Source organism: Pithys albifrons, chromosome 25 (genome assembly GCF_047495875.1).
Source record: "Pithys albifrons albifrons isolate INPA30051 chromosome 25, PitAlb_v1, whole genome shotgun sequence".
NCBI classification, from domain to species: domain Eukaryota; kingdom Metazoa; phylum Chordata; class Aves; order Passeriformes; family Thamnophilidae; genus Pithys; species Pithys albifrons.
In genome coordinates this window covers 1926498-1989760 of record NC_092482.1, presented here as the reverse complement: position 1 = coordinate 1989760, position 63263 = coordinate 1926498, and the positions used below count along the sequence as shown (strand labels likewise).

At 54.4% G+C, this 63263-nt stretch overlaps 2 protein-coding genes across 3 annotated transcripts; both read right to left on the bottom strand.

Moving 5' to 3' along the window:
* Positions 1-3930: 3930 nt before the first annotated feature.
* On the bottom strand, positions 3931-16102 carry TBKBP1 (TBK1 binding protein 1). Its single transcript, XM_071577352.1, has 11 exons — positions 15972-16102; positions 14552-14943; positions 12826-13050; positions 12630-12752; positions 12447-12551; positions 11867-12020; positions 11610-11788; positions 11032-11081; positions 7103-7221; positions 5446-6209; positions 3931-5027 (listed from the first exon to the last, which is right to left on the bottom strand). Exons 3-11 carry the CDS (start codon positions 13045-13047, stop codon positions 4899-4901), a joined length of 1845 nt encoding a protein of 614 aa, XP_071433453.1. The 5' UTR covers positions 13048-13050; positions 14552-14943; positions 15972-16102; the 3' UTR covers positions 3931-4898.
* An 8554-nt stretch (positions 16103-24656) lies between these two features.
* On the bottom strand, positions 24657-62374 carry KPNB1 (karyopherin subunit beta 1). Of its 2 annotated transcripts, XM_071577264.1 has the most exons (22): positions 61920-62374; positions 61739-61797; positions 57316-57498; positions 52634-52834; positions 48781-48933; positions 46977-47036; positions 46764-46853; positions 45834-45953; positions 43653-43754; positions 41740-41964; positions 40385-40576; positions 38312-38442; positions 36230-36377; positions 35876-35947; positions 31510-31654; positions 30461-30543; positions 29628-29735; positions 29234-29377; positions 29041-29146; positions 28360-28474; positions 27366-27527; positions 24657-26073 (listed from the first exon to the last, which is right to left on the bottom strand). In XM_071577264.1, coding segments are annotated over exons 1-22 (2640 nt in total). In that variant the 5' UTR covers positions 61960-62374; the 3' UTR covers positions 24657-26072. The 2 variants fall into 2 exon arrangements, with proteins under 2 accessions (XP_071433365.1, XP_071433366.1); XM_071577265.1 differs by lacking the exon at positions 24657-26073 and having other exon boundaries at positions 27362-27527; positions 45843-45953.
* Between the last annotated feature and the right edge of the window lie 889 nt (positions 62375-63263).

Here is a 63263-nt window from a genome sequence, read left to right as displayed (position 1 = left end):
TCCCCCCCGGCGGGCTCTGGCGAGGCGCTGGCCGTGACGGGGGGGTGCGAGCCCCGTGTCACGGCGCGTTGGCTCCGTCACCTCCCCGCAGCGAGACGGCGGGTCCCGCGCGGGGCCGGGGCCGGGCCGGCAGCCCGCGGGTCCCCGGGGGGCCCGGTGGCACTTGTCTCTCCGCAGCAGCCGTGATGGCGCTGGGCACATGGCAGCCGGGGCTCTGTCTCTGTGTGTGTGTGTCCCCCCTCTCGCTGTCATTTGAGGCCGCGGCCCCCCCCGATGGCTGGGGATGGGGAGGGGGATCACGGCAGATGGATTCGAGAGGCGATCCCGGCGCGAGGATGAGGAGGGACGCTGGGGTAGCTTGGCCAGGAGGGGAGGGGGCACATCCCGCGGCGTGTCCTGGGTGTGAAGGGCAGGATGTCCCTGCGGGTGCCACCACCACCCCCCGCCCCAAGGCTGTGGGGAGCGGGGCCGGGGAGGGCGAGGCACGTGCGAAAACCTTGTGTGTCTCCAGGAAGAGCATCTGCGAGAGGTCAGGCAGCTGCCGGCACACGTGTGGGATGGGGACAGCAGCCAGCGGGGACAGGGCTGGCAGGGCAGGGACAGGGTGACAGGCAGCTGCTGCTGCTGCAGGGCAGGATCGCTGCCAGGGGGGCACCCTGCGGGATGCAGGGAACGGGTAACCGAGGTGGAATCGGGCACCTGGGAGTGATGTGGGCACGCTGGAATGATGCTGGCACTGGGTACCCAGCTGGACGCAGGTGCCCAGGGGTGACGTGAGGACCCCGGGGTGATGTGGGCACCAAAGTGACGCTGGTACCAGGTACCCAACTTGGACACAGGCACTCAGGGGTGATGATGGCACCAGGTGCCTTGCTGGATGCAGGTGCCCAGGGTACTTGGGGACACCCTGGGGTTATATGGGCACTTTGGGGTGATCTGGACACTTTGGGGGGATCTGGGCACCAAACACCCCTGGGAAAGAACCAAGATGAGAAGGTGAAGTGCAGCAGCACCAGGTCCTTTGCAGGAAACATGGGCCAAGAGCTGAGCCAAAGGGCCTGTCCCCAAGGGGTGGGCAAAGCCCCCGGTGCCAGCTGGGGTGCCTCCCCCTTGGCAACCCTTCCATTTCTTATAAACGCCTCTGGCACGGCTCCCCCGTGGCACGGCAGCTCTGGGGCTTGTGGTTAAACCCCAGGGCTCCGGCTTTGACTCACACCGGATCCCCAGCACAGAGGGGCCTTTCGGGGCGCCCACGGCTGGAAAGAAACGCTCACCCGGGCAGGAGAGCCGGCGCTTCCTCGCAGAGCCGTTTCCTATAAACCCCGACAGAGGGGACCGGGGCATGAGCTGCCAGCGCGGCCCCTGAGCCAAGCTGGGAGTGCCCCGGAGCCCTCCTGGATCCAGGAGGGAGAATGGGAATTGCTCCACCCTGGTTTGGGCGGCTCGACTTGTGCTTGCAGGTGACCCTCCCCTTGGGGGAGTAAAGTTGGAAGGACAAAGAAACGCTCGGAGTAAGAAAGAAGCACAATCTTGTTAGACATCAGAGAATCCCCTGCGTGCAGCCAGGGGGACCAGGACACTCCGTCCTGCATGGATCAGACTCCAAACAGCCAACAGCAGAGCAGGAGCATCCCTGGTCCCTGTGTTTCCACCCACCCCAGCACCCACCTGCAGGGGAAAGCAGGACCTGAGCAGCAAGAATTGTTTTGTTTTTCCCCTAAATGCTAAAAACACTGAGAAAAGGGAAAAAAAAACCAAACCTGAAAGTTGGAAAAAGAAACCTTAAACCTGCCCGAAATAAGAGGGGGTTTTGGTGGGAAAAACAATGAAATAAAGAAGGTTGTCACGTAGGTGTGACCCTCTGGCGTGGGGACGTGGGGCACACGGGGGATGTGGGGGACATGAGGGACATGGGGCACACTGGGGACATGGGACACGGGGGACATGGGGGGTATGAGGGACATGGGGCACACGGGGGATGTGGGGGACATGGGAGACATGGGGCACACTGGGGACATGGGACACGGGGGACATGGGGGGTATGAGGGACATGGGGCACACGGGGGATGTGGGGGGCATGAGGGACATGTGGCACACGGGGGACATGGGGCACACGGGACATGGGCTTGTGGGCTGGGTTTGGGGACCGAAGTGGCAGCACTGGAGTGGCATCCCAGGGTGAGGAGCACCCCCAGTGCTGCCCTGGGTGACATTCCCGTGTGACAGCCCTGTCATCCTGGGGGTGAGGGCAAGACCAAACCCAGAGAGTTTCCCCACAGGGCACGGTGGTCCCCAGGGTTGAAGGCAGTGCAGGGAGGGGGGATATTCCCCCATCCTGCTCACTGGAGGTGACAAGGTGCTCAACCCTGTGACTCCAGACATGGCACAGCGATGGGCACCGAGCCTTGTGCCCACCATGAGCATCCCTGGGCGCTGCCAGCACCCCGACCCCTCCCAACACGGTGACAAAGAGCAGGGCAGCCCAGAGGCAGCGGCTCTGGGGGACCCGGACCCCCGAACTCACACGAGCACCATGGGGAGACATCAGCACCAGGTGACACATGTCCCGGAGCTCCTCCCGCCCGGCCCAGGTTTTGGGGGGTCCCCGCGGCCCGGGGGGAGCGCAGCAGCCTCCTGAGTCAGCGGCAGCCGCCCCCGGGGGGAAGAGGCGCCGGGACGGTGTCGGGATGAGTAACGTTTGATATTTATCACGTGATTTCAAAAAAAGAGAGAGAACCCGGTGGGGAGGGAGTGGGTGGCGGGAGAAGGTGGGGACCGGGCACCCCCTGACCGCAGCAAAGCGCCTCCTCCTCCTCCTCCTCCTCCGTCCCGCTGCCTTTCAAGTCCGAACTGGTGGACGGGCGGAGAAGGAGCTCGGATCAGGATTCACCTCCGTGTGGTGCTTTTCAGGACCCTTCCCTGCAGCATCACGTCTCCCTGGGGGTCACCGTGTCCCCCCGGCTCGTCCTCCCCTGCTCAGTCCCCTCACTCTGGGGCTGTCGGTGCCCACCCGGGGGCCGGATCCTGCTCAGCCCTGGGCAGGGGCTGCCCTTCCTCCCCCTGCCCTGGCAGGCGCGGAGATAAGGCGGCGATAAGGCGGCGGTACCGAGCCTATCTCCTTCACACCATCGCCCCGCAGCACTGGGAACCGGCTTCGCACCCCGCTCGGGGCTGGGCTGGGCTCAGGCTCAGGGAGCCGGGACAGACCCCCCCGCGGCCCCTCCCCGGGCAGAGCGGCCGGAGAACGCCCACAGCTCATCCCATGGGTGTTCCCTGCCCGGACCAGAGGCTGGATTTCCATGGGCAGCCGAGTTTGAGGCGTTTCAGCACTTTGTTTGTGTGCCCGCAGCCCCGCGGGGTGTGAAAATCGCATCAGGGTCGCGCCAGCCCCTCAGCCCGTGGGCAGGGAGGCTGTAGGACCTACAATAACACCCAATGGGTCCCGGCGGTGCTGCTGCTCTTGGGGGGCCCCCTGAATTGTGAAGACCCTTCCCCCAGGATACCCAGGAGGATTCCACCCCACCATCATTCCCCCGGACCCCCAAGCCCTGCAAGGGGACCCACATGCCAGGGCTTGGCCGTGTCCCCTGTGCCATCTCGAGGCTGGTGAGTTTGTGGTTTTGCTTCTGATCGTCCCGTTTTGTGTCACCCACCAGACCAGTAAACCTGAAACGTGTCACTGGGAATGGGGACAAGGGTGCAGGACACCTGCAATGAGCCCCCCAAACCCTGTCACCCCGGTGGCCACCCCAGTGTCACAAGCTGGCTCTGCCAAGCTTGGCTGTGCCAGCCCCAAGCTCGTCCCCTGTCCCATCCCCAGCCCCGAGGGGGCACCCACAGCCTGGATCCCTCCTCTCCTTCCCCAGGGACCCAGAGAGAGGAGACGGCTCCGCTTCCCGCCGTGGCATTTTGGGCGCTGGAAAGGTTTTATTGGAGTCGGTGGCATCGCAGCGAGGGCGGGTCCCTCTGCCCGGGGGGCGCGGTGCAGGGGGGGGGGTCGCACCCGGCCGAGCCCCCGGGGGTGTGTGTAGGGGGGTGTGCGCTGTGACACGGGGGGGACATGCAGCGCAGAGCGGCTCAGGGAGGGGGGACAGTGCTGCGGACCCCCCTCTCCCGGCGGCTTTGAGGTAGATTGAACGTGGCGGGACGGGGGAGATGGGGTGGGGGGCTCGGGGTGAGCAGCCACCTGCAGCCCCCCAGCTAAAGCAAGGGAGGGGCTGGGGGGCATGGAGGGGGCTGCTGGGGGGCTGCGCTGTCCCCACACCTGGGTGGGGGGTCAGGGAGAGCCCCGGGGCCACAGAGCCCAGTGCAGTGTGGGGAGGGGGGTCCTTGCTGCTCCTCGGGGGTCGTTTCTCAGCAGCATCGCTGGGGGGAGGGTGGAGAATCTGAGGGGAAGGGGGTGCTTTTAATGTAAAAGAGTGGAAAGAGGCTTGAACCGGTGGGAGGAGGTGAGGGGACCAAGAACAAGCAGCTGCCCCCTCCCTGCCCTCCAACCCCAACTCTGATCCCAGGAGCCTGGGAAGGGGCAGCCCCTTCCCCTCATCTGTTTCCTGGGGGCCGGATCCAGGACTGGGCCCCTCGGATCCTCCCTGAGATCAAGCAGTGACACCCAAGGGTGCAGAGGACACCCAGGGGCACAGACAGGTCCCCTCCGGCCACCACCTGGGATGGTGTAATCCTGGTACCCCAATTCCAGCATCCAAACTTGGCATGGACGCAGAGATGGGGCGAGGTGGGCATGGAGGAACCCACTTACAGGGGGCTGGGGGGCTCCCGGGGGCTCTGGGGTGGGCTCAGTCTTTCTGTAGCTACTGAAGACTTGGAGGTATTTCGGGAGCCGTGTCGCTCCTGGTGTGTTCTCATGCAGCATCCAAAGGTTGGGAATGGTGGGGGAAGGCTCAGATCTTGCTGTTCTCCAGGTGGGAGTCGATGTGCTTCACCAGGGCATCGTCCGGGTACCCGATGGGGAAGGCCAGCTGGCACAGCGGGCAGCTCCTCACCTCCGAGTCCACCGTCTCCAGCAGCAGCTGTGGGGGCACAGGGTGGTGCTGAGACCCCCAGGGTGGCCACAACCCCCCCATCTCCTCCCTGGAACATTCCCACAGCCAGGAGCAAGCTGGGTCAGAAATGTGGAATCCGAGGCACTAAAACCTGCCTGTGTGGTGGGGGAGGGTCCCTTGATGCTTCTCACCCCCCAACCCACCACAACACCCCCGGGGTGGGAAGGGGTCTCCATAAGCACCTGTGGGGACACAGGGTCTGGCTGAGACCCCCAGGGTGGCCACATTCCCCCATCTCTTCCCTGGAATCCTCCCACTGCCTGGAGCAAGTTGGCTCAGCAATGGGGAATCCGAGGCACTAAACCCTGCCTGGGGGGTGTGTTGATGTTTCCCGCCCCCCAATCCACCACAACACCCCCCGGGGGCGTGTGGGGGTCCCACTCACGTTGATGGAGGGCCAGGACTGGGCATGTTCTGCCCGGGCATAGGCAGCGGCCGTCCTGTGCAGGGCATCGGCGTCGGGCACGGGGAAGCCGGCGCAGAAGGAAGCGCAGCGGATGGCCCCGGCCTCGGGGCTGGGCGGGCTGGGCAGTGCCCACTCCTCCTCATCGGACGAGCCCTTCTCAAAGCGCACATGCTCCTCGAAGGGCTCGTGGGCGCTCAGCGGGGCCCCCGCGCCCCCCAGATACACCTCCCCGTAGGGCCGGTGCTTGGGCAGCGTGGAGGCTTCGGGCTGGAGCCAGAGCGAGCGGCTCTGCTGGTACAGGGCCACGTTGGTCACCTCGGAGTAGCTGCGGCGGCCCTGGAAGCCGGCCTTGATGTGGCGGCTGGAGGGTTTGGCGTAGCCCAGCTCCATCCTCTCCCCGGGCAGCCGGTGCGGTGACGCCGAGGTCGGGGACGGGCACGGGGGAGGTGGCGGCGCTGGTGACCGGCGCTGCTGGGCTGGGGACTGGCTGGAGGGGGGCACCGGCGAGCGGCGCTGCTGGGCAGGGGACTGGCAGGGGCCGGGGGCTGGCGAGCGGCGCTGCTGGGCAGGGGACTGGCTGGGGGGGCCCGGCGAGCGGCGTTGGAGGGCGGGGGACTGGCACTGGGGGCGTCCCGGGGGCGCGGGAGAGGGGCACTGAGGGGCGGGCGAGCGGCGCTGCTGGGCTGGGGAGTGGCACTGGGACAGCGGGGAGTGGCACTGGGACAGCGGGGAGTGGCGCTGACCTGGAAAAGGAAAACCTTCCCGTTAGCTCAGAGGTGTGGAAAACACCCCTCAGCATCCATGGGTGTCCCTGATGGAGGAGGGATGTGGCTGTGGGGACCCTCAGCAGGAGGGATGATCCTGGGGTGGGATGATCCCAGGAGTGGATGCTTTGGGAGTGGGATACAGCCAGTGAAGGATATTCCCAGGGATGGATTCTCACAGGGATGGATGCCCTTGGGGTGGGATGCACTCAGGGGTGGATGCTCCCAGGGACGGATGCCCTTGGGGTGTGGTGATCCCAGGTATGGATGCTCCCAGCCATGGATGCTCCTGGGGTGGGATGCTCCCAGATATGGGTGCTCCTGGGGTGGGGTGATCCCAGATATGGGTGCCCCTGGGATGGGGTGATCCCAGGTATGGATGTTCCCAGCTATGGGTGCTCCCAGATATGGTGCTCCTGGGGTGGAGTGATCCCAGCCATGGATGCTCCTGGGGTGGGGTGATCCCAGCCATGGATGCTCCTGGGGTGGGGTGATCCCAGCCATGGATGCTCCTGGGGCAGAATGCTCCCAGATACGGGTGCTCCTGGGGTGGGGTGATCCCAGATATGGGTGCTCCTGGGATGGGGTGATCCCAGGTATGGATGTTCCCAGCCATGGGTGCTCCTAGGGTGGGATGTTCCCAGATATGGTGCTCCTGGGGTGGGGTGATCCCAGCCATGGATGCTCCTGGGGTGGGGTGATCCCAGCCATGGGTGCTCCTGGGGTGATCCCAGGATGTTCCCAGGGCAGGCTGCTCTTGGGGACCGACACCCACATCAGCTCAGCACCATCAGGATTACAAGGGCCCCCAGGCAGTGTCTGTGCCCCCCAGCCCTGTCTGGCAGTGGGGGGCAGCCCCCGGGCCCCCTTACCGCCGTTGAGGCCCTTGTCCTGCAGCAGGGCCCGCAGGATCTGGCTCTGCAGCGAGCTGAGGTTCCGCAGGCGGCACAGCTCCTCCGTCAGCTCCGTGTACGCCAGCGCCAGGTTCACCCTGCGGCGGGGACAAGGTGGCTCTGAGGGTGACACAGCCCCGCTGTCCCCACGGCCAGGGCGGCCCCTCCCAACCCCAACCCAACCCAAATTCAGGCTGTCAAGTCAAACAAAGGGAAAGTTGCGGCATGGTGGGAGCAGCCGGAGCATCCAGGGGCGGGCACGGGGTGGGCGCGGTGCCCTCCCCGCCTTCCCCCGACAGCTCCTCTGACAAACTCATCAACTCTGCCCCGAGTTGGTGTCGCTTTCCAAGCCCGGGCTCTCCGCGGGGATGCGAAGGGAGAAGCCGCCTGGCAGCGCCCCGCGGCTCGGCGCGTCCTCCGAGGCTCCGCTGAGCGGTTGTGACACCGCGGGCACCGCGGCGACAGCGCCTGACAGCGCTGGCACTGCCACTGCCCCCGGCGGGGCGGGCGGAGAGAGGGGAAAGCGCAGGAAAAGAGGGAGAGGGTGAGAAAAGAACGGGAGGGAGGGAAAGGAGGGGAGGGGGGAAAGGAGGGGGAGAGAGGGAAAGGAAGGGAAAGGCTGCACAGAGGAAAAAAGAAAAGGAGAAAAGTAAGGATGGGGAAGGGAAAGCGGGAAAAGAAGGAACAGAAGGATACAGAGAGAAAAAAGAAGGAAAATAAGGAGGAAAAGGGGGGAAAGAGAAGAAAGAGAATGTAGAGAGAAAAAGAAGGAAAAGGAAAAGAATAATATAGAGAGAAATAGCAGAAAAAGGAGGAAAATAAGGAAAAGAAGAATGGATAGAGAAAAAAAGAAGGAAATAAGAATGTATAAAGAAAAGGAAATAAAGGAGGAAAAGAGAAGAAAATGTAGAGAGAAAGGGAAGAAAAAAGAGAAGAAGAATGACAAGAATAATATAGAGAGAAATAGAAGAAAAAGGAGGAAAATAAGGAAAAGAAGAATATATAGAGAAAAAATGAAAATAAGAATGTATAAAGAAAAGGAAATAAGGGAGGAAAAGAGAAGAAAATGTAGAGAGAAAGGGAAGAAAAAAGAGAAGAAGAATGGAAAGAAGAATATAGAGAGAAATAGAAGAAAAAGGAGGAAAATAAGGAAAAGAAGAATACATAGAGAAAAAAGGAAAATAATATATAAAGAAAAGGAGGAAAAGAGAAGAAAGAGAATGTAGAGAGAAAAGGAAGGAAAAAGATAAGAAGAATGGAAATAAGGATATAGAGAAATAGAAGAAAAAGGAGGGAAAGAAGGAAAAGAAGAATAGATAGAGAAAAAGGAGAAGAAAAAGAAGAATGTAGAGAGTAAAGGAAAAAAGAGAAGGGGAATAAGTAAAAGGAGGAAAAAGAGGAAAATGAGAAAAGGGAAGAAAAGAAGGAACAGAAGGAAAAAAGGTAAAGAAGGGAAATGGGAGATGAAAAAGGAAAACAAAAAAGAAGAGAAAGAAAAGAAGGGAAAGGGAAGAAAAATAATATAGACATAAAAAGGTGAAGAAAATACAGCAAAAAAGGAAAATAGAGAAAAGAAGAAAAAAAGAATAGAAATAAAGAGAAAAAAGAAAGCAGAAGGGGAAAAAGAAAATAATGAAAACAAAAGAAGAGAAAAAAAAGGAAGGAAAAATAAGACAGTGAAAGAAAGAAAAAGAAAAGAAAATGAAAAGCAACAGACGTTTCCCCAGCTGGGTCCCCACATCACCTCCCCAGAGTCCCCACGGCCCTGCCAGGGTGGCACTTGGGGACATGAACACTTGGAGATGCCCCCCAGTCGGGCCCTGCCGGTCCCACCTCTCCTGCCCCAGCTCCCCCCTGCCCATCCCGGGATCCGCCTGCTCCCATTTCCCACTTGGCTCGTCCTTCCCGAAGAAGCCCAAGTGGGAACTGCTCAGAAAGGGCGGGGGGGGAAAGGCCAAAACTAAGAAAAGAAACCCCAAAGAAGGAAAAGTGGGCCCCGCGCCCGCTGGGGCAGAGCAGCAGCGAATCAGCCCGAGATGGAAAACGCCGATAAGGAGCTTTTCACACCCAAAAAGTGGCGGAGAGGAGCAGGTGACAAAAGAGCTGAATTGACAAGAACAAAGCGGGGAGGGAAAGGTTGTGCCCCGCGCACGGGTGTGGAGCCAGCCCTGCCTCGAGTTCTCCGGCCCAGCTTGGGGAATTTGGGCTTCAAATAAGGTGGGAATTGGAGGGTTATTTTCTGGAGGGGGCTGGATATTGTGGGAAGGGGGACGGGGATAACACAGAGGGGTGAGCTCAGCTCTTCTGGATATGGGAGACTGAACTTCATGGAAATAAAGTGAATTAAGGTGGGAAGGGCTATGGAGGGGACTCCCCCACCCCTGGATGTGCAGCAGAGCTGGGCAGCTCCCAGGGATGCCAACGTGGATGGATCCACTGCCCCCCTGATCCTCACACACTGATTTCTGCCAGGAAGACAAGGAACAGCAAAAGCATCCAACACCTCTGGAAAAGGAGGGGGAACCCTCCCCAGCACCTCAGCACCTTCCCAGCCCCCTGTGTCACCTTTTATCCATCCACAGCTCGGCACAGGCTGCCGGTTTTGGTGCCCGGGGGGGGCCACGGTGCCAGCCTGGCACGTCCTGCCCAATGTCACAGCGTGGGGGGACACAGGGGTGCCAAGTGCCACTGCCACATCCCGGTCTGGGGACAGGGAGTGGAGGCTGCTGCTGCTGGGGTAAACTGGCTGCAGATGGAGGATTTTAGGGCAAGGCATTGCTGTGCCCACCCTGATGGCACCCCCAGCCCCAGGGGCATGTAAAGAGGTCTGGGCACGGCCCCATCTCCCATCAGCTCTTCCCAGATTTGGGGTGTCTTGGTCCACACCCCCAAATCCCCAAATCAAATCCAAGGGGCTCAGCACCACACAGGCCCTGGGAAGACTCCAGAGCTCGAGGTGGAGTGAGGAGGACACTGGGAAGGGGCACAAGGGACCCACACCCAGCACTGGCACCAGCACTGGCACCACGACGGCTCCACACCCACAGCAAGAGGAAACACCCTGGTGAGGTTTGGCCTCTCCAGAGGTGGAGAAGGGGGAACCAGCAGCTCCAAGGAGCAGCCTGGGCATGCACCCAGGGCTGTGGGGCTGGAATGTGGTTGGCATGGCTTGGTGCCACAGGGATGGCATTTACTGATGCCGTAGGAATGGCATGGATTGGTGTCCTATGGTTGGCACAGTTTGGTGCTGTATAGTTGGCATGGATTGGTGCCATAGGGATGGCATGGATTGGTGCCATAGGGATGGCACAGATTGATGTCATAGGGATGGCACAGATTCGTGCCATAGGGATGCCATGGATTGGTGCCACAGGGATGGCACAGATTGGTGCCACAGGGATGCCATGGATTGGTGCCACAAGGATGGCATGGATTGGTGCCATACAGTGATGCCCAGTGCCACGCAGTTGGCACAGTTTGATGCCCTGTGACTGGCACGGTTTAGTCCCATATGGTTGGCAGGGATTGGTGCACAGGGACGGCATGGATCGGTGCCAAGGAAAGGCAGGGTGATACCGGTGCCACACGGCAGCCACGAGCTGGCAGTGCCCTCTGGAGGCAGCACGACGGCGGCACCGACACCGGTCACACCGCACGGCACCGGGCACTGGGCACCACGCCTGGAGCCCCGCGCACAGCAATGGATTTTGGGGTGCAGGATCCCACCTGAGGCAGCACCTCAGTGGGGGGAACCCCCAGGGACCCTTCCCAAAGTGGGTCCTGTGCCTGCCAAGGGTGTGAACACCCTGGGTGTGATGCCCAGTGCCACGTGCCCCCATCCCTCCCTGCCAGCAAGGGGAGCCCCCACCACTGCCCAGCCCTTGGCCCAGTCCCCTCCCAGCACTTACTGGTCGTCGCCCACCTTCTTCACCCAGGCCATGTCCCGCTCTGACTGCTCCTGGGGAGAGCAGACCCCCCATCAGCACCCAGAGCCCACCCAGCAGGAGTGGGGGGTCCCACAGAGACAAACCCTCCCCTGTACCTGCTCCAGGCAGAGCAAAACCCCCATCAAGAACCCACCCACCCAGAATGGGGGGTCCCACATGGCCAGACCTGCCCTGTACCTGCTCCTGGAGAGGGCAGACACCCCATCAGCACCCAAACCCCCACTCAGCAGGAATGGGGGGTCCCACCCAGACAATCCCTGCCCTGCACCTGCTCCTGGAGAGGGCAGACACCCCATCAGCACCCAAACCCCCACCCAGCAGGAATGGGGGGTCCCACACAGACAATCCCTGCCCTGTACCTGCTCCAAGCAGAGGGCAGACCCCCATCAGCACCCAGAGCCCACCCAGCAGGAATGGGGGGTCCCACACAGACAATCCCTGCCCTGTACCTGCTCCAAGCAGAGGGCAGACCCCCCATCAGCACCCAGAGCCCACCCACCAGGAGTGGGGGGTCCCACATGGCCGGACCTGCCCCGTACCTGCTCCCGGGTGTCCTGCAGGTGCTTCAGCTCCGCCTGCAGCCGCTCACACTCGGCCTTGAGGTGCTCCTCGCGGTGCTGGGCACGCTGGCACTCCTGCCGTGCCGCCTCCAGCTCTGCCTCCAGCCTTCCCTGCGCCTCCAGCCCCCGGCTCTGCCAGCCCCCGGCGCGCTCCAGCACTGCGGGCACCGCACGGCTCAGCCCCCGCCACCACCGGGGGTCCCGGGGGCCCTGTGGGCAGGGAGGGGGCAGCTCACCGTGGCTCAGGCTGGGGTTGGGGTGCAGGGTGATGAAAGGCACCTCCTGGCCTGGCATTGGGGTGCCCAGCCCTGGGAAGGTGCCGCCATCGCGCTGCCGCAGCTGCTGCTCCAGGCTCCGGATGCGGCTCAGGTGAGTCTCCACCAGTGCCCTCTGCACGGGGAGAGGAGAGAGCTGAGTCCTGACAGAGCTGAACCCCCTCCCTGGGGTTTATCCTGCCCCAGACACAACTTTTGGGGTCCCCATGGTGCTGGTGTCCCAGCGTGTGGTGAGCCCAGATGAGGGTGGCATGGCAGGAGAGGCCCCTCAGCTGGCAGAGCATCATCTGAATGGGAAAGGGGAGCCAGGAATGCCCACCAGGACAGGGACAGGCACCATGCTGGAGCCAGGAGCATCCTTTGGGCAGGGCAGGAGTGGGAAGATGGATAAATCTGAGTCACGTGCCTCACTACAACCCCCAGTGTGGCCCAAACTGGGCAGGCAGCCAGGGCTCCCCAGCCCTGCATCCCCTGGGATGGAGTTGTCCTTAGCCAAGATGTTGCCATGGAAAAAGGAAGGGGACTGGTGGTCATCACTCACCATCTCTCCCAGCTCAGTCTCCAGGTCAGCCTTCTCCACACACAGCTTCTCATACGCCTGGATCATCTCCTCCAGCTGCTCCTCCCGCTCTTTGCTCTTCTGCAGCTGCCAGGGAAGAAGGTGGGGGGTGGGTGGGCAGCTGTGGGACCCCCCATGCCCCCCTGGCCTGCCATCCCCACTCACCTCGTGCTGGAACTGGTTGAGCTGCTGCTGCAGCGACGCCTTCTCGCTCTTAAGCAGCGACGTCTCCTTGGCCTCGTAGAGGGAGAAGATGTGCTCCTCCCCAAATTCACCGATCAGGGGGTACTGTGGCCGTGGGGCAGGGGTCAGCAGGGCCCCCCAGCCCCACACACCCCCTCAGCCCCTCCTGACCCCTCACCTTGACCTCGTACATCTTGAGCCGGCGCTTGAGCGTGGAGTTCTCCCTCTCCAGCCCCGTCAGCCGGTTCTTGATGTCGTCGTAGGCGGTGATGAGGGCGAAGTGGGAGGCCGAGCACATCTCGCCCGACAGGTCGGTGTTGGGGCTGTCCAGCCAGTCCTCGTCCGGCCCCAGCGCTTCCTGTGTCAGGATGCTGATGTCATCCTCGAACATGGAGTCCATGTCCTGCCTGGGGGGACACCGGACAGACACACAGACAGTGGTGATCCCAGGGCAGGGATGGACCCGGCCAGTGGCACCCCCGGAGCAGGTTGGGCTGTGGGGACACCGGGGTGGGGTCCAGGCTGGGGCAGGGGGAGCCATGGATGAGCCCAGGCGGATCCTGGGGACAGAGCAGGGTCTGTGGGAGCTCAGTGTGTTCCAGTGACAATGGATGATGGAGGAGGGACAGTCCCAGGCGCTGCCACCAGCAGCAGCTCCAGCTTCCCAGTGTCCCCTGGAGTGTCCCTGCCAACACCTCTGTCCCTACCGGGGGGAAGGAGGGAGAGGGGTCCTGACACCCCCCGAGCCACATCCATCACCCCCAGGATGTGGGCAGGAGCAGAGCCCCTCCCCAGCAGAGCCCCCCGGGGTGGGACACGGTGACTTTCCCCACATCCCCCCGGGGAAAGGAGCACCAGAAATAGCGTCCGGTGCCGCTGCCGCCCGCCCTGTGCCGCACGCGAGCTGCTTCCCGGCCTCCCACGCCTCCACCGTGCCCTATATACCGGCGCTGCCGCTCGCCCCCTGGGAGCCACCTGGCTCCTGGCACCGGCCCCGCACCGGCCCGGGGGGTCCCATCCTGCCCAGCGCTGCCCCCCCGGACAAGGGGTTTGGATGGTTGAGGTTCCCAAAGCTGCTGCCTCCGGTGGCTCCCGGGATGTTTGGCACAGCTGTCCCGGGAACAGCGTCTGGAGCTGGAGAGGTGGCAGTGCCTGGGGTGCTGAGCCCTGGCACCCGCACAAGGTGCCCCAGCACTGTCCCCTGTCCCACCAAGGGACCCCCGTGGGCACCGGGGCAGCTGCCAGGCAGGCACAGCCTCGCCAGCTCGGCAGACATCTGGGAGCCAGCGCGGCACAAATAATTCATAGCACAAAGCCAGGAGAGGGAGGAGGGATCTGCAGGGGGACGGGAGGGGACAGCACAGCCCTCCCCTGAGCCACTGGTGGAGCCTGGGGACAGCTCAGCCCTGCTGGCACCCCCAACCCCGCTGGCACCCCCAGCCCTGCTGGCACCCCCAGTCTGAGGGCTCCTGTGGGCACTCAGGGGCTGTCACAGCCTCTGCTGGGACATGGAGCATGAAACAGGGACAAACCCCAGCACTGCGACCCTTCCTCTCTCCTCCCTGTGAGGGTCTTAAATCCACTGCCCAGGTGGTGACAGAGGAGGGCAGGGAGGGCACCGTCCTCACCCCCTTGGGCAAACTGAGGCACCCCCATAATCCCAGAGGAGACTCCCCATGCTCTGGTGACCCCTCAAAGCAAGACCTGGTTGTAGGGCTGGTGGGTTCCCAGCCCCCCTTCCTGTGGTTTGGGGGCACCGGGGGGCAGGACCCTCTCTGTCCCTGGCACACAGGGCCTGGAGGCAGCTCTGCACCCCTAACCTGGCCCAGATCTCCCTGGCCTGGCCCTGCTGCCCCCCAAACTCCCTGTGCCTGGGTTTCCCCCTCCGTGCCCCGCTGTGACACCTGCCTGGCAGCGCGCCCCAGGCGTGGGGCGAAGCGGCGCGGGCTGGGCAGGGCTGCGGCGCGGGCACACGTGTCTCAGGTGTGGGCAGGGATGGCACACGTGTCTCAGGTGTGGGCAGGGATGGCACACGTGTCTCAGGTGTGGGCAGGGCGGGCACACGTGTCTCAGGTGTGGGCAGGGAGCCACGATGGGCAGGAGCTCCAGAGATTGTCCACGAGAGGATCAGTGGGAGGTGGTGACGCTCTCATCGGGTTCCAGGATTAACGCCAGCGATGTCCCCTCCTTGTTCCCTCCTTGTTCCCTCCTTGTTCCCTCCGTGTTCCCTCCACGTTCTCTCCGTGTTCCCTCCACGTTCCTGGCGCTCGGCCCCTCCTCGAGGCCTACAAAATGCCTTGGAAAAGAGCAAACCCGGGGTTGCAGCTCCCTGGTGCTGGGACGGCCGGCGGCCACTCAGCGCTCCGGTGTCCCCGTGGGAATAGGGATGGGAGTGGGATGTGCCAGGCAGTGGGTGCTGGCACCCAGCTGGTGTCGGGGACAGGCCCTGCGCTACTGCTTGGCCCCCCCTTCGGGGGTCGGGAGGATGCTCTGGGTGGAACCAAACCCGGGGCAGCTCCCCCTTGCCACGCACGCCCTGCCCCGAGCCTCGGGGGGCTGCGGTGGGGACGAGCCCCCTCCTCATTTACTGGGATGCTCTGGGCACTTTCCCAGTTCTTGGGGGCTGAGGGGAGGGGGCTGGTGGGGCGCGATGCCACCGCCACGGCCACGAGCGGGGACAGCGGCGAGAAATCGGCATGAAATCGGCGTGAAATCGGCGTGGAAGAGGCGCGGAAAGGGGGTCAGGGCTCAGGTGAGCCCGGGCGGGGGTCGCACCGGGGGATGCGAGGGGGGTCCGGCCTGTGGCGGCCCCGACCCCTCCGGGAAACCCTCCCCGAGCGCCCCCGGGCCGGGCCGGGGCCGCAGCGAGCCGGGGGTCGCCGGGCGGGGGACGGGGACGGAAACGCAGGAGGGGTCCGGGGCGGAGCCGGGATGGGGATGAGGATGAGGATGGAGCCAGGATGGGGCTGAGGATGGAGCCAGGATGGGGCTGAGGATGGAGCTGGGAAGGGGGATGGAACAAGGGATAAGGATGGGGACGGAAACGCGGATGGGAGTAAAGATGAGGATTTAGCCGGGGATGGGAATGAGGATAATGATGAGAATGGAGCCAGGGATGGGGATGGAGCAGGGGGTGAGGATGGTGATGAGAATGGAGCCGGGCATGAGGATGAAACCAGCGACGGACCCGCGAGGGAAGAAGGGGATGGAGACGGGGATGGGGTCGCGATGTGGCGGGAGGAGACAGGCCCGGTGGGGTGGGGGCAGCCCCGTACCCCCCTCCGATCCCTCCCGGTGTCCCCCCGGCCCAGGCCCCGCACTCACCGGCGCTGATGCTGCGCTGCGGCGGCGCCCGCCGGGATGCGGCTCCGTCCCCGCCCCGCTGGGTCCCGCTCCCGGTGCCGCTCCCGTTCCCGGTCCCCGCCGCAGCCCCGGCCCCGCCGCCGTTTTCTTCCGCTCCGGAGACACCGACACACCACGTGGGCACCGGGCGGCCGCCAGCCCCTCCCCCGCCACGCGCCGGGGCCGCCCCCGGGGCTGTGACCCCCCCCCCGGGGCACGGCCGGTCCCCGGGATGCTCCCGGAGGGGCCACAGCGCTGCCTCAGACCCCCCCGTGTCCCCGATCCCCCTCCCGTGCCCTGCCCCGGAATGGGGAGCACCTGCCCCAGCCCCCTCCTGAGTCCGGGGAGCCCCCAAGGGTGGTCGCAGGGCCGGGGGGCTTCTCCCTTCAGCCCCGGGGGGCACCGGCACGGTGTGGGCTGGGCTGTCCCCCTGCCCTCCCCCTGAACATTTTATTCCCTGAATTGTTCTCGGAGCCGCTTCCATTATGGAATTACAGCTTTTCCCTGTGCTGCGCAGGGTTATTAATAGCTGCTCTCCTTTCGCCGGCGCTGCTGCTGCTCCGCTGGGGCTCCGGGGGAGGGACCCCCTGCAGCCCCCCGGGGTGGGGGGATCCCTGCCAGCCCGGGGCCCCCAGACCCCCAAACCTGGATGGACAGACCCACGGCAGGACAGACCCACGGCCTGGACGTGTCTCTGTGTGACCCTGATGGGACAAAGATCCCTCCCAAGGCCTCGTCCTGCCCCACTGGAGGAGCTGGGGTGGGGACTGGGGGGATCCAGCAGCAAAGAGGGGCTGGGAGGTGTCAGAATGGAGCAATCCCGATCCTGGCCATCCACCTGCAGCACTGAGGGCTCATCGGGAGAGGGGGAAAGGAGTTGGGGTAAAATCCGGCTCGGATTCACCAGTCCCTTGTTCCCTACGAGGCACCCAAAGGGAGCAAAGCCTCAAGCTGGGAGCACCCACCGGACTCCCATCCCGGATCCCCCTTCCCAGCATTGGATGGAGCCTTGGATATGCTGGGAGAGCGTGGTGGGGATCCAGCACCCGGAGCATCGCCAGGAGCAGGACTGGGGGCACGGCCAGACCCCTGCCCGCTCCACCACTGGGGGTACCACCCATGGGATGCTGAGATTCCTGGGGATTCCTGTCCGGAATTATGGCTGGAACAGGACCTGGGAGCTGCACTGGGACCGAAAATGCATCACAAGGCCTGGAATGTTTTGGGAGGCGATGCCAGGTGGGCACTGGGCTGTTCCGATGCTCCAGTGAGCAAAGCACGGCTGTTTCCATCAGAATTCCTGCCAGGGGATCGTGTGTCGCCTTTGGTGCGTGGCCTGGAGGAGGAAAACAGCTCTTGGAGTGTCACCTTTGGGCGGGAGAGCAGCGGAGACCCCGGGGAGGGGCAGGCAGGATCCTCGGGAATGGGAACTCCGCCGCAAACAGCTCCCCGGAAAAATCCAGCGCCGGCTCGGGCGGATTTGCTGCAAAGCACTTTGAAGTGCAAATTAAGGTTTTCCATCAGGTTGGAAGTTAATTTTGACGCAAAGGGAACAGCCCGGCCCCAACCCCGGGTGTGTGGGATGGAGGCAGCGCCGAGCTGGGGATGCTCAGCCCGGGGGGACCCCCCTGAGCCCCCCAAGAGGAGCAGGAGGTCCCTGGGCAATAAGGACAAGCTTTGCAGCCACCCCAGGAGAGGAAGAACTGAGGGAGACTCCAAAGGCAGGAGGAGAGATCCCAACTCCTGTAATTGTCTCCCACCTAAGCCAGACCTGGAATTTGGGGTCTCCATTGCACCCCCTCAGCCAATGCACCATCTGGGAGTGAAGCTCCAGACAGAGCTGGATCCAGCCTGGCCATCCCATGGGATGCTCTGCTCTTCCCGAGGCTGAGCCCTTCCCACCCAGCCACATCCCCCCAGCACATCAGGGGGGCTGGTGACAGGAGAAAAGGGGGGCACTGGGCACCCCCCACACCCCTGGGGCCTTTTTTCCTCTCCCCAGCAGTTTCTGGAAAGTTTAAAGCCAAGAGCAGCCTCAGGGAAGGTCCCTCCGACTGGGGAGATCCCTCTCCCACCCTCACCCACCCTCTGGAATTCTGGGGAGGGGCAAAGGGGAGATCCCCCAATGCCAAGGGTGGGCTCACAGCACCCCCAGGGATTTGGGGCACGGTGGTTGAGAGATGCAGTGCCAAGAGGGAGGGGAACGGCTCCAAAGCCACCTCTGCAGGCAGATTTCCTGGGAATCACTGGAGAAACAGGTAAGATCCTCCCTTCCCAGCAGGAGAGTGCCCTTTTCCTTGCTCTGAGGGCAAAGGGCAGCATGGAAACGGTGCCAGAGGGCAGGAATGAGGGCAGGGGTGTGGGAAGGGAGGAGGGCAAGGATGAGGGCAGGGATTGGGCAGGGAGGAGGGCAGGGATGTGGGCAGGGGAGAAGGCAGGGATGTGGGCAGGGAGGAGGGCAGGGATGAGGGCAGGGATGTGGGCAGGGATGAGGGCAGGGATATGGGCAGGGATGAGGGCAGGGATGTGGGCAGGGGAGAAGGCAGGGATATGGGCAGGGAGGAGGGCAGGGATGTGGGCAGGATTGCCCTCACCCCACCAGCCTCCCCCCTCCCTGCCCCCTTCACTCCCAGCACCCACCTCCTGCCCAGGAGCTCCACCTGCTTTTCATCTGCTCCAAGATCTGCTCAAATCCACATTTCTCTGTGCCCATGTCACGCTGCCTGCCAAGGCTGGTCCCTGGGCAGCTGGCCCTGCCCTCTGCCTGGGGCTGCTTCCCTGCAGTTCCAGCATCCTCCTGGATTCCCATCTCAGCTCTGTCAGTGAATTATTTAACAAATTCATCTCAGGGACCCTCGAGGCACTTCCATGGAGCCCGTGGCAGGGAATGGTGGAGAGCAGGGAAGAGCAGGGGGAGAAGAGCAGGGATCTCTCCCAGCTCCCAGCCCGGGTTTCCTGGAGGCTGCCAGTTCTTCCCACGAGGCCTGAGCTGTGCTGGAAACACCAACTGAACCCCAAAACATCCCCTTCATCATCCTCAGTGACAGTCCTTGGTTTGTTCCCTCCTTAATCCCATTCTGGAGGAATGAAGGAGGCCATTGGATCCTCCAATCCAGGGCTTTACCTGCCTTCACCCACCAGTCCCTGCCCACAAAAAGTGTCCAAAGGGAATATAAACCTCCATCCCCACCAGCAGCTGCAGAGGAGACAGACCCTCATCACAGAAAACCTCAGACCATTTTCCACTTGGTTTATCCTGCCCTGCTGTGGAATAATTCTGGCTTGGAAGAGCATCCCTGGCCTGGAAGAACAGCCTTGTGTGTTCATAAACCAGCACTGAGCTCATCTCCCACCCCTGCCAGAGGGATCCCTGGGCTGGCTGGAGCACCCCTGGGGTTTCCTGGGAATGTCCAAGCTCCCATCCCACAGCCCCAGCACCCCCCAAGGTGCTGCCCCTCTGCCTCCCATGAAAAGGCTGCAGGAAGGGTCGGGGCTGATGGGTGTGATCCACACCCAGGACTGGCACATCCCGCTCCAGGCTCTCCAAAAACAGCAGCTCTGAGCATGGAGCAACTTCCTGGTGATGGAGAAACCAGGGGAGGAGGATGGCAGGGAATGGGAGCAGGGAAAGCTGCATCCTGTGAGCTGAGAGCATAAAGCCCTGTGAGTTCCCATGCTGAGCCTGTCCCAGCTGAGCTCAGCCCTTCCACTCTCATCCTGATCCTGATCCCAGCTCAGCCCTTCCACTCTCATCCTGATCCTGATCCTGGTCCTGATCCCAGCTCAGCCCTTCCACCCTCATCCTGATCCTGATCCTGGTCCTGATCCCAGCTCAGCCCTTCCACCCTCATCCTGATCCTGATCCTGGTCCTGATCCCAGCTCAGCCCTTCCACTCTCATCCTGATCCTGATCCTGGTCCTGATCCCAGCTCAGCCCTTCCACCCTCATCCTGATCCTCGTCCTGATCCCAGCTCAGCCCTTCCACTCTCATCCTGATCCTCATCCCAATCCTGATCCCAGCTCAGCCCTTCCACCCTCATCCTGATCCCGATCCTGGTCCTGATCCTGGTTCTGATCCCAGCTCAGCCCTTCCACTCTCATCCTAATTCTCATCCCCATCCCAGCTCAGCCCTTCCACTCTCATCCTGATCCTGATCCCAGCTCAGCCCTTCCACCCTCATCCTGATTCTGATCCTGATCCTGATCCCAGCTCAGCCCTTCCACTCTCATCCTAATCCTGACCCTGATCCTGGTCCCAGCTCAGCCCTTCCACTCTCAACCTGATCCTGATCCCAGCTCAGCTTTTTCACTCCTATCCCGATCCTGATCCCAGCTCCGCCCTTCCACTCCCACCATGATCCCGGTTTAGCCCCACGCGGCACCCCCGGGCTGGGAAAGCGCCAGACAAGGACTGGGAGGAGGCCCCGAGGCCCCGGCGGCACCTCCGAGGCTCCAAACCCGAAGTTGTCGCTTCTTTTTCCCACCTTTTCCAAAGGGAAACGAGGTTTTCCCCCGGGGCATCCCGGGGCGAGCTCGGCCCCGAGGGGAAGCTGCTCCCCAGCAAATCCAGCGCCGAGGGGACGATCCCGGGCACAGCGCGGGTGTCCCCGGTGCCAGGCAGGGTGGCACAGGCGCTGGTGACAGCGCTGTCACCTCCGGATCCCCCGGGGAGGAAACGGGAGCGCGTCACTCTCGGAGCGCTCCGCCACCCACGAGTCTCCGGCGGGGGAAGGAGCCTGGCAGCGGCCCCGGGGGAAATGAGGCAGCACAAAAAAGTACGGAAAACAAAAATAAGTGGGATTTTTATATATATTTTTGATGCGGGAGGTAAATAAATGGTTTTTCCCGTGGTTGGTACGGAGCGGGCAGAGGGAAGGGGGTGATGGTTAAAGGCGCAGGAGCATCGAGGGGCTGGTTATTAAGGATAAAATTTAATTAATTGAACAATTTGGAGCTGCGGTTTCAGGATTGTGTTGATGGGTGATGAGTTTAAATTTAATCCCCCCCAGCACCAAGGGATTGATTCAAGGGGAAGGGCAGGACAAAGGGGCAGGGGGGAATTATCACGGACAGCGCCTTCTGTGGCGGTTTGGAAGCTGCAGCAGTTTGGGATTGTTGGGAGCATGGAATTCCCAGCAGTTTGGGATCTCTGGGAGCATGGAATTCCCATCAGTTTGGGATCCTCAGCAGTTTGGGATCTCTGGGAGCATCTGATTCCCAGCAGTTTGGGATTCCCAGCAGTTTGGGATCTCTGGGAGCATCTGATTCCCAGCAGTTTGGGATTCCCAGCAGTTTGGGATCTCTGGAATCTTCAGCAGTTGGGAATCCTCAGCATTTGGGAATCTCCAGCAGTATGGGATCTCTGGGAGCATGGAATCCTAGTTTGGGATCTCTGGGAGCATGGAATTCCCAGCAGTTTGGGATCTCTGGGAGCATGGAATCCTCAGCAGTTTGGGATCTCTGGGAGCATCTGATTCCCAGCAGTTTGGGATTCCCAGCAGTTTGGGATCTCTGGAATCTTCAGCAGTTGGGAATCCTCAGCATTTGGGAATCTCCAGCAGTATGGGATCTCTGTGAGCATGGAATCCTAGTTTGGGATCTCTGTGAGCATGGAATTCCCAGCAGTTTGGGATCTCTGTGAGCATGGAATCCTCAGCAGTTTGGGATCTCCGGGAGCATGGAATTCCCAGCAGTTTGGGATCTCTGGGAGCATGGAATCCTCAGCAGTTTTGGATTCCCAGCAGTTTGAGATCCACAGCAGTTTGGGATTCCCAGTAGTTTGGGATCTCTGGGAGCATCTGATTCCCAGCAGTTTGGGATCCTCAGCAGTTTGGGATCTCTGGGAGCATGGAATCCTAGTTTGGGATCTCTGGGAGTATGGGATTCCCAGCAGTTTGGGATTCCCAGCAGTTTGGAATCTCTGGGAGCTTGGAATCCTAGTTTGGGATCTCTGGGAGCATGGAATTCCCAGCAGTTTGGGATCTCTGGGAGCATAAAATCCTAGTTTGGGATCTCTGGGAGTATGAGATTCCCAGCAGTTTGAGATCTCTGGGAGCATGGAATCCTCAGCAGTTGGGAATCTCCAGCAGTATGGGAACCTGGGAGCATGGAATCCTAGTTTGGGATCTCTGGGAGCATGGAATTCCCATCAGTTTGGGATTCCCAGCAGTTTGGGATCTCTGGGAGCATGGGATTCCCAGCAGTTTGGGATCTCTGGGAGCATGGAATTCCCAGCAGTCTGGGATCTCTGGGAGCATGGAATCCTAGTTTGGGATCTCTGGGAACATGGAATTCCCAGCAGTTTGGAACCCTCAGCAGTTGGGAATCTCCAGCACCACCCAATGGCCAGGCAGGATTTGCTGAGCCAAACAGACTTTGAGCACTGAAACAGCACCTGGAGGAAGAAGGTAATTAATAAAAATAAGTTATTTACTCCATTATTTAAACTTGCCAAGCAGTGAAATCACCTTTAAAGGAAATAAATGGATATAAAAGGGGGGTTTGTCCTCAACCCACAGCGATGGGATTGAGGATGACGAGGCACCTCCTGCGGATCTGAGGAGCCGATTCCCTGCTCCAAGCCCGCCCCAAACTCCCCCAAGAAGAGGCAGACACAGGAACTTCCACTACTGTCTCTGTATTTATTCTCCTGCCGTCTACAGCCGATACAGCCACACAGGACAGACACGAGGAGTGCTCCGGCTCCTCCCCCGCGCCCTCCCCCAGGAATGGCTTTGCGCTTTATTTATTTTTTTTAATAGTTTTTTATTTTTTTCAAGTCATTTTTAGGAAATCCCGCCCTCCCCCTCCCCCAGAACCGAACGAAAAAGAAAAGGCATTACTAGAAAGGTGAGCCAGGCTGGCCCTGGCCGTGCTCCGGAGCCCTTCCCGGAGCTCCTTCCTCTGCTCCGACCCCCGGGAGCTGCTTCAGTTCATTTGGGTTTGCTTTGTTTTTATTTCTTTGATAGTTTTTTCCTGCTCTCTGGGGCAGAGGCGGCTCTGGGGGGGCCGAGCCCAGCACTGAAGGCACATTCTTGTCTGATACCCTGTACGAGCGTGTGGTGCTGTGGGGCAGCTCCGGGGGCAGCTCCGGGGGCAGCTCCGGGAGGGAGGGAGGGAAGGAGGAGGGAAGGAGGGAGGGAAGGAGGAGGGAGGGAAGGAGGAGGGAGGGAGGGAGGGAGAGGGGGAGGGATGAAGGAAAAAAAAAAAAAAGAAAAAATGTGGAAAATGAAAAAAAAAAAAATGAAAAAAGGAAAAAAATTGGGAAAAATGAAAAATAGGGGAAATTTTAAAAAGGGGAAAAAAAAATAAAAAGGAAAATAAAGAAGGGAAATTTAAAAAAAGGGAATTGAAAAAGGAGGAATAGAAAATGGAAAAATAAGAATAAAGATGAAGAATAAAGAAAATGAAAAGGAAAAAGAAGAAGAGGAAAAGAGGAAAAAGAGGAAAAGAAAAGAGGAAAAAGAGGAAAAGAAAAGAGGAAAAAGAGGAAAAGAAAAGAGGAAAAAGAGGAAAAAGAGGAAAAGAAAAGAGGAAAAAGAGGAAAAGAAAAGAGGAAAAAGAGGAAAAAAGAGGAAAAAAAAGAGGAAAAAAGAGGAAAAAAGAGGAAAAAAGAGGAAAAAAGAGGAAAAAAAAGAGGAAAAAAAAGAGGAAAAAAGAGGAAAAAAGAGGAAAAAAGAGGAAAAAAGAGGAAAAAAAGAGGAAAAAAGAGGAAAAAAGAGGAAAAAAGAGGAAAAAAGAGGAAAAAAGAGGAAAAAAGAGGAAAAAAGAGGAAAAAAAGAGGAAAAAAAAAAAGAGGAAAAAAGAGGAAAAAAGAGGAAAAAAGAGGAAAAAAGAGGAAAAAAGAGGAAAAAAGAGGAAAAAAGAGGAAAAAAGAGGAAAAAAGAGGAAAAAAGAGGAAAAAAGAGGAAAAAAGAGGAAAAAAGAGGAAAAAAGAGGAAAAAAGAGGAAAAAAGAGGAAAAAAGAGGAAAAAAGAGGAAAAAAGAGGAAAAAGAAAAAAGAAAAGAGAAAAAAGAGAAAAGAAAAAGGAAAAAGAAAAAAGAAAAAAGAAGAAAAGAAAAAGAAAAAAGAAAAAAGAAGAAAAAAGAAAAAATAGAAGAAAAAAAGGAAGAAAAAGAAGTAAAAGGAAGAAAAAGAAGAAAAAAGAACAAAAAAAAAGAAAGAGGAAACAAGAAAATGAAAAAAAAACAAAAAAAGAAAATTCAAAGAAAAAAAGGAAAAAATCCAAGGGAAAAAAAAAAGAAAAAATTATAAAAATGAAAGAAAAAAACAAAAAAATGAAAAATTGAAAAGCCAAAGCTCCAGCAAACGGCGCTGCAGGTTCTGCTCCCCCTCCCGGAGCCCTCCCAAGGAAACCTCCAACTCCAGCCCCTGCACCTCCTGTGTGTGCTGGTCCTTGGCTTATTGCTGGCTCCAGGCTAAGGGAGAATCCTCACAAAGCAATTTCCCCCCTCCTTCGGGAGGAAATTCTGATCCTTCATGTGAAACAAGAGGTGGGAAGCAGCAAAGAGCCAATCCCTGCGGAGCTGCCCTCGGACTGTCACTACTCTACTGGAAAAAAACAAAAACACTCGTTATTCCTGGGTTCCCCTGGGACTGGAAAGACCAAGAATACCAAAAAAAAAAAAAAACCAAAACAAAAAAAAAAAAAAAGGAAAATATTGGGGAATGTTTGACACCATTTTATTCATCTTCAACTGCAGTGGAAAAATAGAACCTTTTACAAGTGCCGCCTCGTGTCAGCTCAACTCAGTATATATATATTTTATATAAATTTCTTTTTTTCCTGTTTTTTTCTGTGTTTTTGAAGTGCAGCAAGAGACCAAAAACCACATTAAATCTGATCAAATAACGAGCACAAAAGGCCAAGCAGTTTCCAAATGGCATTTTATCCAATTTTTCTCTCGTGTGTTTTGTTTTGTGTTTTTTTTTTTCTCCCTGTGTGTTTGCACATTTGAATTTCTCCTCAGTTCACAACCCAAAATATCACCTGAAGTTTTCAGTTGTGGTTTGTTTTTGTTTTTCGTTTGATTTTTGAACTCTTTGGCACAATTTTGGTGTGAGTGTTCTGGGCTGCTACAGTACAAGTCAGGAGAGATCTTTCCCTTTCACAGCCAATTCGGAGCACTGAACTCTGGGTGGTTTTGACTTCCTGGTGGGTGTTTTGTGAACTCTTTCAGCCTCAAATCTCGCCTGATGATTTTTCTCTACTCCCTCTAACCAAGAGTTGTGTTTTCCCCCATTTCTACATTCACAGTTGAACAATATTAAGGAAGGAAAGGCGCTTTGAGCAGGACAAGCGTCACCCGCTGGGAGCTCTGAACATTCGTCAGCATTTCCCTAAAATAAAAGCCCTAAAGAGCAACTTTCCTTTATTTATTTTTTTCCTTTTTTCTTTGTTTTTTTTTTTTAACTTTTTTTATCCTCTTTTCACCCTTTTTTTGTACATCTCTTACGCTGCATCAGTAGGACTGAACCTCAGTTAGTTTATGAAATGCAACAGCCAACCCTTATTTTTTTTTCTTTTTTTTTCCTTTTTTTTTCTTTTTTTTTTTTTTGGTGAGATTTTTCTTTTTGTCTTGTGGGGTTTGTTTTGTTTTTGTTGTTTTTTTTTTTTGGGAAAAGATAAACTGCAATGACTTGAAGTTGAGAATGTGGATACCTCCTCACTCACACACACTCACTCCTCGACTGAAAATCCTTCACCCCCTTCCTCATCCCGTGCCGGAGAATCCAAAGCTCCACTTTTTCTCCAGCAGCCAAGACCTCACAGAGCACCACAGTTGATCCCAGTTTTCCCTCTCTCCTCCCAACTGGCTGTTCCCCACGGAGAAGCCAGTCCTGGGCTGTTGGAAGAAGAGCCTCCCTCGTGTTTCTGGCCGGGATTCCGTCCCGGCGCCTCCTCCCGTTGCCAGGGCGGGATTTTCAACGTGGTGTGTCCTTGTTTTGTTTCAAGCCTCACTCACTCATCCTCTCACTCCCAAACATTCAGCATCCGTGCACACTCCTCACTTCCAGGTTTTTTTCAAAAGATTGGAGATTTTCCAGTGGGGGTCTCAGGTGTCATCCCAATGGTAACAGATCTGGAAGGAGGAAAAAACAAAAAAAAAACAAAAAAAAAAAAATCAAAGAATTGGGGTTTGTTCTGATGGGTGGAATTCACCTTGAAGGGTTCTCCCAACCTTAAGGATTCCAGGATTCCACAAAAAAAAAAACAACAAAAACCAGCATCTAACATTCTGGAGAAGGAAAATCTAATATCTAAAATCTGATATGTTGGAGAAGGAAAATCACCATCTAAAATCTAAATCTAAATTCTAAAATTCTGGAGAAGGAAAATCTAATATCTAAAATCTAAATTCTATCATTCTGGAGAAGGAAAATCTAATATCTAAAACCTAAATCTAAAATCTGATATGCTGGAGAAGGAAAATCACCATCTAAAATCTAAATCTAAATTCTAAAATTCTGGAGAAGGAAAAAATCTAATATCTAAAATCTAAATTCTATCATTCTGGAGAAGGAAAAATCTAATATCTAAAATCTAAATCTAAATTCTAACATTCTGGAGAAGGAAAATCTAAAATCTAAATCTAAAATTTAATATTCTGGAGAAGTCAAAAAAAAAGGGGAATACAAAACTCTGACATTCTGAAGGAATTTTAAACAAGGGGGAGAATTGACTTTGTAGAAGCAAAAGAGAAGGGACAGGGACACCAAAGGAATCTGAAGGTGGGTGACAAAACTGTGACACTTATTCTGTCAAAATAATCCTCCCTACAACCTCCAAAAGGGGTTTCAGTGGAATGATGGAATGGCTTGTGCTGGGAGGGAGCCTTAAGGATCAGATTCCAGCTCCTGAAACTCAACTGTGGCACAAAGAGGAGCCCCCAGAGGCTCCTGAACTCCAAGGCTGCAATTCCAGCAGGTCTGGAAGGTGCAGGATGGTCCCCAAGGAGCACAGGAGGGACCTTTTCTATGGGCAGACACAGCCAGGACAAGAGGGAACAATTTCCAACTGCCAGAGGGGAAGGTTGGGTGGGATTCTGGGAAGGAATTCCTCCCTGGGAGGGTGGGCAGGCCCTGGCACAGGTTGCCCCATCCTGGGAGTGTCCAAGGATGCAACCTGGTCTCATGGAAGGTGTCCCTGGGGATGGAACTGGATCCCTTTAAGGTCCCTTCCCACCCAAACCATTCCATGACTGCCTGTTCCACACCCAGTTTTCTCCCTGGATTTGTTCTCACAAACTCTTTTGTTTAAAGCAAAAATCCACGAGGTCAAAGGGAGCTTTTTTTGGGATTGTGCCTCTTGCAGGCTCTGCTGAGCCAATTCCCTAATCATGGAGCAGGAAAGGGGGTGGGAGGGAGCCCTTACCAAGCTTGATTCTTCAGTTTTCTCAGCTCTTTAGTGGCCCAGGTAGCGAGAGTTTTTGTTTTGTTCGTCTTGGATCTCCTCCCTTCCGTTAGCAGTTCATGGATCATGGGTCTGGCTTCTACTAATTTCAGAACATCTTTCCCAAATGCTGTACACAAATCCCTGGAAGGAGAGAGAGAAAGAGAGAGAGAGAGGCTTTGAGCACCACAAACAGCTGTGCCAGCACACAGAGATGTGACTCACAGATCCTTTGGAAGAGGCTGCAGATGGTCACTGATTTCAGGCTTGTGACTAAAGAGATGCTCAACCTCCTGTGCAGGGGTTGATCTGCCCTAAATTCAGCAGGAAAGATGAAAACACCCCAAACTGGGCTCCTCTAGAACCAGAGGATGGGATGCTTTTTGGTTTGGGGCATTTTTAAAGCTTCCTTTATTTCCCCAAATGTTTATACAGGTTCTGTTCATCCCCATTGCTTTAAAGCAATAAAATTTAATATTTTCTTCTACATTTGAATATTTGGAAAATTCTGCTTCTCATGCCAGTCTTGGAAGGTGCAACAATGCCCTGTAGCTGCAAATCTGGGAGTGCAAGAGCAGCTCACCAGGAGCTGTTTCACTGATAATTTCAGGAAGACCCACTCAGCACAAGTCCCCTCCCTGCACCACTTTTTGCAGGACAGGAGGCATCATTTCACCTCCTGCTGTGGTGAATACTTAGCAATTTTAGTTATTTCAATTAATTATGGGGTTACTTTAATTTGTCACAGTGGATTCTGCTTTCTTGCCACACTTTCTGCCTGGTCATTACAGTAAGTTACTTGTTTCACCCTAAATCTGGAATTTCTGTAACAACTTTCCCTCCCACCTCCTGTTTCACCCTCTCACCTGTGCAAACACTGCACACCTTGACCCAGTGAACCCCCAGAATTGATGTTTAATGCTTGAGAGAGGCAGGAAGAAAAGCAGGTTGCAGGATCTGGGAGTGGGGAGCTCACCCTATGAGTCCAGCAGCACAAGCCACCACTCCATCCGTGTGATCCTCGTCCCCAGCGATGTGGTCGATGTAGGACAGGATAAATTCTACTCTGGGCTGCACCAGCATCACATCAGCTGCAAGGGAAAGGCTTGGGCAGAGCAGGGACACAGGGGCAGCACAGCCCAGGGATTCCCAGCAGCCCAAAACAGCAGGAATCCAACCCTGAGGAGCTTCTCTGAAATGCCAGAGGAACCAAATCCACTCCATGCTCAAGGGAGCAGAGTGTTCACCCCCCCAGGGCAGGGAATGAACAGGGATGTCCCCATGGGTGTGACAACAGAGAAAAGGAGGCTTGGAGGGAGTTTATTCCTGCCTGGAAAAGGTTGGAGCCACCTCCTGGGTTCTGCTTCCAGGGAACAAGGGACAGGACAAGAGCAAACGGCCTCAAGTGGCACCAGGGGAGGTTCAGATTGGATATTTTGGAAAGTTTCTTCATGGAAAGGGTTGCAAAGCACTGGGACAGGCTGCCCAGTGCAGTGGTGGAGTCACAGCCCTGGAACAGCTCCAGAAACACGTGGATGTGGCACTTGGGGACGGGGGTTGGAGGTGCCACTGCAGGGCTGGGTTACCAACTGGGTCTTTTCCATGCTGAGCATTCCCAGGATCCCACCCAGAGCCTGTTCCCAGCCAGGCCACTCACGGTGCACGTTCTCCTGGTCTCCCTTCAAGCCCTGGATGATCCCAGTGTAGGCTTCCAGGCAGCCCTCCCTCAGCTCGTTCAGGTAATCCACCATGTCATAGTCGGACTGCAAAAGGCCCAGGAAAATGGGAATGAGCCCCTGGGAATGCCCTGGGGCTGCTCAGAGCCCAGTGCTGGGCTGGGCACAGCTCACCTTGTCCACCTGAGCCTGGGAGGCCTGTTGGAGGGTGTTCAGCACCACGTCCAGGTACTTCTTGAACTCCCCCCCAATGGCCAGGGCGATGTCCCCAAACACCGACAGGATCTGGGGCTTCACAGACCGATGGACATTCTCGTTCTGGAAGAGATTCCAGGCTCAGTTTGGCTCCTTTTGGAGGGGGCTGGAGCCCAAAACTGCAGATATTTACTCCAAATGCAAATCCTTGCCCCCAATCAGTTTGGATCCCGTTCAAACAGCAAGCAAAGACAGTTGTCAAACACGAGATGATCCCAGCACTCCTCACACTTTGTGCTTCTCCCACCTCCCACCTCCTGGGAGTGTGCAGCCAAACTGTTACTAATGAGCAGGGAGGGAAACACTCACTCACCCCCAGGTTCTCCAGGAGCAGCTGCATCACCTCGTCACAGAAAGGCAGGATGTTGGACTGCAGGGCTCTGCACAGGTCCCCAACCAGCCCCACTGCAGACAGGCAGACCTGAAAAGGGCACAGCAACACCCCCAGCCCTGAGTCAGGGGCTCCACCCCCAGGGATGCAGCAATTCCAGCCCTCAGCAGTGGGGACAGGTTAATTAAACCTCTGGGTAACGAGCCTGGTTACCCAGATATCCCAGAGCTGAGGTGCAGGTGCCAAAGGAGTGACAGGGATTTGGTGTGAACAAACCCCAGGAAATTCAGCAGGATTTGAGATTCCACTGGGAAATCACAACCAGCAGAACCTCCTTGCTCATCAAGGCCAGCAAATGTGCAGTGCAAAGGCACTGGAGGCTTTGCTGGACTGGACTGAGCCTGACTTTGAGCACAGAATTGGAATCATGGAATGGTCTGGGTTGGATTGGACTGAGCCTGAATTTGAGCACAGAATTAGAATCATGGAATGGTTTGGGCTGGATTGGACTGAGCCTGAATTTGAGCACAGAACTGGAATCATGGAATGGTCTGGGCTGGATTGGACTGAGCCTGAATTTGAGCACAGAATTGGAATCATGGAATGGTTTGGGCTGGATTGGACTGAGCCTGAATTTGAGCACAGAATTGGAATCATGGAATGGTTTGGGTTGGAAGGACCTTAAAGATCATCTTATCCCACCCTCTGCCATGGGCAGGGACACTTTGCACACACCAGGATGCTCCAACCTGGCCCTGGACACCTGCAGGGATGGGGCAGCCACAGTTTCTGTGGGCAAAGGGATGGATCCCTACCTGGTACTCAGCATAGTTCTTCAGCCCAATGCCAAGGAAGGGTTTGAAGGCATCCATGTACTTCAGGAACTCTCCACCTAAGACTGTGCACAGAAAATATTCCAGAGAAAATCCTGGTTTATGACATTTCCAAGGTGACACCCAGACTTCCAGCAGCACCTCAACTTCCACATTCCTCTGTCAGCTCCTGGAGCTCTGGGTGAAGCTTCATCACCTTCCACCCCTCAGCCAGGAGGTTTAAACTGCCTGGAATTCCACAGCTCCCACTTAACTTCACCCCTCCCAAGGCTGATTTTTGGCACTGTGGTTTCTGACAACCAAGAGCAATGGCTGTAAATCTCCTGCCAAAACAGCCCTGAGTCACCAGGAGGGTGAATCACTCAGGTAACCTTCAGTCTGTCTTGGAGCTGCTCCAGAGGAACAGGTTCCCTTGGGATGGGACCTGGAGAGAGCTGCACTAATTTGGGGGGATTTCTGGTAAAATCTGCTCTGTGGCAACATTATCAAGTGAAACCAAAGCACTGGAACATTGGAATCATCAGGAACAGAGTCTGGAGTAACCAGCCAGGCCCAGCTGTGGCAGCACCCTGGGGTACAGGAGGGGCTTTAAAGCCCACCCAGTGCCACCCCCTGCCATGGGCAGGGACACCTTCCACTGTCCCAGGGTGCTCCAACCTGGCCTTGGACACTCCCAGGGATGGGACAGCCACAGCTTTGCTGGGAAATCCATTCCAGCCCCTCCCCACCCTCCCAGGGAGGAATTCCTTCCCACCATCCCACCTAACCCTGCCCTCTGGCACTTTAAAACCATCCCCCTTGTCCTGGCACTGTCTGCCCACACACAAAGTCCCTCTCCCTCCTGAAATGTGTCCCTTGTGCCTTGGGCTCCATCCTTCACCCTCCAACCCTTCTGGAATGGGGCAATTCCTGGGAAACCCATCCCAGGTGGGGGTCACACAACACCTCCAGCCAAACCCCCAACTCCTGGTGGTTTTATCCACCCAACCCAAGAGAGCAGGACCCCAGGGTGTCCCCCCAGCCCTGCTGACCTTCCACCAGGGTGCTGACAGCCATGAGGGCATCCTCCTGCACCCCCCCTGAGCCTGCTGTGCTCTGGAACATCCTCAGCAGAGAGGCCATCACCACGTCCGAGATCTGCAGGGCATCCTGGTGCTGCACCTTCCTCAGCACGTTCTGCAGGGGCACAGGGCACACACTGGCACTGCCTCCACCCCCTGGGGCTGGGGGAGCCTTCCCTCCCTCCCTCCCTCCCTCCCTCCCTCCCTCCCTCCCTCCCTCCCTCCCTCCCTCCCTCCCCATCAGGGAAGCTGCAGTTGGAACAGAATCTGCTTTGTGGCTGTAAAGTCCCATTTATTTCGCTCCACTCCATTTTGCAGCCACAGGACAAGGTGAATTTTATTTTTCCTGCTGAATTTCACCTTTCCTGCTGAATTTCACCTTTCCTGCTCAATTTCACCTTTCCTGCTGAATTTCACCTTTCCTGCTGAATTTTACTTTTCCTGCTGAATTTTACTTTTCCTGCTGAATTTTACTTTTCCTGCTGAATTTCACCTTTCCTGCTGAATTTTACCTTTCCTGATGATTTTACCTTTCCTGATGAATTTCACCTTTCCTGCTGAATTTCACCTTTCCTGCTGAATTTCACCTTTCCTGCTGAATTTCACCTTTCCTGCTGAATTTCACCTTTCCTGCTGAATTTCACCTTTCCTGCTGAATTTCACCTTTCCTGCTGATTTTCACCTTTCCTGCTGAATTTCACCTTTCCTGCTGAATTTCACCTTTCCTGCTGAATTTCACCTTTCCTGCTGATTTTCACCTTTCCTGCTGAATTTCACCTTTCCTGCTGAATTTCACCTTTCCTGCTGAATTTCACCTTTCCTGCTGAATTTCACCTTTCCTGCTGAATTTCACCTTTCCTGATGAATTTTACCTTTCCTGCTGAATTTCACCTTTCCTGCTGAATTTCACCTTTCCTGCTGAATTTCACCTTTCCTGCTGAATTTACCTTTCCTGCCCTCCCAGCTTGGCATTTGTGAGCTGGAATTTGATTTGATGCTATTCAAAAAAAGGTCCTTTTTTTGTCACAGTGTGAGCTCAGATGGGCTCCTGAGCCACAGAATGGAACTCTTGGACCAAGGGATGGACCTGATGATCTGGGAGGTCTTTTCCAACCCAATCCATTCAATGGATGTGGCACTGAGGGAGAATCCACCATGTCTTGATCCAACCCTACTGTGATCACCAGCCCAGGGCACAGAGTGCCCTGGGCTGGTGATCACAGTGGGGTTGGATCAAGGGTTGGATCAGTGGGGTTGGATCAAGGGTTGGATCAGTGGGGTTGGATCAAGGGTTGGACTTGATGATTTCAGGTCTTTTCCACCCCAATCCATTCTATGATTCTATGAAATGGTGGTTTATGGAAAGAAAAGGATCAATTCCTTCATCTGCAAAGGAAAATTATTACTTTAAGGCTGATTTTTCACTCCAAAGAGATGGACTTGGGTTGTTTAAATAATTAATTTTGATTTATAGAATTACAGGGTGGTTTGGGTTGGAAGGAACCTCAGAGACCATCAAACATCTTCCACTATCTCAGGTTGCTCCAAGCCCTGCCCAACCTGGCCTTGGACACCTCCAGGGATAAGATTTTCTCATCTCATTTTAATTATTAACAATATTTTCTCCTTTTAAATGCTAAATATTTTAAATATTAAATTTTAAATATTAAATTTAAAATATTATTTTAAATAATTTTTAAATATTATTTTAAATATTAAATATTATGCATTTCCAGCAGAATGGGGAAAAAAATCTGCAACAAAACAGTGGATTTAACACTGAAAAAAGTGCCAAGTTTGACTCAGATATTTCAGTATTTTCTGCAACTGAGGAAATACTTCAGGATCAGAGTTTGGGATAATGAAGAAATATGTTTATAAACTACAACTGGCAGTGTAATTCTACTTGTATAACACTCCTCAGAGGCAAACAAAGCTGTCCTGGGAGAGATCAGTGATCACACTGGACCAGGAGGAGATTCCAGGCATTGAAATTAAAGCCCAATTTAAAGGTAGATTATTCCCACCTACTCTTTTTTTTTTAAATTAACCCAAAAATTGGAGAGTGAAAGGCACCACTGATGGTGGGGGGTTTTAAATGAGCAAATGGGGGATCTCTCAAACACCCCAGTCCTTCAACTCTGATCAACCTCACCAGCTGCTTTTGGGGAAAAGTAAATATTTCCAGTGGAATGTGTAGGAGTTCCCAAGGGCCTGCACTGCACTGCACTCCCAGCCACACTGGCTCATTACCAGATGTTTAATTTCAAGGACTCTCAGTGCACTTTAATTAGAGCCATCTGAAATAAGAACACCAACCACCAGAGGCAGAGGAAGGAATTCCAGCCCTGCTGGAGCCTCTCCTGGCTGGGCCAAGCTCAGGGGCTGCTCAGGCTGGAGCCAACACAGCAGCCAAGCTGAGAGGACACACAGTCCCCCATTCCACTGACAGCACACACAGTCCCCCATTCCCCCATTCCACTGACAGCACACACAGTGCCCCATTCCACTGACAGCACACACAGTGCCCCATTCCACTGACAGCACACACAGTGCCCCATTCCACTGACAGCACACACAGTGCCCCATTCCACTGACAGCACACACAGTGCCCCATTCCACTGACAGCACACACAGTCCCCCATTCCCCTGACAGCACACACAGTGCCCCATTCCACTGACAGCACACACAGTGCCCCATTCCCCCATTCCACTGACAGCACACGCAGTGCCCCATTCCCCCATTCCACTGACAGCACACACAGTGCCCCATTCCACTGACAGCACACACAGTGCCCCATTCCACTGACAGCACACACAGTGCCCCATTCCCCCATTCCACTGACAGCACACGCAGTGCCCCATTCCCCCATTCCACTGACAGCACACACAGTGCCCCATTCCACTGACAGCACACACAGTCCCCCATTCCACTGACAGCACACACAGTCCCCCATTCCCCCATTCCACTGACAGCACACACAGTCCCCCATTCCACTGACAGCACACACAGTCCCCCATTCCCCCATTCCACTGACAGCACACACAGTCCCCCATTCCACTGACAGCACACACAGTCCTCCATTCCACTGACAGCACACACAGTCCCCCATTCCACTGACAGCACACACAGTCCCCCATTCCCCCATTCCACTGACAGCACACACAGTCCCCCATTCCACTGACAGCACACACAGTGCCCCATTCCACTGACAGCACACACAGTCCCCCATTCCACCTTTCCACTGACAGCACACACAGTCCCCCATTCCACTGACAGCACACACAGTGCCCCATTCCACTGACAGCACACACAGTGCCCCATTCCACCTTTCCACTGACAGCACACACAGTCCCCCATTCCACCTTTCCACTGACAGCACACACAGTCCCCCATTCCACTGACAGCACACACAGTCCCCCATTCCACTGACAGCACACACAGTGCCCCATTCCACTGACAGCACACACAGTGCCCCATTCCACTGACAGCACACACAGTGCCCCATTCCACCTTTCCACTGACAGCACACACAGTCCCCCATTCCACTGACAGCACACACAGTCCCCATTCCACTGACAGCACACACAGTGCCCCATTCCACTGACAGCACACACAGTCCCCCATTCCACTGACAGCACACACAGTGCCCCATTCCACTGACAGCACACACAGTGCCCCATTCCACTGACAGCACACACAGTCCCCCATTCCACCTTTCCACTGACAGCACACACAGTGCCCCATTCCACTGACAGCACACACAGTGCCCCATTCCACTGACAGCACACACAGACCCCCATTCCACTGACAGCACACACAGTCCCCATTCCACTGACAGCACACACAGTCCCCATTCCACTGACAGCACACACAGTCCCCCATTCCACTGACAGCACACACAGACCCCCATTCCACTGACAGCACACACAGTGCCCCATTCCACTGACAGCACACACAGTCCCCCATTCCACCTTTCCACTGACAGCACACACAGTCCCCCATTCCACTGACAGCACACACAGTCCCCCATTCCACCTTTCCACTGACAGCACACACAGTCCCCCATTCCACTGACAGCACACACAGTCCCCCATTCCACCTTTCCCAGGCTGCCCACAGTGCTCTTGATTCAAACTGCCCCAAATTCTGTCACTGGAGCACACTCAAGGCTTCTGATCCTGGTCTCACCTCCCACGTGTCAGCTGGGACACAAATCCCTTTTCCTCCCTCAGATCTGATCAACAGGCCCTGAGTTTGGATCCTCAGGGGCACAGAGACATCCCTAAACTCCCCTCATTCCCAGAAACCCCCCCAGAGGCAGCAGGGACTCACCTGGAGAGTGGCACAAAGGAGGGACTGCAGGTCATTGAACTGGATTCTGTCGGAGGTGCTCTGGATGTGAGACTGGAACACAAGAGAGAGGAGCCTGCATTGCACTGACAGCACCAGCAGGGCCATTTGGGCTTAAATATTTGGGGTTTTTCAAATCTGAGACAGGAGAGACTGTGCAGAAGCTTCAAACAGAATCCCAGAGTGGTTTGGGTTGGAAGGGACCTTAATCCAGTTCCAACCCCTGGGACAACTCCCACTATCCCAGGTTGTTCCCAGCCCTTCCAGCCTGGCCTTGGACACTTCCAGGGATGGAGCAGCTGCTCCCAAGGGGGGTGGGAGTTGGGATTTACCCACCTCCATCTGCAGCACTTGCTGGAGTCGCTCCATGATGACCAGGGTTGTTTTTTGGACAGCAGGATAACAATCCTTGGCACTGTTTTTCACTATTTCCATCAGAGATTCATATGCAGAACTCCTCAGGTTATTCTGGTGTCCATCAGGCCTGCAACAGAAGGAATAATTTGCAGCTCTCAGTGCTCAGCCTTGCTTAGAAACAGACCTTTTATTTTAGTAAACCAGCAACAGCTACACTTGGGTGCTGTGACAGGCAGCACTTGCATCCCTGATTTCCAAGCTGTGAAAGCAAAGGAAATTTAGGAAGCCACCTTTTTTTTTTTCTTTCTTTTTATTCCCTAAGAATGATTTTCAGTATCTTCAGTCTCTGGGAAAAAAAAAAAGCCTCAAAGCCCCCAAAGAGAGGTGAGAGGCACATCAGTGTCCCCCTGAGAGCCCAGACACTGGGAGGGTGAGAAATGTGGTGCTGGGGAGGTTTCTGTGGCCTTCAGGGCACAATAAAACTTCAGTTTTGTTGTTTGTTCCCTCTGCAGAAGGGAGAGCAAAATATTTTGGAAAGGGATGGAACCTCCAGAAAGAAACAGGGGTGGAACAGGCAGGGAAATGGAGAATACATCTGGATTTTAGTTGTGTCCTGCTGCAATTCTGGTTATCCAGTGCCCTGCAGCCAACCTGGCTGAGCCTGGAAGGGGCACTCAGCACTCAGAGCCCAAGTAGAGCAGGAGATTGAAAGTTAAACTGGGGACAAGCAAAGTTAAACTGGGGACGAGGTGAAACTGGGGACAACCAAAGCTAAACTGGCCCCACACTCAGACCCAAGCTGGCCCCACACTCAGACCCAAGCTGGCCCCACACTCAGACCCAAGCTGGCCCCACACACTCACCCCCAAGCTGGCCCCACACACTCACCCCCAAGCTGGCCCCACACACTCACCCCCAAGCTGGCCCCACACACTCACCCCCAAGCTGGCCCCACACACTCACCCCCAAGCTGGCCCCACACACTCATCCCCAAGCTGGCCCCACACTCACCCCCAAGCTGGCCCCACACACTCACCCCCAAGCTGGCCCCACACACTCACCCCCAAGCTGGCCCCACACACTCACCCCCAAGCTGGCCCCACACTCACCCCCAAGCTGGCCCCACACTCACCCCCAAGCTGGCCACACACTCACCCCCAAGCTGGCCACACACTCACCCCCAAGCTGGCCCCACACTCACCCCCAAGCTGGCCCCACACTCACCCCCAAGCTGGCCCCACACTCACCCCCAAGCTGGCCCCACACTCACCCCCAAGCTGGCCCCACACTCACCCCCAAGCTGGCCACACACTCACCCCCAAACTGGCCACACACTCACCCCCAAGCTGGCCACACACTCACCCCCAAGCTGGCCACACACACTCACCCCCAAGCTGGCCCCACACACTCACCCCCAAGCTGGCCACACACTCACCCCCAAACTGGCCCCACACACTCACCCCCAAACTGGCCCCACACACTCACCCCCAAACTGGCCCCACACACTCACCCCCAAACTGGCCCCACACACTCACCCCCAAACTGGCCCCACACACTCACCCCCAAACTGGCCCCACACACTCACCCCCAAACTGGCCCCACACACTCACCCCCAAACTGGCCCCACACACTCACCCCCAAACTGGCCCCACACACTCACCCCCAAACTGGCCCCACACTCACCCCCAAGCTGGCCCCACACTCACCCCCAAGCTGGCCCCACACTCACCCCCAAGCTGGCCCCACACTCACCCCCAAGCTGGCCCCACACTCAGAGCTAAACCGGAGATACAAAACCAGGAGACTCAAAGTAAAATAAGAGATCCAAAGGAAAACAGGGAAGAGGAACCCTCTTTGGGGGGGAACCCTCAGACTCCCTGAGAGCACAGATAAAACCCTGTGAGATGCTCCAGTGTTTCCCTGGCATTCCCTTCTCCATTCCCTGTGATGCCCAAAGATGCCAGTTCTGCCCAGACCCCACTCAGGTCTCAGCTGCCAACCCAAGAGCCTTCAGGAAGGAGGTCCCAAACCCCCAGAGCCTCCCTGGGGAGCTCCAGGCACCTGTCTGCAGTCTCCAGAAGCTTCTGCACTATCAGCTCGAAGGAGGAGGACAAGCAGTAGGTTGCTGGTTCTTCCTGATCCTCAGCCACATCTGCAGCTTCATAGGCAGCTTCAGCCAGGCTGGAGAAGGCCTGGAAGACACAGAGACGTTGCTTTAATTCCCCTGAGCTTCCCTCACATTCCAGCAGTTTTCCAAACCGTTCCCAGAAAAGGTGCAGGATTAACAGCCCCAAATAGTTGTGCTGAGCCAGGTGGGTGGGAGGAGTTTCTGGGGTTCATTTCAAAGCACACCCCGAGCATCATTTTGATCAGACAAAAAGCCACAGCCAGGAGGAGTTTTCCAGGAGCAGGGGAAGCCTTTAAACCTCTGGAATGGTGGAAAAGCAGATCCTGCCCTTCCTAACCTTTGTTCTGCCATGCCAATCCCCCTCTCCATTCAGTTCCACCCCAGCAGCTCTCTCTGAAGGCAGGGAGGGACAGGGAAGAGCAGAGATGCCTCTGGGAGTGGATTTGCACCCAGATAAAATCCTCCTGCTCCCAAAATTCCTTCTGGAACCACCACAGGACCAGGTTTGGGTGATGGGGAAAAAGGTTTTGCAGCTCTTCCTTAAGCCAATCCAGCTGCCTCCCAAAAAACCCTCAAACCCCAACATCCCTTTTCCAAACAGCCATTACACATTCCCAGGGAGTTCCCACAGCATTTAAAACCAAAGGCAACTTCTGCACACAGTGAATATTCTGATTTTCCTCCTAAGAATCCACTTGGTCCTTTATTCTTTCCTACCAGAGCCACAAAGGAGATTTGGAATAATTTAAGAGCCAACCACAGAGTGTGTTGGGGGAGCAAGTCATGAATCAGCCTGAAATCCATTGAGGTGTGAGTGGGAAAATACAGGAAAGGGAGAGGGGGCAAAAGGGAGAGGGGGCAAAAGGGAAGGGGGAGGGGGCAAAAGGGAGAGGGGGAGGGGGCAAAAGGGAAGGGGGAGGGGGCAAAAGGGAAGGGGGAGGGGGCAAAAGGGAAGGGGGAGGGGGCAAAAGGGAAGGGGGAGGGGCAAAAGGGAAGGGGGAGGGGCAAAAGGGAAGGGGGAGGGGCAAAAGGGAAGGGGGAGGGGCAAAAGGGAAGGGGGAGGGGCAAAAGGGAAGGGGGAGGGGCAAAAGGGGGGAAAAATTTAAAAAAATAGAAAAAAATAGAAAAATGTAGAAAACCCAGAACTGTGTGTATTCATTATCTATTCCTTTGCACTCTTATCCACTCCAATAACCTCCTGCCAGCAGGAGGGAGCTGGGCCAGGCTGGGCTCTGCTCCCAGTGACAAGTTCCAGGACCAGAGCAAACAACCTCCAAGCTGCTCCAGGGGAGCTCCAGGTTGCCCAGCAGGGAAATTCCTCCTGCCTGGAAGCAGCAGGGGAAATTCCTCCTCCCTGGAAGCAGCAGGGGAAATTCCTCCTGCCTGGAAGCAGCAGGGGAAATTCCTCCTGCCTGGAAGCAGCAGGGGAAATTCCTCCTGCCTGGAAGCAGCAGGGGAAATTCCTCCTGCCTGGAAGCAGCAGGGGAAATTCCTCCTGCCTGGAAGCAGCAGGGGAAATTCCTCCTGCCTGGAAGCAGCAGGGGAAATTCCTCCTGCCTGGAAGCAGCAGGGGAAATTCCTCCTGCCTGGAAGCAGCAGGGGAAATTCCTCCTGCCTGGAAGCAGCAGGGGAAATTCCTCCTGCCTGGAAGCAGCAGGGGAAATTCCTCCTGCCTGGAAGCAGCAGGGGAAATTCCTCCTGCCTGGAAGCAGCAGGGGAAATTCCTCCTGCCTGGAAGCAGCAGGGGAAATTCCTCCTGCCTGGAAGCAGCAGGGGAAATTCCTCCTGCCTGGAAGCAGCAGGGGAAACTCCTGCCTGGAAGCAGCAGGGGAAACTCCTGCCTGGAAGCAGCCCCCATCCAGCCATCCCAACAGGCAGAACCACCAGCCCTGCTGGTCTAAGCCCCACGTGGCACTTGCGCACGGTGGGACCAGCAGGACCTTCAGCCCCCCCAGCCCAGCAGGGCCATTCCGTGGCTGGAGGGGGTTCCTCTGGGGGCTCCTTACCCAGCAGACGTTGGTGGCCACCCTGGGCTCAGCACTGAGCCCCTCCATCAGGCACTGCAGCAGAGGGGCCAGGTAGATGTCGTTGATGGCAGCCTCGGGGAGCATCTCACAGATCCTGCCCACCGTCCAGGCCGTCGTGTCCCTCACCACCACACTGGGGTCCTTCATCAGCTCTATCAACGTGGGCATGGCCTGAAACAGCAGCCAGGGCAGCACAGGCAACATAGAGAATTATTTATTTAATTAACACCCTTCTCCTCCTTAGGCCAACCCAGTTTCTCCCACTCTGGAAGCTCCAAACTTTGCTCTGACGAGCAAATCCTCCTCTCCACTCAGTCCCACTCTCTCAGAAGGCAGAACCTGAGATAATCCTTGGTAGTGAATTTGCACTGAGGTAAAACCCTCCTGGTCCCTGAGTTAGTTCTGGAATCACCACAGGAGCAGCTGCAGGTGGTGGGGAACAAAGCACCTCATCTCTCCTTCCAGCCTCCCCAGAAAGGCCAAATCCCAACATCCCTTTTCCAAACACCTGCTCCGTTTGGTTTCCATCACACCTGTAGCAGGGACAGTCTCCACAGCACTTGCAGAATTCCTGCTCCAAACAACCCAGGGAGTTTTAGCTCCATGAGTCCCAAAAACCAGGTGATATCCTTCTAATTCCTGCTCCAAATAAGCCAAGGATTTTTAGCTCCACAAGCCCCCCAAGCCAGGTGATATCCTTCTGATTCCTGCTCCAAATAACCCAGGGATTTTTAGCTCCATGAGTCCCAAAAACCAGGTGATATCCTTCTGATTCCTGCTCCAAATAACCCAGGGATTTTTGGCTCTACAAACCTCCAAATCCAGGTGATACCCTTCTGATTCTCCCTAAATGAACACACGTGCCAAGCAGAATTCCTGCTCCAAATAATCCAGGGATTTTAAGCTCCATGAGCCCCCAAAACCAGGTGATATCCTTCTAACTCCTGCTCCAAATAACCCAGGGATTTTTTGCTTTACAAGCCCTCAAAACCAGGTGATATCCTTCTGATTCCTGCTCCAAATAACCCAGGGATTTTTGGCTCTACAAACCTCCAAACCCAGGTGATATCCTTCTAATTCCTGCTCCAAATAAGCCAAGGACTTTTAGCTCCACAAGCCCCCCAGACCAGGTGATACCCTTCTGATTCTCCCTAAATGAACACACGTGCCAAGCAGAATTCCTGCTCCAAATAATCCAGGGATTTTAAGCTCCGTGAGCCCCCAAACCAAACCATATCCTTCAGATTCCCCTTAAATTACAAGCACCCCCAAAGCAGCATCCCTGCCCCAGCTGCCCCAGGCTCTCTCCTGGCCCTGCAGGCCCCAGCCCTGACCTGTATGACCAGGGGTTTGAGCTGGTTGGGCTCGGGCCCCTCGAGGATGCAGCCGAAGGCCATGACGGCGGCGTCGCGGTAGCGCCAGTCGGGGTTCTTGATGTGCTCCTTGATGAAGGGCAGCACGTGGGGCACGATGTCGTCCTCACAGCACGTGGCCAGCAGCATCAGGCACACCCCAGCAGCCTTGCAGGGGTTCCAGTCGTCATCATCATCGTTTTCATCCTGGAACAGCAGCAGGAACAGCCCTCAGATGTGTGGGATCAACCCCAGCTCAGCACCGGGCGTTGGGTTTGTGGTGATCGGAGTCACTCACACCCTCTGCTCCTTCATCCAACTCCCAAACTGCTTCCCTCTCAGCCAGGTGGAGGTTTTAGCCCTTGGATCCATGTCCTCCATCCCAGAGTGGCCCCTGCACCAGTCCAGCAGCTCCTTCCCCCACTAAACTCAGGCTCTGACACCCCTTAAAGCTCAGCCTGGGTTGGTCTCCCCTGTTGTGTTTAACAACCCTCCTGCAGTTCAGCTCCCCTTATCCATGACACAAAACAACCAGGGAAACAAATCCCTGGACTCCCTCAGAGCACTTTTCCCAGCCAAATGACCTCTGTCCCATGCAGCTTAATTAACAGTTTTATTTTCTAATTAGACCTGCTGCAGCAGAGCCATTAATTTTGATTAGCTGGGAAAGCACAGCCCAAACAAGTCCCTGGGAAGTGTTTAAATAAACACAGGCCTTGCAGTTCAGGCTCCAAAATGGCAGGAATTGGATCTCAGCATGTACAACACTGGCTTTAATTCCATAAATATTCCATCAGGAACACAGGGAATCACCAAACCCCTCCAGAAACCACAGAATAGAGGAGCAAAAACCTGCTGGAGGCAGTTCCAGTCTCAGCCCTAAAAATGATGCATCATCTGCTCAGAGTGGTGCATGAAACTCATCACAGACCAAGGACTGCCATGACCTGGAGCAGGAACTCCGTTCCCAGGAGAGCCCATTCCAGGGCAGCATCCCTGGATTCCAGCAGGGATTCCAGCAGGGATTCCACACTCACCTTTGCCAGAGGAACCCAATTCCCAGGGAGCCCCATCCCAGAGCAGCATCCCTGGATTCCAGCAGGGATTCCACACTCACCTTTGCCAGAGAAACCCAGTTCCCAGGGGAGCCCATTCCAGGGCAGCATCCCTGGATTCCAGCAGGGATTCCAGCAGGGATTCCACACTCACCTTTGCCAGAGAAACCCAATTCCCAGGGAGCCCCATCCCAGAGCAGCATCCCTGGATTCCAGCAGGGATTCCAGCAGGGATTCCACACTCACCTTTGCCAGAGAAACCCAATTCCCAGGGAGCCTCATCCCAGAGCAGCATCCCTGGATTCCAGCAGGGATTCCAGCAGGGATTCCACACTCACCTTTGACAGAGGAACCCAATTCCCAGGGGAGCCCATCCCAGGGCAGCATCCCGGGATTCCACACTCACCTTTGCCAGAGGAACCCAACTCCCAGGGGAGCCCATTCCAGAGCAGCATCCCTGGATTCCAGCAGGGATTCCAGCAGGGATTCCACACTCACCTTTGCCAGAGGAACCCAATTCCCAGGGAGCCCATTCCAGGGCAGCATCCCTGGATTCCAGTAGGGATTCCACACTCACCTTTGCCAGAGGAACCCAATTCCCAGGGGAGCCCATTCCAGGGCAGCATCCCTGGATTCCAGCAGGGATCCTGCACTCACCTTTGCCAGAGGAACCCAATTCCCAGAGGAGCCCATTCCAGGGCAGCATCCCTGGATTCCAGCAGGGATTCCAGCAGGGATTCCACACTCACCTTTGCCAGAGGAACCCAATTCCCAGGGAGCCCATTCCAGGGCAGCATCCCTGGATTCCAGCAGGGATTCCAGCAGGGATTCTGCACTCACCTGCTTTGTCAGGGTCTGGGTCAGGATTGGGACCAAATACTGCAGAGCTCCCTTGGCATAGAACTTGCTGGTGTGTTCTGGGGGCCTCCCTTGCTCTGCTGCCTGGAAAAAATGGGATAGAAAGTGAATTTCCAGGGGCTGAGGAGGCTGAATTATAAATTCCCTTCAAAATTATTATTATATAGTGTATTTATACACATTACATATATATATAATACATATATATAAATACACATATATATACACACATCTATAAATATATATATTTAAAAATATACCTCTATATATAGATATAGAGATATAAAAATATACCTCACAATTATTACATCAATAATATAACATTTTATACATATTATGGATCATATTAGACATACTAAAGAGTATATATTATTTATACTTCATTATACCACTATATATCATATTTTATTACATATTCTACATTTTGTTAGATATTATATCTCTATCAATAGTATTATATATAATTTACATCATTAACACACTATATTAAAACATTACAGGATTGTTATTACTGTTATTATTATTATTTATATAAAATTATTACAAACTCCCTTTGTAAACTCCAAATTCCCTTTCCACACTTTCCTCTCCTCCCCAACACAAACCTGAAGCTCAAGGACACCCAGTGAAATATTCCAGTTTCATTTCCCACTCCCTGCACAGCCAGATCCCTCCTCCCAGGGCACAATTATCCCTGATTTCTGTAATTACCAGGTGACCTCCAGGGGAAGGAGCAAAAGGTGCTCAGCAAATAATCCAAACCCATGAGCTGCTGCCTGGCCTTCTCTCCTTGCTTTTTTTTTTGGGGATGTTCAACATAAATACATATTTAGGTGCTTGTAAAGATGGAAATGATTCATCTGAGCCCTTCAAAGTTCCAGCTGTTCTTGGTCTCTGCAGTTATTTATGCAAACAGCATCTTCATGCAGAACAACACCCCAAATCCAGTCCCACCCATTCCATGCAAAAATGACTTTTATTTTTTGGTCTTTTTTCCATTAATCATGTGCATTATTTATTTTTTGGTCTTTTTTCCATTAATTATGTGCATTATTTTTAGCAGAAATCTGGGAGAGCCCTGGGAGAGGAGCAGCACCTGCATTTAAGTGCAGAATGAGGTGGAAATAGGAAATAAGAGCAGTTTAATTGGGTTATTTTAAAGAAAAGGGTTGGACAGGGCTTGGAGCAACCTGGAATAGTGGAAGGTGTCCCTGCACATGGCAGGGAGTGGGATTGGGATTTTAAGGTCCTTCCAAGCCAAATCATTCCATGATTCTGTGATTAAAGGGAACACAAATGCAGCTCCCCAGCTAAAGCCTCACATTTCCCCTGGAGGGCAGAACAACCCGAGCACAGCTCAGCACTGCCCCCCTTTACTCCATTTCTTCCCCAAAATGGGAATCCCAAACTCCCATCTCAAGTGCCCAAAAGGAAAAGAGAAACAAGGAGAGTTTTCCAAGGAGAGAAGGAACCAAATCCTGCTGTTCCCTGAGCTGTGGCAGCAGCAGAGCCAGCCTGGGGCTCAGCTGGAGCCTCCTGCTCTGTCCCACCTGGGAAACACTCCCAGGGGTGGCCAAAGTCCAGAAGGATCCAGACCTTCCCAGCTGGATCCAAGCCCTCCCAGCTGGATCCAACCCTTCCCAGGGGGATCCAAGCCCGCCCAGGGGGATCCAAGCCCTTCCCAGGGGGACCCAACCCCTCCCACGTGGATCCAACTCCTTCCCCAGGTGGATCCAACCCTTTTCCCAGGTGGATCCAACCCTTTTCCCAGGTGGATCCAACCCTTTTCCCAGGTGGATCCAACCCTTTTCCCACCAAGCCTTCCCAGGCGGCTCCAACCCTTTCCCAGTGGGATCCAACCCTTCCCCAGTGGGATCCAACCCCTCCCCAGTGGGATCCAACCCTTTCCCAGTGGGATCCAACCCTTTCCCAGTGGGATCCAACCCCTCCCCAGTGGGATCCAACCCCTCCCCAGGCAGCTCCAACTCTTTCCCAGTGGGATCCAACCCCTCCCCAGGCGGCTCCAACCCCTCCCCAGTGGGATCCAACCCCTCCCCAGTGGGATCCAACCCTTTCCCAGTGGGATCCAACCCCTCCCCAGTGGGATCCAACCCTTTCCCAGTGGGATCCAACCCCTCCCCAGTGGGATCCAAGCCTTCCCACCTCTCCCACCTCTGAGGCTTCTATGGCCAAGTCCATCTCCTCGTCGCAGACGTTGGACCAGAACTCGATTCCCTGCAGAGCCACCTCGTCTATGTCGCTTTTCATCGCCTCAATCGTGATCTGCAGAGCCAGGAAAAGAGGGGGAAAGGACATTCCAGCAAGTTGTTTCTCCTGGAATCCACCTCCTGTGGGCAGGAGATTCCAGAGTGGCTGAAATCAGATGCCACGTTGGGGTTACTGTTCCTGGAGCTGCCAAAGAGGATTATTTGATCAGCTCTGAGCCCCCTGGGAGGCTGAAAAGCAGCTACAAAATCAGCATTGTCTCAGCTCTGGGAGTGCCAGGGCTGAGGCTCCTGCTCCTGGTTTAGGGGGTTTGGTGGGAGAGGCATTCCCAGGAACAGGAACAGGCAAAGGAAGGAAAATTAGGGATGTCAGGAAACTCTGGGAGTGGGTTAGGACAGAGGAGAGGGAGAGCAGGGAAATAACTGTGAGGAATATAAATACAATCAAAGGAAGGTCAGAGAAATAAGTGTGAGAAATATAAATAAAGGAAGATCAGGTATAATATAAATAAATATGAGAATTGGAATACAAACAAATATAAGAATTAGAGCTACAAATAAGTGTGAGAATTATAAACACAAACAAGTGTGAGAATTATAAACACAAATAAATGTGAGAATTATAAACACAAATAAATGTGAGAATTATAAACACAAATAAATGTGAGAATTATAAACACAAATAAGTGTGAGAATTATAAACACAAATAAATATGAAAACTATCAATACAAATAAATGTGGGACACAAATACAAATGTGAGACACATAAATAAAAATAAATTTGAGAACTATCAGTACAAATAAATGGGTGAACTATAAATACAAATAAAAGGGAGAGATACAAATGCCAGAAAGCTGAACACTCACAGCAAACAGAGCAGGCCCCATGTAAGTCTCCATATACTGATAATAAAGGGACATGATCTTCACCAGGTTCTGCAAGGCAGCCACTCGTACCTGGTGGGTAAAAGGGGATAATTTATCACATTTCTGCCCTTTTTCTCTGTCTGGGCTGGCAGAGGTTCCCCCTCAGCTGCCCCAGGAAGGTGCAGGGCCAAGCCAAGCCCTGAGCTCACTCACCCTTGTGTCTGGACACTGTGTTGCTTCACAGACTACTTGCATAATAAAGTGCCTTTCAGACTAGAGAAAGAAAGAAAAAAGAACATTAGGAGAGTCTCAGAAATCCATCAAGGCCTTGCAAGGCTTCCTGGGGAGGCTGGACTGGCCCAGAACCTCCTGCAGCACTCCTGAAGATCCAGGGAAAGCTCCGGGCACTCACTGCACTATTTTAAACCATTCCCTTCCCAAGAAAGGGGAATCCCAACATTCCTTTCTGAAGTGTTTTAACAGACAATAAAAAGTGAAACAAAGGCTCAGCTTTTCAGGGAAAGAAGGAAACAATCCTGCTGTTTCCTATTTCAGCAGTTCCTCCAAGGAAACTCCAGTCAGCACAGCAATTGCTCCAGGGGCAGCACTTGGATTCCCACACTTTGGTGGGAAAAACAGACTGATTGATTGATTGATTGATTATTGTTGTTACTGTTATTGTTGTTATCATCATCATCATTATTATCATCATCATTATTATCATCATCAGAATTATCATTATTAATTATCATTATCACCACAATTATTAATTATTATCATTATTAGTATTTTAATTATATCGTCATAATTACCATCAATTATCATTATTAATTATTATTCACATTATTGTTATAAATTATCATTATTAATTATTATAATCATTATTAATATTAATTATTATCATTATTAATTATCATTGTAATCATTACTATTATTATTCACATCATCATTATTAATTATTATTATCATTATTATCACCATCATTATTAATTATTATTTATTATCATCATTATCATAATCATCATTATCATTATTATTAACTACCACTATCATCATCATTATTATCATTATTATTAATTATCATCATGATCATCATTATTAACATCATTATTATTATCATCATAATTATCATCATCATTATAATCATCATTATTATTATAATCATCATAATTATCGTTATAATCATTATTATTATCATTATTATAATAATCATAATTTTCATAATTATAATCATTATTATTAATTATCATTATAATTATTATTAATTATCATCATCATTATTAATTATCATTATCATTATTATTAATTGTCATTATAATAATTATTATTAATTATCATTATCATTATTATTAATTATCATTATAATCATTATTATTAATTATCATTATAATTATTATTATTATCATCATCATCATCATCATCTAACAGGACTGAACCCCCACAAGTGGAGCCTGAGTGGATCATCCACCTCCCACCCCCACTTCTGGAAGTCTCAGCTGATCCAACCCAACAATCCCAAGGAATCTTTAGGCTGAGTTGTCACTGAAAGCCCCTCTGAGCTCGGGTTTAACCCAATCCCACCTGCAGGAACTAAAGGATTGACTCAACCTGAGGAGGAAAAGGCAAAGTCAGGAGGTTTGGCTGTTCTGCAAAGAGGCTCATCCCGAGGCCCCTGCTGGACTTTTCCTCCCCCACCAGATTCCAGAGGCCAAGATAAACCTGGATTGGAGCCACAGCACTTGAAAGGAAGTGCTGATCCCAGCTGGATCAGGAAGCACAGCATCCACCAGGCTCAGCTCAGATCCATCCCCCTCCCAAACAAAGAGCCAGAGCTTCCTTCCCACTGCAGAATCCCACGGAATTCCCGGACCCCGGGGGGCTTCCAGCTGAATCCAAGTCTCAGATTGAACAGGATTATCCATCAAAGCTCAGCGTGGTGCATGATTGCTCATCACAGACCGTGGATTCAGCCCTGGAACTGGAGGCCAAGGGGGTTTTGTTTTCCCTCCTCACTCACCTCTTTGTCAAAGTTTGCTTTGGTGAACTCCAAGGAGTTGAGGAGCGCGTTGGTGGCCGCCAGTTTGACGTTGTTGCTCGGCTCCTCCTTCCTCATGCCCTGGATTATGGCTGTCAGGATCTCGTTGGATTTGTCCTGGAGCTGCTCTGGATCCTGCAGGGAGTTTGCACACAGTTATTTGCCACCTCAACAGCTTTTCTCAGCATTTTAAGCACCCTCTAAGCTCGATCTTGGTCTCTACAAGAACAAGTTTTAGGATGTTCTGCTCGCTGGGAAATCCAAGGAATTGCCACACCAGAATGGGATGGGAATGAGACTGAAATGAGCACAAACACTGCAGAAATTCAAGTCATAAATGCCCAATAAATCCCAGGGTATCAAACACAAACCACTGAGCTCCAGGACTTGACTTCATTCATCCACAATATTAAAACCACAGATTTCCAACTGATTTCTGACCTCTCCACCAGCACCTCTGGTTGGGACTCTGTTTTTTGCCAATATTTTCCAGATAAAAGAGCAAAAAATGCCATGTCTGGACCAGCAGCAAGAGCAGGAAAGTGTTAAATGGCAGTTAAACACTCAAGGCTTAAAGAATCAAGCTGTGAATACACTAAAGGTTCGTTTTTCTTTGTGGTAAATGAAGTTTGCAGGACCCCCAAAGAACTGGGTGAGGTGGGACATCAGAATTTAAACAGCAGATAAATTCAACATTCCCAAACCAGGGTCACAAAACTTGGAAACTCTAAAGGGGATAAAAGAAATACAGGGTGGAAAATACTGAACCAGCAAGGCAGGGCACCCAAAAATCCAGAGCTCAGGGATCCATTCCACCAAAAAAACCCCCAAAATCCAGAGCTTAGGGATCCATTCCACCCAAAAACCCCCCAAAATCCAGAGCTTAGGGATCCATTCCACCCAAAAATCCAGAGGTTAGGGATCCATTCCACCCAAAATTCCAGAGGTTAGGGATCCATTCCACTAAAAAAACCCCAAAAATCCAGAGCTTAGGGATCCATTCCACCCAAAATTCCAGAGGTTAGGGATCCATTCCACCCAAAATTCCAGAGGTTAGGGATCCATTCCACCCAAAATTCCAGAGCTTAGGGATTCATTCCACCCAAAAATCCAGAGGTTAGGGATCCATTCCACCAAAAAAATCCCCAAAATCCAGAGCTTAGGGATCCATTCCACTCAAAAATCCAGAGGTTAGTGACCCATTCCACAAAAAAAAAAAAAAAAAAAAAAAATCCAGAGGTTAGTGACCCATTCCACCAAAAAAACCCCCAAATCCAGAGGTTAGGGATCCATTCCACTCAAAAATCCAGAGGTTAGGGATCCATTCCACCAAAAAAATCCCCAAAAATCCAGGTTAGGGATCCATTCCACCCAAAATTCCAGAGGTTAGGGATCCATTCCACCAAAAACCCCCCAAAACCCAGAGGTTAGGGATCCATTCCACCCAAAATTCCAGAGGTTAGGGATCCATTCCACCCAAAATTCCAGAGCTTAGTGACCCATCCCACCAAAACCCCCAGAGGTTAGGGATCCATTCCTCCCAAAAATCCAGAGGTTAGGGATCCATTCCATCCAAAAATCCAGAGGTTAGGGATCCATTCCACCCCAAAATCCAGAGGTTAGGGATCCATTCCACCCCAAAATTCCAGAGGTTAGGGATCCATTCCACCCCAAAATTCCAGAGGTTAGGGATCCATTCCACCCCAAAATTCCAGAGGTTAGGGATCCATTCCACCCCAAAATTCCAGAGCTTAGGGATCCATTCCACCCAAACCCCAAGGAACAGGCACTCCAGAGCCACAGGGATTCTTCACAAACAGATTTCCTCTTTTGTTTCACTTTTCTCCTCACTGACACCAACCCCCTGAAGCCAAAAAAAAGTCCCAAACTCAAGATTTCTCCTCCTGCCTCACTCCACTGAGATTCCAGCAGGGACACAGCACCAGGACATTCCCCAGGACATTCCCCAGGACCAGAAAATCAGATGCTGATTCCAGTTCTAAATGTCAGGCCACTTTTCCAACCAATTCCCACCAGAGCTCCTGCAGAAGGTGCCTCAAACAGCTCAACCTTCCTCAGAAATTCCCAAATTAACAAGAAAGGGGCTTCTCTAACAACATGAAGGGTCAGATTTTCCCAAAGCAGAAAGGAATCAATCCCTGGTCACTGTTCTAGCACCATTTTACCCAAGATTTGGGTGCTGAGCTGGAGTTTTGGGTGCTGAGCTGGAGCTTTGGGTGCTGAGCTGGAGCTTTGGGTGCTGAGCTGGAGCTTTGGGTGCTGAGCTGGAGCTTTGGGTGCTGAGCTGGAGCTTTGGGTGCTGAGCTGGAGCTTTGGGTGCTGAGCTGGAGCTTTGGGTGCTGAGCTGGAGCTTTGGGTGCTGAGCTGGAGTTTTCCCCCAGCCTGGTGTGACCACAGAGATTTAAACCTTCCCTTTAGGGAACATGACCTGGATTTGTGCTGGGAAAACAGGTCAGTCCTTCCAGGCAGCAGCCCTGGGTTTGCTCCCAGAGTTCTGGCAGCAGGATTGGAGGCAACCAGCACAAGGAAGCTCCACAGCCTCCTGGATGTGCAATCATGGAATGCTTAAGGCTGGAAAGGCCTCCCAGGATTGTCAAGTCAGAGAATTGTGGAATATCCTGAGTTGGAAGGGATCCATGAGGATCTTCCAGCCCAACTCCTGGCCTTGTACAGGACATCCCAAAATCCCACCCTGTCCCTGAGAGTGTTGTCCAAACAGAGCAGGTTTGGGGCTGTGACCAAACCCTGGAAAGTTCCAGTGTCCTTCAATCCTTGAGAGAAGAACCTTTCCCAAAATCCAATCTAAAACTCCCTGGCACAGCTTCAATCCCAAACAGAGCAGGGAGAAAAAGGAAAAGAGGTGCTGGGGAGACTTTAGGAGTAAAACCCTCATGGAAATCCTTCAAACAAATCCTTCCCTCTTTGAGCTCTGGCAGGTTTGGGGCCATGACCAAACCCTGGAGAGAGACCCTTTCCCAAAATCCAACCTAAACAACCCAGGAACAGCTTCAGAGCAGGGAGCAAAGGGAACACAAGTGCAGGAAAGAACTAGGGAGTAAAATCCTCATGGAAATCCTTCAAACAGCATCTCTTTGAGCTCTGGCAGGTTTGGGGCCATGACCAAACCCTGGAGAGAGAACCTTTCCCAAAATCCAGGCTAGATAACCCTGGCATGGGTTCAATCCCAACCAGAACAGGGAGCAAAAGGAACAGAAGTGCTGGAAAGAACTTGAGAGCAAAACCCTCATGGAAATACTTCAAACAAATCCTTCCCTCTTTGAGCTCTGGCAGGTTTGGGGTCGTGAACAACCTCTGGGAGAAGAACCTTTCTCAAAATCCAACCTAAAACTCCTTGGCACAGCTTCAATCCCAACCAGAGCAGGGAGCCAAAGGAACAGAAGTGATGGGCAGAGCTTGGGAGCAAAACCCTCATGGAAATCCTTCAAACAGCACCTCCTTGAGCTCTGGCAGGTTTGGGGCATGACCAAACCCTGGAGAGAGACCCTTTCCCAAAATCCAACCTAAATAACCCAGGCACAGCTTCAATCCCAACCAGAGCAGGGAGCAAAGGGAACAGAAGTGCAGGGAGGAACTTGGGAACAAAACCCTCATGGAAATCCTTCAAACAGCATCTCTTTGAGCTCTGGCAGGTTTGGGGCCATGACCAAACCCTGGAGAGAGACCCTTTCCCAAAATCCAGCCTATATAACCCAGGCACAGCTTCAGAACAGCAAGAAAAAGGCACACAAGTTCTGGGCAGAGCTTGGGAGCAAACCCCTCCTGGAACCCCCGAGCAGCCCCCAGAGTGACTCACGATGTCCTGGCAGATGTATCCGATGGCCTCCAGCGTGGACTCCTTCATGTGCTCGGTGCTGTGCTGGTTGGTGACGTTGGCCACCAGCTGGGGGATGAGCTCTGGCCACTGGTTCATGGGGATCTCTGCGCAGGCGATGCCAGCCACGCACTGGGAGGCCGAGCTGGGCCGGTAGGTCTCTGTGCCGAGGGTCTGCAGCACCTGGAACGGGCACGGGGGGCTTGAGGCAGGGCCAGCCGGGCCCAGACCCCCCAACACGGCTCTGCCTCCTGCTGCCAATGGGAGGGGAACGTTCCCAACGGGAGGGGGAACGTTCCAAACGGGAGGGGGAACGTTCCCAAAACGGGAGGGGGAACGTTCCCAACACGGGAGGGGAAACCTTCCCAAAACGGGAGGGGGAACGTTCCCAACACGGGAGGGGGAACGTTCCCAACACGGGAGGGGGAACGTTCCCAACACGGGAGGGGAAACCTTCCCAAAACGGGAGGGGAAACCTTCCCAAAACGGGAGGGGAAACCTTCCCAAAACGGGAGGGGAAACCTTCCCAAAACGGGAGGGGAAACCTTCCCAAAACGGGAGGGGAAACCTTCCCAAAACGGGGAGGGGAAACCTTCCCAAAACGGGGAGGGGAAACGTTCCCAAAACGGGGAGGGGAAACGTTCCCAAAACGGGGAGGGGAAACGTCCCAAAAAAGGGAGGGGAAACGTTCCCAAAAAAAGGGAGGGGAAACGTTCCCAAAAAAAGGGAGGGGAAACGTTCCCAAAAAAAGGGAGGGGAACGTTCCCAAAAAAAGGGAGGGGAAACGTCCCAAAAAAGGGAGGGGAACGTTCCCAAAAAAGGGAGGGGAACGTTCCCAAAAAAGGGAGGGGAACGTTCCCAAAAAAGGGAGGGGAACGTTCCCAAAAAAGGGAGGGGAACGTTCCCAAAAAAGGGAGGGGAACGTTCCCAAAAAAGGGAGGGGAACGTTCCCAAAAAAGGGAGGGGAACGTTCCCAAAAAAGGGAGGGGAACGTTCCCAAAAAAGGGAGGGGAACGTTCCCAAAAAAGGGAGGGGGACGTTCCCAAAAAAGGGAGGGGGACGTTCCCAAAAAAGGGAGGGGGACGTTCCCAAAAAAGGGAGGGGGACGTTCCCAAAAAAGGGAGGGGGACGTTCCCAAAAAGGGAGGGGGACGTTCCCAAAAAGGGAGGGGGACGTTCCCAAAGGGAAGGGGCATCCTGGTGGGATTCCAACCCATCCTGTTGCTCTGTGAACACTCCGTGTGCTGGGACACAGCCAGGGCTCAAACAATCCCTCCCCACTTGGAAAGCAAAATTAATCTAAAGTAAAACTATTATTATTATTATTATTATTATTATTATTATTACTATTATTATAAAAACTATTATTTTTTAAAATGACTATTTTTTAGAATTATGACAAAGCAAAATTATTATCAAGTAAAATGGTATTATTATTATTATTAAATTATTATTTGAAATTTCCACAAAGCAAAATGATTATAAAGCAAAATTGTCATTATTATTATTGCTTAAAATTACCACAAATCAAAATAATTATCAAGTAAAATTGTCATTATTATTCTGGTTTAAAATCACCACAAAGCAAAATTATTATCAAGTAAAATTGTCATTATTATTATTAAATTATTATTTCAAATTACCACAAAGCAAAATTATTATCAAGTAAAATTGTCATTATTATTATTAAATTATTATTTAAAATTACCACAAATCAAAATGATCATCAAGTAAAATTGTCATTATTATTATTAAATTATTATTTCAAATTACCACAAAGCAAAATTATTATAAACTAAAATCATCATAATTATTATTAAATATTGTGCAAAATTACCACAAAGCGAAATTATTACAAACTAAAATTATCATTATTATTATTATTAAATTATTATTTAAAATTACAACAAATCAAAATTATTATCAAGTAAAATCGTCATTATTATTATTAATTATTATTTAAATTTACAACAAAGAAAAATTATAAGGCAATAATTATTATTAAATACTATTAAAAATCACCACAAAGCAACAACATTATTAAATTTATTTATTATTTAAAATAATATTAAACCAAAATATTACTAGTACTGACCATAATTATTATTTCTATTATTTCCACTATTATCATTATCAATCATTCCCAGGGAATTTCGGGATGCTCCATCCCCTGGGAGTGTCCCAGGCCAGGCTGGAGCACCCTGGGACAGTGGGAGGTGTCAGGGGGTGGAAATGGATCCTCTTTAAGGTCCTTCCAACCCAAACCATCCTGGGATTTTATAGAGATTTCCATAAACACCAAAAACAACTCCATAAAATCAAGTTCCAGGCCAGGCTGCCCCAATCCCAAAACACCCCCAGGAACCCCAAAATCCACTCCTGGGGCTGCAGGTCCTGAATTAACCACCAAGGAGAGAAGGAGCCCTCGGGCAAAGCCACAACAGGGAAGAAGCTCATTTTCTGTCTGGAACTTTCCACCACATTCTGCTCATAAAACTCCCAAGGCCTCGTGTCAATGTGTGTGCTCAGACACAGCCTGGGTGCCAACTGGGATCCCACAGCTCCTGAGGAAGCTGCTCCTCAGAAAAGGAAGGAAAATCTTCCTTCTAAAAGATCAAACCCCAACACAGGTGCAGTTGCTCAGTGGGGCAGCCAAGGAATCCTGGAATGGTTTGGGAGGGAAGGGAACTCCAAATTTATCCAGTGGCAACCCCTGCCATGGGCAGGGACACCTCCCACTATCCCAGGGTGCTCCAAGACTCATCCAGCCCAGCCTTGGACACTCCCAGGGATGGGGCACTCCCAGGGCAGTCCCAGCAGCACCACACAGAGGGAATCACAGTCACAGAACCCCAGAATGGATTGGGTTAAAGCCCATCCAGTCCCACCCCTGCCATGGGCAGGGACACCTCCCACCAGCCCAGGGTGCTCCAAGACTCATCCAGCCCAGCCTTGGACACTCCCAGGGATGGGGCACTCCCAGGGCAGTCCCAGCAGCACCACACAGAGGGAATCACAGTCACAGAACCCCAGAATGGATTGGGTTAAAGCCCACTCAGTGCCACCCCTGCCATGGCAGGGACACCTCTCACTATCCCAGGGTGCTCCCAGCCCTGTCCAGCCTGGCCTGGGACACTCCCAGGGATGGGGCACTCCCAGGGCAGTCCCAGCAGCACCACACAGAGGGATTCACAGTCACAGAACCCCAGAATGGATTGGGTTAAAGCCCATCCAGTCCCACCACTGCCATGGGCAGGGACACCTCCCACTATCCCAGGGTGCTCCAAGCCCTGTCCAGCCTGGCCTGGGACACTCCCAAGGATCCAGAGACAGCCACAGCTTCTCTGGGAAAACTGTGACAGTGTTTGAACATCTTCATTGCAAAAACCTTCTTCCTTCCTTCCAACCCAAACCAATCCTGAAGGTTAAAACCATCACAGTATCACAGAACACCCTGAGCTGGAAGGGACCCACAAGGAGCACCAAGTGCAACTCCTGGACACTCCAAATTCCAACCCTGTCCCTGAGAATCATAGAATGGATTGGGTTGGAAAAGACCTCAGAGATCAGCAAGTCCAACACTTGATCCAACCCCACTGTGATCACCAGCCCAGGGCACGGATTGGAAAAGACCTCCAAGATCATCAAGTCCAATCCTTGATCCAACCCCACTGTGATCACCAGCCCAGGGCACAGAGTGCCCTGGGCTGGTGATCACAGTAGGGTTGGATCAAGACATGGTGGATTCTCTGTCTCTGGAGGTGTTTAAGAGGAGACTCAGAGCCACTCAGTGCCCTGGGCTGGTGATCACAGTGGGGTTGGATCAAGACATGGTGGATTCTCACTCAGTGCCACATCCACAGAATCACAGAATGGATTGGGTTGGAAAAGCCCTCTGAGATCATCAAGTCCAACCCTTGGTCCAACTCCAGTCCCTTTACCAGATCATGGCACTCAGTGCCACGGCCAAGCTCAGGTGAAAAACCTCCAGGGATGGGGAATCCACCCCCTCTCTGGGCAGCCCATTCCAATCCCTGAGCACTCCCTCTGGAAAGAAATTTTTCCTGATATCCACCTTAAATTTCCTCTGGCAGAGCTTGAGCCCATCGTGCCCCCCTTGTCCTATTGCTGAGTGCCTGGGAGAAGAGACCAACCCCCACCCTGAGCTCTGGCAGCTCTGGAGCTGTGTCTTCCCTCTGGAATTCCAGTCCCCAACCACCCTCTGTGGTGGAAGAACCTCCTCCCAATTCCACCCTGATGCTCCAACAGAACAAACACCCCACAAGGAGCTCTGGCAGCTTTGGAGCTGTGACTTCCCTCTGGAATTCCACTGCCCAACCACCCTCTGTGGGGGAAGAACCTTCTCCCAATTCCACCCTGATGCTCCAACAGAACAAATACCCCACTTTGAGCTCTGGCAGCTTTGGAGCTGTGACTTCCCTCTGGAATTCCACTGCCCAACCACCCTCTGTGGGGGAAGAACCTCCTCCCAATTCCACCCTGTTGCTCCAACAGAACAAACACCCCACAAGAAGCAGCTCCTGAGCAGGTGCTGCTGCTGCTTCTCCGGAGAACAGGAAAAGCCACCAGGAGCCCTTTTAGGTGGAAAACTATGGAAAAAATGACCCCTCCAAGAGAGACCCCGGCAAGAAGAGCAACACTCACGTAGTTCTTGACCTCCCTGCGGGCGTTGGCGTCGATGGCCAACCATCTCTGCTGGTACTGGGCCTTGATGTCGGGGTCCTTGGAGGTCAGCGAGTTCTTGATCTGCAGCCCCGCGGCCACTCGAGCCACCTGGCTGTTCCCGGGGTTTGCCAGCACTCTGGACAGTTCCACCAGGAAGGTGGGCTGGGGACACAGAGCAGGGTGAGCCCCCAGACCCCCTGCACTCAGTCCCTGCTCAGCTCCAGCCCTGCCTCTGTCCCAGGATTAGGGGCCTTAAGCTGCTCGGGAAGCGCCGTCAGCTCCCGCTGACCGGGATCGTTTATAGCTCTGTCACCTTCCCTGCTCCTGCTGCCCTGAGGATCCCTGGGAACCAACCACTCCCCAGGCCTGGAGATGGATCTGCCGGATGGGAATGAGCCCCTGAATTCCTCGTTCCAAGGGAAACGCCCGGATGAGGATTGTTAAGGAAGGAGGTGCCGCTTTGGGGAGTCAGAAAGGGATTTTTGGGGAGTTAGAAAGGGATTTAGGAGGTTCCAAGAAGATTTGGGGAGGTCCCAAAGGGGGTTCTGGGGAGGTCCCTAAAGGGGGTTCGGGGGAGGTCCCAAAAGGGGGTCTGGGGAGGTCCCAAAAGGGGGGTCCGGGGAGGTCCCAAAAGGAATTTGGGGAGGTCCCAAAAGGGGGTTCTGGGGAGGTCCCAAAAGGGGGGTCCGGGGAGGTCTCAAAGGGGGGTCCGGGGAGGTCCCAAAGGGGGGTCCGGGGAGGTCCCAAAAGGGGGGTCTGGGGAGGTCTCAAAGGGGGGTCCGGGGAGGTCTCAAAGGGGGGTCCGGGGAGGTCCCAAAGGGAATTTGGGGAGGTCCCAAAGGGGGTTCTGGGGAGGTCCCAAAGGGGGTTCTGGGGAGGTCCCAAAGGGAATTTTGGGTGGTCCCAAAGGGGGGTCTGGGGAGGTCCCAAAGGGGGTTCTGGGGAGGTCCCAAAGGGAATTTTGGGTGGTCCCAAAGGGGGGTCTGGGGAGGTCCCAAAGGGGGGTCTGGGGAGGTCCCAAAAGGGGGTTCTGGGGAGGTCCTAAAAGGGGGTTCTGGGGAGGTCCCAAAAGGGGGTTCTGGGGAGGTCCCAAAAGGGGGTTCTGGGGAGGTCCCAAAAGGGATTTCTGGGGAGGTCCCAAAAGGGATTTCGGGGAGGTCCCAAAGGGGGGTCTGGGGAGGTCCCAAAGGGGGGTCTGGGGAGGTCCCAAAGGGGGGTCTGGGGAGGTCCCAAAGGGGGGTCTGGGGAGGTCCCAAAGGGAATTTTGGGTGGTCCCAAAGGGGGGTCTGGGGAGGTCCCAAAGAGGGGTCTGGGAGGTTTCAAAGGGATTTCTGGGAGGTCCCAAACTCCCAAATCTGCACCTGTGTCTTGGGCAAATAAAATCCATTTGAATTCTTCCACCCAGAACTCCTCAACACCCAAACTGCAGGACTGGGAGACAAAAAAATGTGGGAAAACTTCCAGGGGGTGGAGAACAAAATGATGATTAAGCTCCCCCAGGGGGTAAAAATTGGTGCCACTTGCTTTGCTAAACCCTTAATTTTCCAAGCCTTGATCCCACAGCCTCACATTTCAGAGGCTTCTGCTGCACAAAAAGGAGCTGAATTTTGAGTTTTTTAATTTCCTGCCCCTCAGAAGCTTTTTGGCTGCTCAGAAAACCTTCCAAGGAAAGAGAGGGAGCTGCTGCATGGCTTTAAAACCAGGCAGTGAAGTGGCTTTGCTGGAGATATTTAACTTCCAGTTACATTAAATCCATTTCTATAATCTCTTAAGAAATCTTAAGATGCCTCTTAAAAAGCCTTAAGAGATTTTAAGATCCATAGAAAGATCAAAAAGCCATTTTTAAAATTAAATCAGCATTCAGGAGTTCAGCACAGGACGAGTTCCTGTCCTCAATCCCAGCTCTTAAAATAAAAATTCATTTTAGTTGTTCCATCCAGAACTTTTTAATGTTCCAGTTGCAAGATCTGGGGACAAAAAATGTGGGAAAACTCCAAGTGATGAGGGCAAAGCATCAGAGATGCTCCCAAATTTTGATGGAACAGACAAAACTCTACAAATCCACCCCCTAAACCCCTTCAAACCACCCAGACTGCTCATGTTTTATACACTGATTTTATCCCAAGTGAGGAACAAGCCAAAAAAATGCTCACAGGGCGAAGTGAAAAGTGTTGCTGCCACCTTTGAGAAGAAAATTACTGAAGCTCAAAGGTGAAGAAGCATCTTTGGGGTTCTCACTCATAAATTAGCAGGAAAAAAATGTCTTTTTGTGGGGCTTTCAGGCTGATTTCAGCAGAAAATGAGAAGCATCACATTAAACCTCTCAGGAAATGCAGATTTGCAGCTTCACTGCCAGAGGTGCCCGTGAACAGCCCAGACAAGGGGCTAAATCTGCCAAAAGGGTTAAATTGGGTGGGGAAGGAGGAAGGGGAGGAGGAGGAGGAAGAGCAAGAGGCTCCATCACCCTCTGCCCTCTCCTGGGGCCATCCAGGCTCTTCCCACCCACCCCCTGACCACATCCTGGGATGGAACAGCCCTGAGCTCCACATCCTTCTCTCCATCCTCTCCCTTCTCCTGCCCTGACCATTCCACATCCCAGGATGGAACAGCCCTGAGCTCCACATCCTTCTCTCCATCCTCTCCCTTCTCCTGCCCTGAGCATTCCACATCCCAGGATGGAACAGCCCTGAGCTCCACATCCTTCTCTCCATCCTCTCCCTTATCCTGCCCTGACCATTCCACATCCCAGGATGGAACAGTCCTGAGCTCCACATCCTTCTCTCCATCCTCTCCCTTCTCCTGCCCTGACCATTCCACATCCCAGGATGGAACAGTCCTGAGCTCCACATCCTTCTCTCCATCCTCTCCCTTCTCCTGCCCTGACCATTCCACATCCCAGGATGGAACAGCCCTGAGCTCCACATCCTTCTCTCCATCCTCTTCCTTCTCCTGCCCTGACCATTCCACATCCCAGGATGGAACAGCCCTGAGCTCCACATCCTTCTGTCCATCCTCTCCCTTCTCCTGCCCTGACCATTCCACACCCTCACCCCACCCCAGGACACACATTTTGGGTCCCAGCACAGGTTCTGCTTCCTCTGTCCTCCCCTCACCTGCCTCTGACAACTCAGAGGATCTCAATGAAACCCTGGAAACCCCACAGCTCCTCCAGCTCTTTCCCACACCCCAAAACCAGGAGCACCACCCCAAATCCTTCATGTCCCACAGCCCAGGAGCTCCAGGATAACGGTGGGAGGTGCCCTGAGGTTTCACCAACACCATTCCAGGGGATTTTGACCCAGAATTGATGTGGCTCAAAGGCTGCAGCCCTGACTAAGCAAACCCCTTCTCAAGCCCAGCCCAACTTCCCTGCTGGGAAAAACCTGAACCTTTGGCTTTACTTCCTCTCTCTTTTCATCATTTTAAATAATTTTTCCCCTTTTTCCTCTGCTTTAAGGTCACTGGGGGGCCTGGGTGCAACCCAGAGGATCCCCTCACCCCCCTGACCCCTTTCCAGACCCCATCGCTCCAGGACCACCCATTTGGAGGGGTCTGGGGTGATGTGGGGGTTCTACAGGCAGGAACTGGGACTGGGCAGGGGTTCTGGGGAGCACTGGGAGGGGATCTAGGGGGGCACTGGGACTGGGTAGGGGGTCCCGGCGGGCACTGGGACTGGGCAGGGGGTCCCGGCGGGCACTGGGAGGGGATCTAGGGGTCACTGGGACTGGGCAGGGGGTCCCGGCGGGCACTGGGACTGGGCAGGGGGTCCCGGCGGGCACTGGGAGGGGATTCAGGGGGGCACTGGGACTGGGAGGGTGTCCCGGCGGGCACTGGGAGTGGGCACTGGGACCCATCACTAGGATCAGGCAGGATCCCACAGGGTGGGTGGGAGTCCCGGGATGTGGCACTGGAACCGGCTCTAGAACTGGGCACCGGGACTGGGCAGGGATGTTGGTGGGATCAGGGTAGGCCCTGTGTTCGGTCAGAGCTCCGGGTGGGCTCTGTGCCCTGCCGGGTATCCCGGCTGTCCCCGTGCCCCCTGTGCATGCCGGACGGGCTGTCCCGTTCCCATTCCCATCCCCGGTCTCGTTCCCGTTCCCGATCCCGGTGCCGGTGCCGCTCCCGCCATGGCCGCGCTGCCCGCACATGGCCCGCGGCCGCTCCCGCCCCGCCTTCACCCCCCGCTCCCGGCGCCGCGCTCCCATTGGCCGGCGCGGGGGCAGCGCGCGTTCCCATTGGCCGGCCGGGGTGCAGCGCGCTCTCCCATTGGCCGGCCGGAGCGCCGGGCGCGGGCACGACCGGGCGCGGCCATGGCGGTCGGGTCGGGCCGGGCCGGGCCGGGCGGGGCCGAGGCGGCGGCAGCGGCTCCGGTACCGGCACCGGCACCTCCCGCAGCTCTCACCAGGTTCTCGATGGCCGCCTGCTCCAGGAACTTCTGCGCCGCCTCGAGCTCCGAGCAGTCTGCGGGAGGGAGGGAGCGGGGAAAGGGGGGGAGGGGAAACCGGCGTCAGGCGCGGCCCAAGCGGCCCGGCCCGGCCCGCCCGCCCCGCCGCGCCCGCCCCGCCGGGCCCCGCCGCCCTTACCCGGCGACACCGTTTTCTCCAGGATGGTGATGAGCTCCATGGCGGCGGCGTGGCGGCTCCGGCGCCGGCGGGAGGAGCGGGAGGAGGGAGGGAGGGAGGGGAGGGTTGAGGGCCGGGCCGGGGGGGAGCGGGGCGGGCCCGGGGAGGGGAAGGAGCGGAGCGGCGGGGCCTGCCCCGCGCTGGAGCCGCCGGGCCGGGCCTGGCCGGGCCGCGCCGGAGCGGGGCGGAGGCGCCGGTGGGTGGGTGTAACTCCCGGTGCGTCTGCGGCGCGGGAGGGATTAAAATTATAGACGAGGGAAGAAAAAAAAAAGGAAAGAAAAAAAAAAGAAATTATAAAGCGATTGAGAGAGAGGGTTTGGGGGGGGTAGGGAGGAAAAAAAAGGTGCCGCGCGGGCGGAGGCGGCGGGCGCGGCGCGCGCGCACCGGGACGGGCGGAGGGATACGCCGGGTGAGGCCGCCCCGCGCGCGCGCCCCGCGCCCCGCGCGCTGATTGGCCGCCGGGCCGCCCCCCCCCGCGCCGAGCGCCATTGGACGCGCCCGCCGCGCGCCCCCATTGGAGAGGAAAGGGAAGAGGGGGGGGCCGGGCGGGACCATTGGCCGAAGAATAGGGGGGGAAGGGGGGTGGTGGGGAAGTGGGGGCAGCCACCACGTGCTGAAAGGGGGAGGCACCGGCAGCACCGGGATCGTGGGGACCACCGGGATCGTGGGGATCGGGATCGTGGGGATCGGGATGACGGCACGGGCAGTGCTGGAGGGGGGCGGCTCCACCCGCAGCAACCGCGGGATGCTCCGGGCACGGCACCGGAACCGGCGAGGGGAAGCCACGTGCGCGTTGGGAGCGGCAGCGCCGCGAGTGAACCGGGATGGGGCGGGGGGAACCGGGATGGGGAGGGAACTGGGATGGGGCGGGGGGAACCGGGATGGGGCGGGGGGAACCGGGATAGGGAGGGGGGAACCGGGATGGGGAGGGAACTGGGATGGGGAGGGGGGAACCGGGATGGGGAGGGGGGAACCGGGATGGGGCGGGGGGAACCGGGATGGGGATGGAACTGAGATGAGGATGGAACAGGGATGAGGATGGATCCAGGATGAGGAGGGGACTGGGATGGGGATGGAACTGGAATGTGGAGGGCACTGGGATGAGGATGGAACAAGCATGGGCATGAAACAGGATGAGGATGGAACAGGGATGAGGATGGATCCGGGATGAGGAGGGAACTGGGATGTGGATGGAACTGGGATGAGGATGGAACAGGGATGAGGAGGGAACTGGGATGTGGATGGAACAGGGATGAGGATGGAACAGGGATGAGGAATCTTGTGGATGGAACAGGATGAGGATGG

Excerpts from the sequence above, each read along its gene's own strand:
- KPNB1 (XM_071577264.1), bottom strand. The coding sequence starts at position 61,959 with ATGGAGCTCATCACCATCCTGGAGAAAACGGTGTCGCCGG. Across the intron at positions 43,755-45,833 it reads AAGCCTCAGAGGTGGGAGAG|GCAGCAGAGCAAGGGAGGCC; the intron begins GTGGGAAGGCTT and ends CATTTTTTCCAG. Across the intron at positions 28,475-29,040 it reads AGACCAGGAGAACGTGCACC|CTGATGTGATGCTGGTGCAG; the intron begins GTGAGTGGCCTG and ends TTTCCCTTGCAG.
- TBKBP1 (XM_071577352.1), bottom strand. The coding sequence starts at position 13,047 with ATGGACTCCATGTTCGAGGATGACATCAGCATCCTGACACAGGAAGCG. Across the intron at positions 6,210-7,102 it reads GGACAAGGGCCTCAACGGCG|GTCAGCGCCACTCCCCGCTG; the intron begins GTAAGGGGGCCC and ends TTCCTTTTCCAG. Across the intron at positions 5,028-5,445 it reads AGTCCTGGCCCTCCATCAAC|CTGCTGCTGGAGACGGTGGA; the intron begins GTGAGTGGGACC and ends GTGCCCCCACAG.